The sequence below is a fragment of the Neltuma alba genome, unplaced genomic scaffold (genome assembly GCF_004799145.2).
Source record: "Neltuma alba isolate B1F8T4 unplaced genomic scaffold, ASM479914v2 tig00011396_pilon, whole genome shotgun sequence".
Lineage (NCBI taxonomy): Eukaryota > Viridiplantae > Streptophyta > Magnoliopsida > Fabales > Fabaceae > Neltuma > Neltuma alba.
This window is the reverse complement of record NW_021636085.1, coordinates 1,570,919-1,626,408: the sequence shown is the minus strand read 5'-3', so window position 1 is coordinate 1,626,408 and position 55,490 is coordinate 1,570,919. Positions and strand designations below refer to the sequence as shown.

The 55,490-nt window shown below is 30.2% G+C and overlaps 3 protein-coding genes across 3 annotated transcripts; all 3 read left to right on the top strand.

The window, feature by feature from the left end:
- Positions 1–30,281: 30,281 nt before the first annotated feature.
- On the top strand, positions 30,282–31,193 carry LOC114712831 (vacuolar iron transporter homolog 1-like). The gene has a single exon (XM_028897386.1). It carries the CDS (start codon positions 30,337–30,339, stop codon positions 30,991–30,993), a length of 657 nt encoding a protein of 218 aa, XP_028753219.1. The 5' UTR covers positions 30,282–30,336; the 3' UTR covers positions 30,994–31,193.
- Positions 31,194–38,133: 6,940 nt separating this feature from the next.
- On the top strand, positions 38,134–41,308 carry LOC114712819 (uncharacterized). Its single transcript, XM_028897367.1, has 4 exons — positions 38,134–38,320; positions 39,920–40,230; positions 40,329–40,385; positions 40,573–41,308. The coding sequence occupies exons 1-4, from the start codon at positions 38,151–38,153 to the stop codon at positions 41,127–41,129; spliced, it is 1,095 nt and encodes a 364-aa protein (XP_028753200.1). The 5' UTR covers positions 38,134–38,150; the 3' UTR covers positions 41,130–41,308.
- Positions 41,309–44,980: 3,672 nt separating this feature from the next.
- LOC114712814 (tRNA (guanine(10)-N2)-methyltransferase homolog) lies at positions 44,981–48,798 on the top strand. Its single transcript, XM_028897361.1, has 6 exons — positions 44,981–45,254; positions 45,378–45,589; positions 46,253–46,570; positions 46,699–46,773; positions 46,935–47,009; positions 48,195–48,798. The coding sequence occupies exons 1-6, from the start codon at positions 45,026–45,028 to the stop codon at positions 48,747–48,749; spliced, it is 1,464 nt and encodes a 487-aa protein (XP_028753194.1). The 5' UTR covers positions 44,981–45,025; the 3' UTR covers positions 48,750–48,798.
- Positions 48,799–55,490: the final 6,692 nt, after the last annotated feature.

The window sequence follows — 55,490 nt, the reverse complement described above, 5'->3', positions numbered from 1 at the left end:
CTGCCTAAAAATAAACTTAAAAAAATAGGCAAACATTGTTCATTCATGTCAAAATTAAATTTTTATTGTCTGTATAAAAATTAATTTTTTTTAAACCGTCACAGATTTTAACTGAAAAAAAAGCTATATAATTTTATTAAAATTTAGGTTATTATATAATTTCCTGTATATATGATTTTAAAAATTAAAATAAAATTTGTATAATTTATTTTTTATCTTATAAGAAATTTATATCAGATTTTAAAATTAAAAAATTCATGTTAAGAAATTTAAAGAATTCAGCTAATTTATTACAATTTTATAAGACACCTCCTCAAAATCATTTAACATAAGCCACCTAATTATATAATAAAAAATTCATGTAATGTTAAGAAATTTAAAAAAATCATTTTCTTTGATTTTTTAAAAATTGTTTATCTAATAAATTATATAATAATCTAAATTTTAATAAAATTATATAATTTTATTTTTAATTAAAGTATGCGATGATTTTAAAAAGAAAATTTAAATTTTTGATAAACAAAATAAAACTTTAATTTTTATATAACTGAACAATGTTTGTGTATTTTTTTTAATTGATTTTTACGGATCGCTTTATCCTCCACGCTGCATAGCGAAGTGACTTCATGCACCACAGGCCGAGACAAGTTTTTCGGCACGAAGCTAACCACTGTATGTTGTCAGCCATGAAGTCTGCACGATCAACACTATAACACTGAAACTAGTCTTTGGAGCAACCCCGTGGAAGTGGGATGCTGATATACTATCCCGTCCTATTTATAAGACTTTATTTATTAATTATAAATAAAGTCTTATGATTAGGATCGAAAGTAGTATATATTCCTTTCATCTCTTATTATAATATCTAATTTTTTAAATAGGCTTATTTTTTTTATAAGTTTTTTTTTAGTTTGTTTGAACATTTAATGTATTATTACATATTTTACCCCTAGTTTAATACATTTAATACATTTTTTTCTTCATTTATATCACTATTACTATCTCACATCTACCCATTTAAACATAGGGATGTTTGGAAAAATAATTGCATTTGCCATATATTAATTGCTTTTAATTAATTTTAAGTGTTTTCTTAAACCGCGTAATTTAGTTAAAAAGATGTTATAATAAGAAATTGATTAGTACTAGCCAATATTTAAATCCTTGAAAGTCTCGGCAATTAATGTCTTGTGCTTCAAATTTTCCATCACTCGTTTCAGTGTTCTAGTGTTGATTCACTTGATTGTGCAGACTTCATGGCTGATAGCGTAGTTAGTTTCGTGCGGGAAAACTTGTCTCGACTTGTGGCTAGTATATACATTAATATCCCCCTTCCACGATCCAAAGGCTTAAAAGGTCAAGATTTTATTGTTGTTCCCTTGTTCACCTGGGCCTTTTGACGAAAAAGAAAAAGAGAATTGACTTGTGGGGTCTGGAAGAGACAAGAGAAGCGTGTGGGTCCTCCAAACGTTAATATGAAGTTTTGGACGAGACTTTGGAAGAAGACTTGGAGTCTGAGGGGAGACTTCCTGTTGCTGAGACTGGGTTCATGATTTTTTAGGTCAAGTTTTCCAACCATAAACGATTGTGTATTTTTTGATTTCATGTAAATTTATAATTATAATTAAATACTAATATTTTAAAAATAAGACACATAGCAATGTAGTAATAAAAAAAATAATTTTTACTTATGAAGCTATAATCTCAACAAATGTATTTACTGTTTGGAAATATATTTTAAATAATATATATTGCATTCAAGTTATTAATATTTATTTCAAAATGCAGACTTTTAATTTCAAGGCTAAAGTATACATTTGATTTTTTATCTTTGTACAAAGTTTCAATTTGATTTCTTAACTTTAAAAAATATACATTTAATCCTTTAACTTAAAAATTGTTAGGCTCAAACGATGACTTGTTATAACAATCATGTTTTTTAAAAAATTAAACTTAATATATTAGCATTTAAGAATATTTTATCAACAATTAAGATCATAATATCATCATTTATTTATTAACAATTTTAGATATAAGGGATCTAATTGAAACTCTCAATAAAATTAAAGGACTAAATGCATATTTTAGCATATTTTTAATTACTTGAGAGATAACAGTCCAGGCATGGCACTTAAACAAATTAAACAAATTTTAATGTGTTTCTAATATTCATAATTAATGGCTTTTCCCCTTTTTTTCTTCCGTTTATTTACTTAGAGGCCATGGAATACTTAATGTGGCTTTATAAAAAAGCATCACCTCTGGACAATATTATGACTACAGTTCTTTGTTTATATATTGCACTTTCTTCTCTTAAAAATCCCATAAATTTCTATTTATTTGAATCTTTCATTAATATAGTTTCTTTGTGAATTTATTAACGTCCAACATTTATTAAGGTTCTACCGTGATATTTATTATTGTTGCTTTCTTCAATTAAACCACAACACATTTTCTCAGCATATCATACCATAAGTTGTCAAATCAGCCGCGATAGCTGTCAATCCTTACACCTTGAGTTGTCAACCACTGCTATTTCAGTTGTCAATGCAAACTTTAAAAAAAAAAAAGAAGGGTAATTTGGTAAGTAAACAAATAAAATTTATTGCAAAAAATTTTTTGAGACTTTAAAATAATTTCATGATTTCAAGGGACCTTTTTACATTTAATTCCCTTGAGTGGGACCTAATTGCCATTTTCCCTTTTAACTTTGAGCGGGCACCCCCTCTCATGTGGTCTCCACTTTCTCATCCTTCCATTTCTCTTCTCCATTTTTTTTTATTTTAAACATCTCTATAGCAAAACAAATAAAAATTGCAGTTTTTTTCCCTAAAAAAAGTTATTATATACTCTTCTAGTTCTATTTATAATATATAAATTTTTTTGTCCTATTTATAAGTTACACCATTAAATTTTTTGCATAAATATATAATTTTATTTTTTATTTATTTCTTTGTCTATTCTTATTTATACGTTTCAAATTGGGAGAGATGTGTGTCCTTTTTTATAAGTTTCAATTTATATTTGTTTTAATATTTAATATATTTTTTAATTTTGTCTTTAACTATTTATTCTTTTTCTTTTACCAAGCTCTTTTTTATTTGTTGTCTCTCTCACTTACTTTTTTTAAAAAGATAAATAAGGATATATTTAGAAAAATAAGTATATTTTTTCACCTATTAATTTCTTTTAACTGCCTTTTTTTGTGATATGCAAATTGATTATTTAAAGCTTACAAAGAATGAGTATTATGTGAACTTTAGATTGTAGGGGTAAAATGCTTCCTCATGTTCAAAATATAAATTTCAAAATTTTGAAGGGATGTTTTTTTTAATAAGTTTTAATTTGAATTTATGTGCTTATTTAATTTTTTTTTTTTTACCTCTAATTAGTTATATGCCTTTTTTATCTACTTTTCCACTCATTTTGCGTGTTCTAGGAAAACAAATTATTTTACATATTTATTATTTTCAATCAATTTTAACAACTTTTCAAGTTGTGTAATTTAGTTATTTCGAGCTCATATTTTAAATTGGAAGAAGTAACTTATAAATTTTAAGATAAAGTTAATGAGTGTCAAGATCTTTTTTTTGATCAAACATGTTAAAAGTAATTTATAAATAGGACCAAAAGAATATATAACAATTTTTAATTAATTTAATATACACTTTATCTTGACAGTAGTACAGTACAAAAGACATAATAACACATTAAAGGTAAAATTGATACTTCTGTAAAAAAAAAAAATTAATGATATGACCTATAAATAAGGTAAAAAATTTCTCTTTACCTTATAAATAAGTCTAGAGGAGTGTATGATAATTTTTAAAAAGCTACAATGTTTAATTTTTTTTAATCATGAAGGTGTTTAAAATAGTTGGCAAAAAATGAAATGTTGAGAATAAAAAGGAGAAGCTGGCAAGAAAAAATAAAAAAGAGACAAGGACGAGGGAGGTTACATAATCATTGTAAATGAAATATCATCACAGACACTTCAAAATCTTCAAACAGTTCTTTTCATTTTTCGTAAATAACGACGGAAATATATAAAATGCAAGAGATGCATGGTTCTGCATGGCTTTCACCAGGAGTCAATTGGAGATTGTTGGAGTTTAAGCAGTTGTACATCAGTATAGATCAAAAAAAAAAAAAAGCAGTTGTACATCAGTAATACAACACCATCTCTTCCCCCCTCCTTACTAAAAAATATATTTCTCGTCCTCTCGTCCTCTCCTCCACTTGCTCCCAAAAACCTTTAGAGATAATGAGATTGCACCCATCTCTCATGGGTCGACTTTGGAGCTGCATCTTCAGCGATTCAGAGGGCCCTGTTAGTTGTACCTCTCGTAAGGAAGCCAAGGACCAGAGCTCGTTAGGGAGAGCAGTCAACTTGCAGCAATCTTCAATGACCAAACGTCTGAGACATGGCATTACATCTTTACCTAATTCCCAGCGATAGAGCTTCCCCAAACTTTTCATTTGAAATACCTCTAGTTGGGGGAACCCGTTAATGCAACAAAGCTCTAACTCAGACCTTGAGGCTTCTAGAAACTCACAATAACGTAGTTTCAAAATCCTGAGGTTGGTAAGACTCCCTAACATGCTCATGACATTGCTATTCAAGTTGGTCGCTGAGATTGCTAGCTTGGTAAGGTTGGAAGGAAAGGCATTGGCAGATGTTGGAATATGAGGAAAGCCATAAATCTTCAGTGCATTCAGATGATTTAGGTTTGGAAGGTATTCCCACACTTGGCCAACTCCTTGTTTATTCTTGTCATCTGCACAAAAATGCAAACCCAATTTCCTAAGCTTTGGGAATACACTTTTTCCTATCAGAGACACAACGGCTGATTTTCTGTTTACGGCAACACAGGATAAGGTTTGCAGATTCCACATGGTATTACTTTCTACATTTGGAAACTTCGGTAAAATCACAGGTCCAGCCGTATGAAGATGTCTCAGTCTCTTGAGCTTCCACATTCCACTGGAGAAGGTAACGGATATTATAAATGCAGAACGCCCCAAGTCCAAAGTTTCCAAGTTCCATAGATTGCATATTGATTCAGGAATCACTCTGACTAATCCTTGATAAAAGCTTGCTTGCAGGTCTATTCTTAAGTACCTTAAATGCACTAACATGTTTAAATTGGTAGGGATCTTAAACTCACAAGACAAGGGAATTCCTAGATCCAACACTCGAACAAGGTGAAACCATTTCACAAGCCTTTTTGTCTTCCTTGAACCAAGGTTGTAGTAAGAGTTGCGATCAAAGCAGAGCATGGAACGAGTGCCTGAATGGTCTTTGTTGCTTGAAGCAAAATATTCAGACATATTACATTGAACGGATAGCCTGCGAGGTTTGGTTTTCTCCAAAATATCCGCGTCCCTACAAACCTCAAAAACCTTCTCCTCCCTGCTCTCAGATATGCTTAGTTCTCTTAGCAAATCATGGATGCGACATGTCTTGATTCCCCCATCACTTCTCCTTCTTCCTACTTGGATTAAGCTACGATCAATGAGCTCATCCAAGGAGTCCTCTGCAACATCCTCTGCAATTCTGGAATCACTGTGAAGAATGAACCCTTCAGCAACCCATAGTTGGATCAAGTGTCTAACAGGAATCTCGTAGTCTTCAGGAAACATGCCAAAATATAGAAAGCACTGCTTCAATCTTGGAGGCAAGTTATCATAGCTAAGTTTAAGTACTATATTACGTACTTGTGTTTCTGGTTGAGTAAGATATGAGTTGACATGGTCCATGATCTTGGACCATTCTCTATATGACTTCTCCTTGTTTGCTAGAATTCCTGCAAGCACCACAATGGATATTGGCAGGCCATCACAACGTTTTACCATGCCTTTACCTAGTAGCTCTAGATGAGAAGGCACGCCCTCTCCTCGAGATACTCTCTTTGAGAAAAGCTCCCAACTTTCTTCTTCATTAAGAAAAGGGAGATAATAAGGAGGAGATGAGCTAGCATGAGAAGCCACCTCTTTCAAACGACTGGTAATCAGGATCCTGCTGCTTTTATTATCATTTGGGAAAGCATATTGCAGGTCATCCCAATGTTGAGGTTTCCACATGTCATCCAACACTACAAGATACCTCTTCCCTTTTAAACACTCTCGTACCTTGCCTTTTAGTTCTTCCTCACTCAAAGGATAAAAGTCATCAGATTCAGCTCTGCCTTTGCCCTTTGATTTCTTCTTATTCTTGCTACTGCTACTGTAATTGTCATAACATGCATTTACAGAGATTGTCATCAAGCATTTAAGAAGGGCGTGCAAAAGCTCTCTAGGTCTATAGTCATTAGACACATAAACCCAAGCGTGACAATCAAAGTGATTCTTGACATGATCATTATTATAAATCTTGCGAGCAAGAGTAGTTTTACCCAATCCACCCATACCTATGATGGACACCACATTGCGACGCGGACCCCCTTGCTCCAGGAGATTGATTACTTCAGTTGTGTCATGTTGAAAACCCACCACGTCATCTTCTTCCACGTCCCTTCTTCGCTTATGCAGTAGCTGCAAGTCCTCTGTTGAAGATCCTGCCACTTCTGGGGTGTCGTATTTAATTCTGTTCTCATAAATCTGGTCGATGCTAACTTTAATGTTGTCTATTTTCTCTACCACATGGTGTAGCAGCTTTGCATGATCAACACCATGGATCATCCTGGACAACCAACTTCTCCTTCGGTTGAGGGCAACATTGGCAACATAGGTGTCGATGACATCCTCAGCTTCATGTGCGATGTCTATGATTTGACGCGCAACCTCCTGTTCGATCTCCTTCTTCTGTGTGTTTTGGTAGCTGTTCTTAAGGAAGACATTCATCATTCTGAGCTGACTCTCAAGGAGCTTCACTTTGTCCTCCACGCCACATAGCAAATTGGCTTCATGTGCCACAAGCCGAGACAAGTTTTCCAGCACAAAACTAACTACGCTATCAGCCATGAAGTGTGCACGATCAACACTAGAACACTGAAACAAGTGATGGAAAATTTGAAGCACGAGACACTGCCAAGACGTTGGAGGATTTAAATATTAGCTAGTACAATCAGCATCATCCCCCTTCCGCGAGGTTGCCTCAAAAACTAAAGGTCAAGTCTTTATTGCCATCGGCTTGGTTCAGTTTGGCCTTTTGATGAAAGAAAAAGAAAGAATGGCGTGTGGGGTTTGGAAGTGACAAAAGAAGCGTGTGGGTCCTCCAAACATTAATATGAATGAAGTTTCGAAGAAGACTTCGAGTAGAAGACTTCCGGTTGCTCAGCTTGGGTTCATGATTTTTTTTTTTTTAAGCGAGAGATTGAGTGTGTTGTAATTACTAGTACTAGGTGGTAGTGGTATTAGCCTTTAATTTTTTAGAACAGTAATCAAATTATATAACTCTTATTTATCAATCTATAATCTCAACAAATGTGTTTACTGTTTGGAAACATATTTTTAAATCATATTTATTGTATTCAAGTAATATTTATTTAATATGAATGTTTATTTCAAAATGAGACTTTTAGTTTTAATCACTTGAGGGGTGAGAGTCTATGGCACTTAAAACAAACAAATTTTAATGTGTTCCTAATATTCATAATTACGAGAAAATTAAGTGTATCAGGAGGGGTTAGTTTCTTGATAAATAAAAATTCAAATCCATACTGAAAACAGATGTTTACATTTAATACTTCATATAGTGCCTTGAATATAATTGAATTCAATAACAAGAGAATTCCTGTGCGGCTGTGTGGCTTTTCTCCTTTTTATTCGGTTTCTTTATTCAGGCCATGGAATACTTAATGTGGCTTTATAAAAGTATCACCTAGAATCCTAGATGTTTTGACTACAGTTATTTGTTTATATTGTATTTTCTTCTGGTAAAAATTCCATAAATTGGCTATTTATTTAGATATTTCATTATATAGTTTCTTTGTGAATTTATTCACATCCAACATCCATTAAAATCTTACCATGTTATTTATTATTGTTGTTTCCTTTTACATTTCAAAAAATTATTATCCTGCGTAGATACTTTTAATTTTCTCCTTGTAAATATGGGTTAATTGTTGTATTTAGGGAAAATTAGAGAGAAGGACCAACAGGGAGTGATATTTGTGGGAGATTATCATAAAATTAAAACTATTTAAAAGAACTAAATATTTAAATATAAATTTTAAAATACCATATTATCCCTATCTAAACCTCATACATTTTTTCCTATATTCCCTCCTATACTTTATTTTTAAAACTAATACAATACGAATTAACAAACTTCACTAACTCAAGTGTACAATCTGCCTAAAAATAAATTTAAAAAAATAGGCAAACATTGTTCATTCATGTAAAAATTAAATTTTTATTGTCTGTATAAATTTTTTTTTAAAAAAAACCGTCAAGACTTTAATTGAAAACAAAAGATATATAATTTTATTCAAATTTAGATTATTATATAATTTATTATATACATGATTTTAAAAATTAAAAAAATTTGTATAATTTATTTTTTATTTTATAAGAAACTTATATCAGATTTAAAAATTAAAAAATTCATGTTAAGAAATCTGAAGAATTCGGATAATTTATTATAATTGTATAAGACACCTCCTCAAAATCATTTAACAAAAGCCCCCTAATTTTATAATAAAAGGTTCATGTAATGTTAAGAAATTTAAAAAAATCATTTTCTTTGATTTTTTAAAAATTGTTTATATAATAAATTATATAATAATCTAAATTTTAATAAAATTATATATTTTATTTTTAATTAAAATATGCGATGATTTAAAATTTTTTTAATTTTTTATAAATAAAATAAAACTTTAATTTTTATATAACTGAACAATGTTTGTGTATTTTTTTTAATTGATTTTTACGGATCGCTTTATCCTCAACGCTGCATATAGCAAATTGACTTCGGGCACCACAAGCCGAGACAAGTTTTTCGGCACGAAACTAACTACTGTATGTTATCAGCCATGAAGTCTGCACGATCAACCCTAGAACACCGAAACTAAGTGATGGAAAATTTGAAGCACAAGACATTAATTGCCAAAACTTTCAAGGATTTAAATACTGGCTCAGGTAAAAAAAAAAAAGGATTTACATATTGGCTAGTATATGATACCTTCCATCTTAATTATAAAACCTCATTTATAGTCTATAAATAAAATTTTATAAATCGAACAAGAGGTAATATACCGCGGAGTTGCTCCAAAGACTGAAGGCCAAGATTTTATTGTAGTTCCCTTGTTCACTTAGGCCTTTTGACGAAAAAGAAAAAGAGGATTGGCTTGTGGGTTATGGAAGTGACAAAAGAAGCGTGTGGGTCCTCCAAACGTTGATATGCAGTTTTGGACAAGACTTTGGAAGAAGACTTCCAGTCTGAGAGGAGACTTCTGTTGCTGAGATTAGGGTCATGATTTTTTTTTAAAAAAAAAAAACTTAGGTTAAATTTTTTTATATTTATTATAACAAGTTTTCCAACCATAAATGGTTAAGTATTTTTTTGATTTCATGTAAATTTATAATTATAATTAAATACTAATATTTTAAAAATAAGACACATGGTAATGTGGTAGTAAAAAATATATATAATTTTTACTTATGAAGCTCTAATCTCAACAAATGTATTTACTGTTTGGAAATATATTTTTGACTAATATATATTGCATTCAAGTAATTAATATTTATTTAATATGAATGTTTATTTCAAAGTGCAGACTTTTAATTTTAAGGCTAAAGTATACATTTAGTCTTTTGTCTTTGTACAAGATTTTAATTTGATCCCTTAAGTTTAAAAAGTATACATTTAGTCCTTTACTCCAAAAATTATTCGGCTCAAATGATGATTTTTTATAATAATTATGTTGTGTAAAAAATTAAACTTAATATATTAGCATTTGAGAATATTTTATGAGTATTTAAGATCATAATATCATTATTTTTTGTTAATAATTTTAGGTTTAAAGGACTAAAAATATGTTTTTTAAAATTAAGAGATCAAATTAAAAATCTTAATAAAATTAAAGGATTAAATGTATATTTTAACTTAATTTTAATTACTTGAGAGATAAGAGTCTGGGCATGGCACTTAAACAAATTAAACAAATTTTAATGTGTTTCTAATATTCATAATTAATGGCTTTTCCCCTTTTTTCTTCGGTTTCCTTATTTAAAAAAAAGCATCACCTCTTGACAATATTTAGATGTCCCAATAATTACTTTTTCAGAAGTACTTTTTTATAAATCGAGATAAATTTTTCTATATATTTATTTTGTATACTGTAAAAATACTTCTGAAACTATAGTTTTGATCTTATCCAAATATTTCTTAGAGGTCAAGACTTTATTGCTATCGCCTTGGTTCCATTTGGCCTTTTGATGAAAGAAAAAGAAAGAATGGCGTGTGGGGTCTGGAAGCGACTAAAGAACCGTGTGGGTCCTCCAAACATTAATATGAACGAGCTATGAAGTTTCAGAAGAAGACTTCGAGTCTGAGAGAAGACATCCTATTCCTCAGCGGGTTCACGATTTTTTTTTTTTTAATTTTAACGAGAGATTGTGTGTGTTGTAATTATTAGTACTAGGTGGTATTAACGTTTAATTTTTTTTATTAGAATCGTAATCAAACTATATAACTTTTATTTATCAATCTATAATATAATCTCAACAAATGTAGTTACTGTTTGGAAATATATTTTAAAATATATTTATTGTATTCAAGTAATATTTATTTAATGTGAATGTTTATTTCAAAATGAGACTTTCAATTTTAATCACTTGAGAGATGAGAGTCTATGGCACTTACACAAACAAATTTTAATGTGTTCCTAATATTCATAATTACAAAAAAATTAAATTTAGTAGAAAGAGTTAGTTTTTTACAATATGATGAATAAAAATTCAAATTCTTATTGAGAGAGATGCTTTTATTTAGTATTTCATAATATCTTGAATATTGGGTTCGTTTGGATTAGCATTAGAAAAACAACATATTTTTAATTTGACTTTTTTTTTAAAAAAGTGGGATTGGATAACTATTGCATCCAATAACTAGTGAATACGTGTGCGGCTGTGTGGCTTTGGCCCTTTTTACTCGGTTTCTTTATTCAGGCCATGGAATGCTCAATGCGGCTTCATAAAAGTATCACCTAGATGTTTTGACTACAGTTTTTTGTTCATATTGCATTTTCTTCTGGTGAAAATTCCATAAATTGGCTATTTATTTAGACATTTCATTATATAGTTTCTTTGTGAATTTATTCAGGTCCAACGTCAATTAAAATTTTGCCATGTTATTTATTATTGTTGTTCTCTTTTACATTTCAAAAAATTATTATCCTGTGTAGATACTTTTTCTCCTTGTAAATATGGGTTAATTGTTATATTTAGGGAGAATTAGAGAAAAGGAGCAATAGGAAGTGATATTTACAGGAGAGGATCATAAAAATTGAAATTATTTAAAATACTAAATATTCAAATATAAATTTAAAAATACCATATTATTCCTATCTAAACCTCCTACACTATCTCCTATATTCCCTCATATATTTTGTTTTTAAAACTAATTTGAATTAACAAATTTTACTAAATTAAACTTGATTTTTCTCAAATTTTACAATCTGCATAAAAATAAATTTAAAAAATATGCAAACATGGTTCATTCATGAAAAAAATTAAAGTTTTATTTTCATTATAAGAAAATTAATTTTTTTAAAAACCATCACAGGTTTTAGTTGAAAATAAAATTTATATAATTTTATTAAAATTTAGATTATTATACAATTTATTATATACATGATTTTAAAAATTAAAAGAAAGTTTGTATAATTTTTTTTTACTTTATAAGAAATTTATATCAGATTTAAAAATTAAAAAATTCATGTTAAGAAATTCAAAGAATTCATATAGTTTATTATAATTTTATAAGAACCCTCCTCAGAATCATTTAACAAAAGCCACCTAATTATATAATAAAAAATTCATGTAATGTTAAGAAATTTTAAAAATCATTTTCTTTGTTTTTTTAAAAAATTGCTTATATAGTAAATCATATAATAATCTAAATCCTAATAAAATTATATACTTTTATTTTCAATTAAAGTATGTGATGATTTTAACAAGAAAATTTTCATGTTTGATAAGGAAAATACAACTTCAATTTTTATATAACTGAATAATGTTTATTTTAATTTTTAATATAAAATTTTAATTTATTTTGTCTTACATGATTATTCATTGTTTTCTAAAATAATCATTCTAATAATAATAATTCTAACCAATAAATTTAATTAGTAAATATATTTTAGAAAAGATAATATTTACTTATTATAATATGTAATTTAACTTATTTTTTTAATCTATTAAAATTAGTTAGGAATTGATTAGCTATGAAGTCTGCACGATCAACACCAACACACTGAAAGAAGTGATGGAAAATTTGAAGTAGGAGACATTGCCAAGACGTTGGATACTCTTCTTGTTTTATTTATAAGATGCTTTTAGTACATTTTATACAGATCAAGAATAACGTTAAAATACAATAACTCTCTATTAAAATATAATAATTTTTTAAATTTACTCCTATTTAATATATTTTTTAAAAAAAGATAACTATCTACACTATAAATAAGAATAAAATAGTATATTTATATTAAAAATTTAATAAAATAACTTATAATTAGAATGAAAAAAAATTTTCTTTCTGTTCTGTAAGGAAGACAAATAAGTATTAGCCAGTACCATCAGTATCGTCCCCCTCACCATGGTTTAGAGAATAGCTTCTGGAGAATAGATTTTGGGGAGCATAGATTCTGTGAAGAATAGATTTTGTGAAAAAGTGATTCTGAGAAGTGAGAGTGTTTGGATAGTTTTTACTAGAAGTACTTTTTACATGTGCAAATTACTAGAAGGGTACAAGTTAATATGATAATTGTATAAGGGATAGATTTTATAATATATTTTGATTTGAAGAAATAAAATTGTTAATAAAATAATTTTTATTAACATAATTAATAATATATAAGATAATATAATTAATAAATAATTAATATGTATACATATCTATAAATTATAAGATTAAATAGTGAAAGACCGAGTGTGGAATGAAGAGTGAAGCATTAATTATGAGGACTGCTTTGTCATATGCTATTGGGCCCACATTAACATTTGGAAAATTTGAGCCAAAAGCAACTTCAAACCACTTTCATTGAAACCATGGTTTTGGGCTTCAAAACCATGGTTTTATTTCAAACCATGGTTTCACATTCCCTTGCTCCTGTTTGGCTGACTTCTTCTTCAGACCATAGTTTGACTCTCCAAACCATGGTTTGAGCAGACATCCAAACACCTCCTAAAGGTTAACACTTTATAGGTATTGCCTCGGTTCAGTTTGGCCTTTTGATAAAAGAAAAGGAGAGAATGGCGTGTGGGGTTCGGAAGCGACAAAAGAAGCGTGTGGGTCCTCCAAACATTAATATGAATGAAGTTTCGAAGAAGACTTCGAGTAGAAGACTTCCGGTTGCTCAGCTTGGGTTCGCGATTTTTTCTTTTTTTTTAGTGAGAGATTGAGTGTGTTGTAATTACTAGTACTAGGTGGTAGTGGTATTAGCCTTTAAATTTTTTAGAACAGTAATCAAATTATGTAACTCTTATTTATCAATCTATAATCTCAACAAATGTGTTTACTGTTTGGAAATATATTTTTAAATCATATTTATTGTATTCAAGTAATGTTTATTTAATATGAATGTTTATTTCAAAATGAGGCTTTTAGTTTTAATCACTTGAGGGGTGAGAGTCCATGGCACTTAAAACAAACAAATTTTAATGTGTTCCTTGTATTCATAATTACGAGAAAATTAAGTGTATCAGAAGGGGTTAGTTTCTTGATAAATAAAAATTCAAATCCATACTGAAAACAGATGTTTACATTAATACTTCATATAGTGCCTTGAATATAATGAATTCAATAACAAGAGAATTCCTGTGCGGCTGTGTGGCTTTTCTCCTTTTTATTCGGTTTCTTTATTCAGGCCATGGAATACTTAATGTGGCTTTATAAAAGTATCACCTAGATGTTTTGACTACAGTTATTTGTTTATATTGTATTTTCTTCTGGTAAAAATTCCATAAATTGGCTATTTATTTAGATATTTCATTATATAGTTTGTTTGTGTATTTAGCCAGGTCCAACATCCATTAAAATTTTACCATGTTATTTATTATTGTTGTTTTCTTTTACATTTCAAAAAATTATTATCCTGCGTAGATACTTTTAATTTTCTCCTTGTAAATATGGGTTAATTGTTGTATTTAGGGAAAATTAGAGAGAAGGACCAACAGGGAGTGATATTTGTGGGAGATTATCATAAAATTAAAACTATTTAAAAGAACTAAATATTTAAATATAAATTTTAAAATACCATATTATCCCTATCTAAACCTCATACATTTTTTCCTATATTCCCTCCTATACTTTATTTTTAAAACTAATACAATACGAATTAACAAACTTCACTAACTCAAGTGTACAATCTGCCTAAAAATAAATTTAAAAAAATAGGCAAACATTGTTCATTCATGTAAAAATTAAATTTTTATTGTCTGTATAAATTTTTTTTAAAAAAAAACCGTCAAGACTTTAATTGAAAACAAAAAGATATATAATTTTATTCAAATTTAGATTATTATATAATTTATTATATACATGATTTTAAAAATTAAAAAATTTGTATAATTTATTTTTTATTTATAAGAAACTTATATCAGATTTAAAAATTAAAAAATTCATGTTAAGAAATCTGAAGAATTCGGATAATTATTATAATTGTATAAGACACCTCCTCAAAATCATTTAACAAAAGCCCCCTAATTTTATAATAAAAGGTTCATGTAATGTTAAGAAATTTAAAAAAATCATTTTCTTTGATTTTTAAAAATTGTTTATATAATAAATTATATAATAATCTAAATTTTAATAAAATTATATACTTTTATTTTTAATTAAAGTATGCGATGATTTTAAAAAGAAAATTTTAATTTTTGATAAAGAAAATAAAACTTTAATTTTTATATAACTGAACAATGTTTGTGTATTTTTTTTTAATTGATTTTTACAGATCGCTTTATCCTCCACGCCGCATAGCAAATTGATTTCGTGCACCACAAGCCGAGACAAGTTTTTCAGCACGAAACTAACTACTGTATGTTATCAGCCATGAAGTCTACACGATCAACACTAGAACACCGAAACTAAGTGATGGAAAATTTGAAGCAGAAGACATTAATTGCCAAGACTTTCAAGGATTTAAATACTAGCTAGTATATATTAGCATCCAACGTCCACGATGTTGCCCCACAAAGACTAAAGGTCAAGACTTTATTGTTGTCCCTTTTCAGTTTGGCCTTTTGATGAAAGAAAAAAAAAAGAATGGCGAGTGGGGTCTGGCAATGACAAAAGAAGCGTGTGGGTCCTCTAAACATTAATATGAATGAACTCTGAAGTTTCGAAGAAGACTTTGAGTAGAAGACTTCCTGTTCCTCTGCTTGGGTTCATGATTTTTTTCTTTTTTAAACGAGTGACTGAGTGTGTTGTTTTAAGTTGTAACTAGCATATATACCCCCGTGCGATGCACGGGAAGAGTTCACTTCAATCAATATAATCAATAATATTAATTTATCACAAAAGTATCAACACATTATAACACACATCCATATATAAATAATGATATTGAAATTGCCTCCTCTATCTATAAGTAGTACATACCGTGAAAATTGTGACTTTGGCGCAAGCCAAATTTTCAGCTTGTTATTTTCAGCTTCTTTGGTGGTAAGGCGTTTTGAAGAGGAAAAAATAGCTTATAAATATGATAAGTTAGTTTGTAAATTTGAAAGTTATTTATCATAACTTTTGACTAATCTGACTTATAGATCAGAAACTACCTTTTTAAACATAATTGCAAAAGTATTTAAAACTTACTTATGACTTATGCAAAATCACCTTTTTGGAATCAAAAGATATTTTTATCCTTATTTTATGTTGTTCTTATGCCTCTATCTATATTTTTTTGTACTTGTTCAATCAATTTTAGGTATTTATTTCATTTCTATTTTTTAATATTATTGTTATTGGGTAATATTATTTTTTACTTTGTATTTACATAAATTATGTAGACGAGATTATCCATTAATTAGATAATATATTTAGGGAAAAAGGGGCACAGGGCGAAGGGAAAGAGATTAGGCAGGAAAGAACTTGGGGATGAGAATAATGAAAAATGATTACATTTTGTAAATTCATATTTTTAATCATTTTTTATCATTTAATAAAAATCATACCCATTTTAGTCATTCTAGAAAACTAAACTTATTCAATTATAATCCAATAACTTTTTAACCTTACCAATCAACTTTTATAAAAACTAATCCAAACACAAATCACATTACCCAATTTTATTTTTTTAAAAATTAAATTAAAAATAAATTATTTTTTATCATTAATCCAAATGGACCTTTTTTTTTTTTTTTTACCAACGATAAATCAAAGTATCTCTTTTCCAACCTCATATGGTTATAAATTGGTGCATGGTCTTTTTTTTTTTTGCCAAAAACTTGATAATTTCAAAATTTTTCCCCAAACAACTTTATTTTGGAATGACATTTTAGATTGTATTTTTATGCAAAAGTTTAACATTTATTTGCTTGTAAGTTTTTTGCATTTTCATGAAAAGTAAATTAGTCTTGCATATAGGATGGTATGCTATGTACAAAGCCAGAGGCAACATTTCCTTATGGAAGAACCTGTAAAAACCTTTTTCTTTCCTTTTTTTCCCCCCAATTATTACTGCTGTTCCCCAAAAGAATGTCATGAAGGCAACAAAATATAGCCCAATGGTCAAAGACCCTGTGCACAATTCAACTTGCCAAATGCCTCCAAACTCACTTGAACATTCATGTCTTTAATGTGACGTGATTTTCTTTTGCAAAGCCCTTGAAGGGATTCTTTCAAGACAATACCATGGTTATTGCTACCTATGGTTCCTTGATATGAATATGAATATACTTTATGAGCCTATGTACAATCAAGGAGACCGAACGGCCTTGCTATTTTAACTACTTTCATGCTTCATACTTTTGGATCTCCTTTTTCTTCTCTCTTCCTGAGACCTATTTGAAGAAGATCAATAGACTCAATGCTTCAGTCACCTAAACTTGACTCCAATATAAAGGAAACAATGCCTTGGCCTAAACATTTATTCAAAGAGGCAACTCAGGAAATTCCAGTAAAAGTGTGTCTGTCTATATAGTCATGTTTGCAAATATAAAGACCCTAGGAAACAACATCAAATATGCCCCTGCAGCATCAGCATTGCAAGAACATCCAAAACTCGTTCCTCTTGAAAAGTATAGGGCAGGCTTCTTTGACATAAATGCACTTATTATTTTTAACATAAATAATCTGTCCCCAGGGCTTAGATAGATATTCATTATAATACTGAGAACCATGAAGAGACATAACGAGAAATTATATTTTTCCAAAAAATAATTGCTGTATCGGTTCATGCATTAAGAATATTGTATCATCATGTTTACTGAAAACTTAGAAATTCTTCCATCTCCACCCCCAACAAATCGATTTCCTCAAGTAGCACTGATCCTGCCGGTTCTAGTCTAACATTTCACAAAGGAGACCTTCATTGCAAACTTACATTAGGCCAAAACAACACAAAAATGTCCAGAACAAAATAGAACAATAATGCTCACAAAAAGAGCAACAAAATGCTATAAATGAGCTCTGACCTTGGTAACTTTTGGGTCTTTGACATCCCACCTCAAACCTTACAGCTCATTAAAAGAGTTTATTAAATGGATGAACCACATACTCTATTCAGTACCAATTCTCATACTTAGATAATGTAGACTATTGGATCCAAAATCCATATTCCATACCAAAATCCTTATAACTTGCAAGGGGTGAGTTTGATTTTGACATTTAGAACACCTCAACAAATTCCAACAAAACACCAAATGGTCTAATTCAAGAAGCATGCACTATAGTAAGGATGGGGAGCAAATTAATACTAATCCAATTTGGAGGGAAATAAAAAAACAAACATTATGGTAAGGGTGATGTCTCATGTGAGAAAAAAATACACCACTATTCTTAAATTGAAAGTATGAAGCCCACAAAGGCACCATTAAAACTGCAGATATTAACAAATTAAATTACATATACTCTTCGTGACAATTAACACCAAACCTCCACAAAACAAAATAGCATCCATCATACAATACCAAATAAACCTCCTATGATATTAAACAACACTGGATGAATATAAAGAAGGAAAACAACAAATATGAAAATACTCATATGAGAGCAGAAAGAGAGTTAACCTTGATCTCTCTTCACCAAAGCAAATTGAATCACCATACCAGTTTTTGCAAGTAAATGTAAGGCTGATGTTCAACCTATAGCTTCACAGCACAACATCCAAGCAAAACACACCTTATTCTGTTCTTCCTATATGATAGATGAACTTAGATAGTTTCATGAAAAATGAAGCAAGACATTGGAAAAAGATAATTGTACCAGAAAAAATGCAGAAAACTAATCATACTGGAAGGCGAAATATTAGGGTGAATGCACTACTGAGCCATAATTACCTCTGAACCAAAGATGTTGTTCGTGAAAACATTTGTGTGCCTTGCCGGGGGCCACTAATGAGAATTAGCCCAGTATTTTTAGGAATAAGTTCCTGCATCAGCATATGCCACTAAACCTACCCCACTGTAACTCAGACCAGAAAATAACAATGGAGGATTTGAATTGACTTTATAGTACATAATATGTAATACCAACGTAAGCTTTGAGAATGGATGATGAACACCTGACAGTGAAACATATAAGCGTTCAGCCTGTTTTGTGAAGAATTTTAAAAACACTTCGTTTAGCAAGGAAACCCATTACAGAATAACAAAATACATTAAAATGAAAGGCAAAATAAAACTATGAGGAATACTTGAAGAGGATATGTAGAAAAGTGAAAGGATGAAGAAGGCTCGGATTTACCTGCAGGTTCTGTTCCAGAAGCACTCCTTGCTGATATATGAGAGAGTGTCCGACCAATATCTATCACCACCCTCACCCAACAGTCGCCGGCCTCGGAGACCGCAAACTCAAGCTCCCACAATGGGTTTACAAACGAAGGAGAAAGAACGATTCACCTGGGAAATTGAGGAGAAGAGGGGGAAAAAACAAGAATGGGAAAAGACAATGGGAAACACGTAAAGGAGAGAGTAAAAAATCAAAAATGGAAAGAAGACGATTTACCAGGCAAAAGAACTGAAGGAGTCTATATCCGGTGACAATCTGTGAGAACTTGCTTAGAGCATAACTAAAACGAAGAAAAGATAAAACACGAAGCAAAAAATGAGGGCAACAAAGTAAAGTAAATGACTTATCAAGAGTAGAGAAAGCGTGTGGCAGTCAATTTTAGGATATGTTATAATTAATTTTTTTTAATTTTTCCAAAAGCCAAAAATTTACAAATTTAAAAAATCTGAAAAATTTGCTATATTATAAAAGTAAGCAAAAATATTATATTATAATATTGTTATATTTTCAAAGATAAAATTATTATAAACATTAAAATATTTAAATATTAATTTTTTAACTGTACTAAAATTCAAGTAATTTTTGCATCTATTAATTTTTAATTTAAAACTGTTAATATTAATGCCAACTGTAAATATATATCTAGTCATTTTATATTTACTTTTATATTTATACCATCATATACATTTCTGATATTATTTTTTATTTGATTATTATACTTTAAAACTTTGGATATAACGTGGGAAGGAAGCCAAAAAAGCATCAGAAAGAAATCTTATAGATTTTGAAACCAGAGAGAGAGAGAGAATTGAAATGGAGGGAACTTCAAATTTTGAAACTCCCATCTGTACCATCTAAAAAAAGTATTTAGAAAAAATACTATACAAAACATTAAAAAAGGCGCAGCCCAAAATTGAGCCGCTACTATTCATAAGCTGTCACTGTTCATAGAACAGTATTATGAGTGAAGAGCCATTGTAGAGGTGAATATGAGCCGGCTTGTAGTTGATTTTGATTTAACATTATGGGTTGATTATTAGTACTAGGTGGTATTAACCTTTAATTTTTTTTATTAGAATAGTAATAAAAAAATATAACTCTCATTTACCAATCTATAATCTCAACAAATGTGTTTACTGTTTGGAAATATATTTTTAAATCATATTTGTTGTATTCAAGTACTTCCTCCGATCCTAAATACAAGACCTCTTTTATAGTGTAAATTACACTACGAAAGGAGTCTTATATTTAGAACCAGAAGAGTAATATTTATTTAATATGAATGTTTATTTCAAAATGAGACTTTTAATTTTAATCAGTTGAGAGATGAGAGTCTATGGCTCTAATTAAACAAACAAATTTTAATGTGTTCCTAATTCATAATTACAGAAGATTTAAATTTAGCAAAAAAGGCTAGTTTTCCATAATATGTTGAATAAAAATTCAAATTCTTATTAAGAGAGGTGTTTAATTACATTTAGTATCTCATAGTGCATTGAACACTATTGCCTCCAATAATAAGAGGATAGCTGTGCGGCTGTGACTAACAACCAAAAAAAAAAAATCATAATTAATTGGCTTTTCCACTTTTCATTCAGTTTCTTTATTCAAGCCATGGAATACTTAAGCCCTGTTTGGATAGCAGGCCAAACCATGGTTTGGATACCCAAACCATGGTTTGGAAAAAAAATAACCCAAGCAGGCACAAATTATCTGAAATCATAGTTTGGGTCAAAACCATGGTTTTGGAACCCAAAACCATGGTTTCAGGAGAAGTGAATCCATTTTGCTTTTGACTCAAATTAGAGAGTATGATTATGCCTATTAGAGTAAATCTCAACAATAATATGAGTTTAACACCCCTTAATTAATTTTTTATAAACATATTTAATCTTATATTTTATAAATAAATATACACATTAATTATTTATTAATTACATTATCTTATGTATTATTAATTATGTTGGTAAAAAATATATTATTAACAATTTTATTCCTTCAAATTAAAATATATCATACAATCTATGTTTTATGTAATTATCATATTAACTTATACTTTTTTTAATAATTTGTACATAAAAAGTGCTTTTGATAACAACTATCCAAACACTTTTACTTCTTAGAATTATTTTTTCACAAAATCTATTTTCTTCAGAAACTATTCTTCAGAAGCTATTCTTCAAACTACTGTTTAATTTCATCCAAACACAGCCTTAACGTGGCTTCATGTAAGTATCACTTTTTGACGATGTTTTGACTACAGTTATTCGTTTATATTGCATTTTCTTCTGGTAAAAATTCCATAAATTGGCTATTTATTCAGATATTTCATTATATAGTTTCCTTGTGAATTTATTCACGTCCAACGACCATTAAAATTTCACCATGTTATTTACTATTGTTGTTCTCTGTTCATTTCAAGAAATTATTATCCTGTGTACATACTTTTTCTCCTTGTAAATATGCGTTAATTGTTATATTTAGGAAGAATTAGAGAGAGAGGGACCAACAGGGAGTGATATTTATGGGAGATGATAATAAAAATTAAAGCTATTTAAAAGGACAAATATTTAAATATAAGTTTAAAAATATCATATTATCCCTATCTAAACCTCATACATTTTTTCTATATTCCCTCCTAAATTTTATTTTTAAAACTAATATAATACGAATTAACAAACTTCACTAACTCAAGTTTACAATCTGCCTAAAAATAAATTAAAAAAATAGGCAAACATTGTTCGTTCATGTAAAAGTTAAATTTTTATTGTCTGTATAAAAAATTAGTTTTTTTTAAACCGTCACAGATTTTAATTGAAAACAAAAGTTAGATAATTTTATTAAAATTTAGATTATTATATAATTTATTATATACATGATTTTAAAAATTAAAAGAAAATTTTTATAATTTATTTTTTATTTTATAAGAAATTTATATCAGTTTTAAAAATAAAAAAATTTCATGTTAAGAAATTTAAAGAATTCGGATAATTTATTATAATTTTATAAGACATCTCCTCAAAATCGTTCAACAAAAGCCACCTAATTATATAATAAAAAATTCATGTAATGTTAAGAAATTTAAAAAAAAATCATTTTCTTTGATTTTTTAAAAATTGTATATATAATAATCTAAATTTTAATAAAATTATAAGATACCTCCTCAAAATCGTTTAACAAAAGCCACCTAATTATATAATAAAAAATTCATGTAATGTTAAGAAATTTTTTTAAAAAAATCATTTTCTTTGATTTTTTAAAAATTGTTTATATAATAATCTAAATTTTAATAAAATTATATACTTTTATTTTTAATTAAAGTATGCGATGATTTTAAAAAGAAAATTTAAATTTTTGATAAAGAAAATAAAACTTTAATTTTTATATAACTGAACAATGTTTGCGTATTTTTTTAATTGATTTTTACGGATCGCTTTATCGTCCACGCTGCATGGCAAATTGACTTCGTGCACCAGAAGCCGAGACAAGTGTTTCAGCACGAAACTAACTACTGTGTGTTATCAGCCATGAAGTCTTCACGATCAACACTAGAACACTGAAACTAAGTGATGGAAAATTTGAAGCACAAGACATTAATTGCCAAGACTTTCAAGGATTTAAATACTGGCTAGTACTACTCCGTCTCTTATTATAAGATCTTTTTAACTAAATTGCACAGTTTAAGAAAACAGTTAAAATTAGTTAAAAGCAATTAATATATAGCCAATGCAATTTTTTTTCCAAACATATCCCTATGTATAAATGGGTAAATGTGAGAGAGTAATAGTGAGATAAATAAAGAAAGAAAATGTATTAAATGCATTAAACTAGGGGTAAAATAGGTAATAATACATTAAATGTTCAAACAAACTTAAAAAAGATCTTATAAAAAGGGATAAACCTATTCAAAAAATTAAATATTATATTAAGAGACGGTGAGAGTATATACTACTTTTAATTATAATTATAAGACTTTATTTATAGTCTATAAATAAAGTCTTATAAATAAGAGAGGAGATAGTATACCAGTACCCCACTTCCACCGGGTTGCTCCAAAGACTTAAAGGTCATATTGTTGTTCCCTTGTTCACTTGGGCCTTTTGACGAAAAGAAGAGAGAGAGGATTGGCTTGTGGGATCTAGAAGTGACAAAAGAAGCGTGTGGATCCTCCAAACGTTGATATGAAGTTTTGGACAAGACTTTCGAAGAAGGCTTCGGGAGTATTTAAGTAATCCTAGAATCACTTTTCAGAAATACTTTTCTGTAAATTGAGACAAACTCATCCACATATTTACTTCGTATACTGTAAAATCATTTTTAAAAACCATAGTTTTGTTCTTACCCAAACACCCCGTTCGAGTCTTAAAAGAGACTTCCTGTTGCTGAGATTGGGTTCATGATTTTTTAAAAAAAAAAACTTAAGTTAAGTTTTTTATATTTATTATGTCAAGTTTTCCAACCATAAATAATTATGTATTTTTTGATTTCATATAAATTTATAATTATAATTAAATTCCAATATTTTAAAAATAAGACACATAGTAATATAGTAAAAAAAATATATAATTTTTACTTATGAAGCTATAATCTCAACAAATGTATTTACTGTTTGGAAATATATTTTTGAATAATATATAGCATTCAAGTACTCTTCTTGTTCTAAATATAAGACCCTTTTCATAGCACTATGAAAAGGGTCTTATATTTAGGGCCGGAAGAATAATTAATATTTATTTAACATGAACATTTATTTCAAAATGCAGACTTTTCATTTTAAGGTTAAAGTATACATTTGTTCTTTTGTTTTTATATAAGGTTTCAATTTGATTCTTTAACTTTAAAAGGTATACATTTAATTGTTTAACTCAAAAATTGTTAGGCTCAAATGATGACTTTTTATAATAGTCATGTTTTTTTAAAAAATTAAACTTAATATAGCAGCATTTGAAAATATTTTATCAATATTTAAGATCATAATATCATTATTTTTTGTTAACGATTTTAGGTTTAAATGACTAAAAGTATGCTTTTTAAAGTTAAGGGATCAAATTGAAACTCTCAATAAAATTAAAGGACTAAATGTATGTTTTGGCTTAATTTTAATTACTTGAGAGATAAGAGTCCAGGCATGGCACTTAAACAAATTAAACAAATTTTAATGTGTTTCTAATATTCATAATTAATGGCTTTTCCCCCTTTTTTGCTTCGGTTTCTTTATTTATAAAAAAGCATCAGCTCTGGACAATGTTATGACCACAGTTCTGTTTATATATTGCATTTTCTTCTGTTAAAAATTCCATATATTGGCTATTTATTTGAATCTTTCATTATATATTTGAATCTTTCATTATATAGTTTCTTTGTGAATTTATTCACGTCCAACATTCATTAAGATTCTACCATATTATTTATTATTGTTGTTCTCTTCAATTAAGCCGCAACTTTTGTACATTTCAAAAAATTATTATCCTGTGAACTTACTTTTTTTCTCCTTGTAAATATGTTTCATATTTATTTATGTTTGAACGAAAAATGAATACACCAGCTATTCAACAAAAAGCTTTTCACCAAAAAAAAAAACAAAAAGCTTCATGCTTTAATTAATGAAAATTTCCACTAATGATTAGAAGATAACACTTGCTCTAGTTCCAAATATAGGAGCTAGTTTGGGAGTTGAATTTGGTTCTAAAGTGAAGACCTCAATCCATGTTTTCTCTCATATGTACTTATTTTTTTAAACTTATTTACCTAATTTATAATAAACATAAGAGTATTTTAGAAGATTATGTTACATTTAATATTTTGTACTATCTCCAGTTCTTGATATGAAAGCTAGTTTAACATTTTTTTTATCTTAAATATAAGACCTCAATTCATTTTGTTTTTCATATTTATTCATTTTTTTAAAATAGTTTTTATTGTAGTTGCACATGTTAAAAGTGCTATCAAATAATAGTTCTAGTTAATACATATTATTAACATGAGTATTTTGAGAAAGATAATATATATTTATTATAAATAACTCAATTAATAAATTTTCTTAACCTGCTCAAATTATTTAACTAGTTCTTATATTAAAGATCAGAGGTAGTATTTCATTAGCCCTCACGACACAAATGTTTACCGGACACTGATGAACACAAAGTTTAATTCTTTTTATTTTTGTATGGTTATCAAAACGTGGGGTATGCACCTAAAGATAAAAATGGGCCATAAGAATGCTTTGACCCAAAAAAAGAGAGGATAAGACGCAAGAATGCAGTGTGGGATATGCACTCAAAGAATAAAATCAATAAGTTGAGTTGAGTGAGAAACAAATTAAACAAAGGAGAAATAGCTGAATTGAAGAATTTAATTTGTGTTTAGAAGTTTTATCAGTTAGAAAGATCTGATATATTTTTACACATAAAAAGTATCACGGTGCACTTTAAGATGTCATCCTGGCTCAAAATTTTCAAACAGAAAATTTTCATCAATTTTCTCATAATAAAATCATAACTAAAATTTAAGTATTATATATAATTTAGGGGCAACCAGGTGGAAAAAAGGGAAACTGATTATATGAGTGACATATATATGGTTTGTCGGTTTCTTTTAAGTCCTTCAATATACACTTACTTTCCTACAACCTCAAGCCATTCAATCTCTTACCTTTTCTTTTGAGCTCTCCATTGCTTCCCTTTCTCTCTATTATAGCTCTCTCTCTCTCTCTCTCTCTATGTATATATTTATCATCCATATTTGGATAATTCATATTAAAAATAGATGGTTTCCATTTAATTTTATTTGTATTGTATTTTTAATATTTTTATCTAATATAGATATTAGATCTAAAAAAAGATAATTTTTTAATTATATTCTTTTAGAAATAAAGTTATTGTTTACAAAGTTAAAAAATTTTAAAGCTAGACGTAACAACAAAATTCTCATTTTTAAAAAAGAAAAAGAAAAAACACATCAGAGGCATCCGTTGGAAAATTAAGAATAATCGCGACGACAATAGCACGACACACTAAATTCGAAAATACTGTTTGCTCATGAATTAAACATTATATTTTGGTCTCAAAAGATAATGCCAACAAGCTAAGATAACACTTTAGTTATTTTTGTAGTCATAAGATAGGTGTATTAATGAACAGGCAGTCAACCTTAACTATAATAAATCAAGTCTAATAATTAACGATGAGTTTTTTTCAACAGTTCTTCCCATCTGCTGATATGAAACATTTTAGAATTCATGTTTGATTCAATAATTGGGACTTTGATGGATTTGTGGGTCGCATGTGCATTATATAAGACACATTTTAAAATTATAACCAGATCGTTTTAAAAAAAATTTCAAAACAAATTTAAGGTCACTTGATGTAAACTTCTAAGAAAATATACAAGTATACCGATCCATAAAAGTCACGATACTTAAAATTAAAATAATTCGGTTGAGCAGGATTAAGAAAAACATGAGAAAAATGGTGTTGGTTTAGTAAATTGGTTGTTTTCAAGTAATTCAAAATTAATCATCCACATCAATGGCAGCCCACCATTTTGCGTATGCATGTCTTCTTAGTCCTAGTTATCTTATCAGATTCAATTATACCCTTCCGATCCTTAATACAAAACTTAATTAACTGATTTGAGTATATTAAAAATATTAGTTGAATTAGTTAATCTGATTTTTTTAAAAAACCCTAAACATCTTTTTAATTCCTATCGTTTCTTTCCTACTGGATTATTATTGAGAAAATATCAATAAGGTTAATTTGAAAAAAGTTGATAATTATATGAAATATGTCTTATATTTAGAGCCAATATTAACTCTCTAATTAAGTCTTATATTAATGATCGGAGGAGTACTATTGGATTAGTTCAACATGATTAAATCCTTGATCTTTGGAAATCAAATCTTTTTCACTTCACTTAATTATTGTTCGTGTCGGAGCTTTCTTAATAGCTAGCTAGTTTAACATTTGTACAGTATTTGTAATTTTTTAATTTTTTTGGGGGGGGGGGAGATTAGTTGAAGCAATTTTCTATTATTCCATTTTCTTGGAGTGTGACCTCCAGAGAGAATATAATGTCAACTTTTAAATTAAACAATGAGAAATAAATTATAAAGGAACTAAACCTTATGGAGTGTGGATTCCACAAGAAAGCCATCACAAGTTGGGTTTTTAATATTAATCTATTCTAAATATAAAATATAGTTAATTAATTAGTTGAAATTAAAAAAAAAAGTTGGTTACTTTTTATATATTGTTATGTAGTAAAAGTTACGTGTTCCTTTTTGTAAAACATCCATGTGGGAGACGAAGGGAGTGAGACAAAATGAGATAATTAATTAGGATAATGTGAGGGAAAAAATTAAATGAAGAAGACAAAGTAGATCAGATCAAACCATATTCATGAACCAAATTCTATATTTAGGATCAAATGAGAATGAGATTATATATTCTTTTATTTGGATTCTTAATTAAAAACATTCCATCTCTTACTATTAGATTGTACAAAAAGTTAATATCATTTTTAGTTACTGAAATTTGATCACATTTTGATTTTAGTTCCTGAAATTTAAAACTAATAGTTTTGGTTCTTGAAATTTGATCTCATTTTGGTATTGGTTCCTAAAATTTGAAACCAATAATTTTGGTCATTGAAATTTAATTTCATTTTGGCTCGGTTTAAGATTTTTGGTCCTTGAAATAAGGACCAAAATTTCATTGGTTTAAAATCTTAAATTGGTTTCAAGGACCAAAAGTCTTAAATTGGCTCAAAATAAAGTTATATTCTAGAGAACAAAACTGTGTTGGTTTAAAATTTAAACAACCAAATTAAAATAAGATCAAGTTTTAAAAACTAAAACCAAAATAGTATCAAATTTTAAGAACTGAAAATGATAAACAAAATGAGTTATATTTTAGTTCGAAGCTTTAAGTAATATGACTTATCAGATGTAATAAGTTTTATTATACATGTATTGCAACACAAACTAAAATTTTCATTGATAAATTTAAGGATTAAAAACTCAAAGTTAAACTATTAAATTGAACACGTTCAGCTTAGTTTCAGGTGATCAAATGATTTTCATTCCAAATGCACATGATATAAAGCAAGCTGAGTTTACCTGAGGGTGTGTGTGTGTGTGTTTATATATATATATATATAACCTCTAGTTAAAGATAAGAGAAAGACGAAGAGTATGGGATTGTAATATAACTTTAAAGAGCATTATTAAAGATTGAACAGATCACCAATCCACTAATGAGAAACCCCACCAAGCAATAATTCATGTTTCCACTTCTAGGTAATGTTTCTGAGTCAACAAAGGAATCGGACAAAGAATATTCCATATATTTTTATTCTTAATATTATGTTTGCTTGTGGCTTCTGCGTGGAATCCACACTCCCTCCAATATATAATCATTATTCACCTCAATAGTTAATTAATGCTCAATCATAATCTATATATTTAAAGTTTAATCATATTGCTGATCAACCTAGAGGCCTCCACTAATTAACATTGCTTGTGCACGCCACACTCCCTTCATTTTTAAAATCCCCACAATTTTGCTTTTTTTTTTTTCTATGATTAATTATTTTATATCCTTTTGCCTCAAATGTGCTTATCCTCAAAGAAGGGAATCCAATTACCTTACAATATATGGTCTACCTCCAAGTGAATGTCATAGTAACCTATTCTTATGTATGGATTTAAAACACATACTATATATAGATCTTATCAAACCTTTAAATTTTGAGCTATATAAATATGGTTGTTTGCTAGCATGACGAAAGGGAACCATATAGGGATTGTAGAAAACCAAACGCAAATCATTAAGATAACCTTCATTCTTTTTTTATAAGAGTCTATTAACCGCTTTAATGAAATTAAGATTAGTTAAAATTAATTAAATGTTTAAAATTTTTACAACGTTTCAAAATTACCTTTGGATGATGTGGTTCAGTGGGGGGAGAGGGGTTTGGAAAAGTCATTGTTCAAGAGGGCATTGTTTAAATGACTCTCAAGTGTTTCCATTAAATTTTGGATGTGTCTTGTAATAAATAGATTTGAAATGAGTGTTTATTATGTTATGTATTGTTATTATTTAACTTTGGCTATTGTGTTTCATTTTTTTTCACGTAGTGTCTAAGGATTAATTTTTCACTACGCCTCTATATACTCATTATTTTTCCACTTAACATTTCGTTAATTTATCAAACATTCTAAAGTATTTTCCAAAAAAAAAATTCTAAAGTATATATAATATAATCCTTTGCTGCTCTTGACTGAGTACCTAGAAATATTTATGTTTTATCTGTAATTCATGTTGGAGTATGCACAAATAGTTTATCAGTCTAGATTTCTGAATAAGAGTATGTGTAAATAGTTTTGTCAAATAAATTCAAATGAAACAACAATTAGCCGGTATATGGAACTGTATTTGTTGGTAATTTAATTAATTAGTGATCTCAGATTTGAGTTTTAGTGATGGAATTGTTTTAAAATTTTATCCTACCCCTAGGCCAATCCCACAAATGTGAGAATCACCACACTTTCCACAGACTAAATTACCCCTCCCCGTCATGAACATTAACCTATCTGCCTTCCGCATTTTGGTCATTGTAGTTTTGTTTCTATTCCTTCTGGTCCTAAATATAGAAACTAAATAATTAATTTATGAATATTACAAACATTCATTAAGTTAGTTATTTGTAACAAATATATTTTGATTCCTCAAAAATATCCTCTTTGATCATTACCCCATTGACAAAAACCTCTTTCAGATATGCAATTAATAAGGATAACTTGGGGAAAAAATTTATGAATTTGGGAAGCAAAACAAATTGACATCTTATCTTTAAACTAGAGAGAATGCTTCTTCAGTCCATTCCATTATTCTCATCCTTTCCGGCAACCATATGTGTGTGTGTGTATATATATATGTATATATGTATTAGTGTGTGTGTATTAGTACAGGAGCATTAATTTTTGATGAATTATTAAACAAAGAAGTCACCATATTCTGAGTGCTATCCACTCTACCACCACTTCTTCATCACCACATTGAGATTGAGACCCATAATCTTCAATCCAACCCAATGCTGTATGAAACTTCTATATAATACCTTCTTCGATAAGAGTTTCTCCTCCACATATATCCACAAAACCAAACTTCATAACCTCTCATCCTTTCTTTCCTTCAAACTTCAGCTCTTTTCCATTATCCATGGCTTCTTCTCAATCTCATCACAATAATAATGAAACCCTATCAAGCCATATTGACATCCGTATTCACCCTAACGAAGAAGATGACAAAAACATCAACTACTTTCAAAGGGCACAATGGCTTAGGGCAGCCATGTTAGGAGCCAATGATGGTTTGGTCACAGTAACCTCACTAATGATCGGGGTTGGTGCTGTCAGACAAGACATCAGAGCCATGCTTCTTGCCGGGTTCGCGGGACTAGTTGCCGGAGCTTGTAGCATGGCAATCGGAGAGTTTGTGTCTGTGTACACTCAAAGGGACATAGAGTTAGCGCAGATGAAGAGAGAAAGAGAAGCCAACAACAACACAAAAGAAGTTGACGATGATGAAAAGGATAGGCTTCCGAACCCTTTTCAGGCTGCTGCTGCATCGGCACTTGCATTTTCCGGCGGTGCAGTGGTGCCTCTCGTCGGAGCTGTGTTCATAAGAGATTATAGGGTGAGGATGGCGGTGGTGGCCGCACTGGCTAGCTTGGCATTGGTGGTTTTTGGAGGTGTCGGTGCAGTGATCGGAAAAACTTCAGTGAGGAGGTCTTGTGTTAGGGTTTTGATCGGAGGTTGGATGGCTATGGCTATCACTTTTGGCTTGACCAAGTTGATTGGTTTTACTGGAATTTGATTATTATGAATATTAATAAGTCACTCCATTGGCTTCATTATGTATATCGTGAAGCAAATGAATGAGCAAACTTGCATGCTAGGACAAGTAATAGTTGAAAAATCATTTTAATTTTTCCCCCTTTTTTCTTTGTTTTTTCCCCTTTTTCCTTATTCTCCCACCATAAAATGCAGGGACTGGATTGAGAGAGATAAGCAGAGGAATTATTCCCTTCAAGCTTTTCCTTTTTCCTTTTGAGTTGTACTTATCCATTTTGATTGGAAAAAACTAGTACTCCTAAATACCTAATAATCGATTTGTTTTTAGGAGAAAAAAAAAATTCCCAAATTTGCAAATCCCAACATGGTACGCTGAAATGATCTAATTACTGTGAAGTTACTACAAACTAGTATGTGATTAGATTTTGTAGTGATATTACTTAAATGCCTTTAATTTGAAATCTTAAAAAAATGAAAAGAAAAAATGAAATCATAAGTTTAACAAGTAACAACTTAACTTTTCATTCCTGATAAGTCAAAGTTATCATGACAGTGTTTTGAATAGAATTGATTCTAATAAAAAGATACTAATTCAACTTAGGTTAATTAAGTATTTTATAAAAAAAAGTGAATTGCGAAAGACACCTATCTAAAATAATTTTCTTGAGGGAAGTTGATATTCTTTTTTAACAGTGACATTTTTATTATTGTTATTTAAGAATAAACAATATGAGTTTGTCTTATTATTTTTTAACTATGAATACAACTGTTGACTTTCCTTTATTTTATCTCCTCATTATTTTTTGGGGCATTTCTTACTTAATATTCTGGATAACCAAAGCATTGATTATTTCATCTGAATTAATAGTCATTTACTTAATAAAAAGTGTTAATATTAAGTACAAAATTATATTTACGAACTATCAAATTAAATTAATATGTGATTTTTAAAATTATGAAATGTTCTAGGCATCAATTAAGTTTTTATATCTGGGTAACTGGAAGTTGTTTTTCTATACATATACACACACAGATATATATATATATATATATATAATACATTTGGTTAGAAAAAAGTAATTTTTAAATGATGATGAAAATAAATTAAAAGATCACAAAAAAGAAGCCAAAAGAATAAACGTGTACACTGAAATAAAAGTAATATTTCTGGTAAAAAAAAGAAATAAAAGAAATATATTTTACAAAGACGAGATTAATTTTAAGTTCAAAATCAAAACAATTTCAATTTGCCATATATCCAAAAGAGAATACCTCAGAGTTACATTGCAGAGATTCTAATCTACCATTTCTTGTCACACTAACCCTCTTTCAAAAAGTTTTTATGGAAGTACAATCATAAATAGGTTTGAATTCAAAATGGTTTGGTCCTAAATATCTGAACTTTGATTCATTTTTCTCTCTCATTTGATATTTTTTCTACAATGCCCTCATTAGGTATTCATTAATACATTCATTAAAAGAGAAATATTGTCGGCAAAAATATAATTTTTTTACATAATAATACAAATAGCGAATTTCTTTAATTTTTCAGTTAATTTAAGCTTTATATTTAGAAACGGAGTAAATGTATATTTTTTATTTGAAATCCCATATGGTATGTCATCTTGTCAATTTCCATCCACTACTTTCGCAACACCTTATAGCAATTTGTTGCTTAGATCAGACCAAGTTAGCCTTCAATATAGGTATTTTACTCTTTAAATTTATATATGAAAGCTCCTTACAATTTCAGTTAACATTTTCAGGTGCAATTGTAGGTGGTGGTGACTTGTTGCTCCTGAAAAAGTCTGAAGCTTAAAAAGATCACTCATGTCTATTCTTCAATTAGCAACAGATGGATAAAATTAAATCCAAGCATAAGGCAATTAAGCCAAGCATCTACCAAAATTACAAACCTAAAACCTGACAAGTGACTAAGTGAGTAAGTAGTCGTATGAAAATAAAAAAAAATAATGATAATAATTGTGGAAACATAGTATTAATTGATTAAGGGCCTGGTTCGATTGGCAATAGAAAAAGTAACTTATTTTTAATTTAACTTTTGAAAAAGTTAGATTAGATAAAAGTTAAATTAAGTAATGTGATTTATGTTTGGATTGGCTTTTATAAATTAGTTTGTGAAAAGAAGTTGTTTGGATTATAATTGAATATGCAATTTTAGTTTGTAAAATTACCAAAATAGGTATGATTTTTATTAAATAACATAATAATTTTAAATTATTTATAAGCTCTTGTTGATCTCATATACATTTTTTATTTTTTATCATTTATTACGAGGGCATATTTAAAAACAAAAAAAAATATTTTTAACTTATTTATTATTTTAAACTAATTTTTCATTATTCGCAAATTAGTTATTTGAGACTTATAATAATAAAAAAAAGAAGTAAATTTCTTAACTATTTCTCTCTCTGTGTTTCAAAAGTCATAAGTTATAAGCTATAAGTTAAGCCATAAGCAGCTAATTTCTACTTATACTTATAGCTTATTGTGGCTTTTTTATCCAAAAGTTAGATTCGCCCGCTGCCAATTCCAACGCCATAAAATCTTAAAACGTGCTTCTGGTTATGAAAAAGGAGCTTATACCCCGTTAACCGCAGAGCCAAACGGGCTCTAATTCTAGCATATTTCTGCAATAATAACATATTTACCTTTGCCTAATTGTTACTCAAACAACACACCAAATGGGTATTCCCATGCATGTCACATGCTCCAAAATTTGTGTCTGTCACTCTCTGTATATAGAACTCTAGCTTCTACCAACTTTATATTTATACAATTATATATTTTATAACAATAATATAAAATATCATTTATTTAAAATATATTTTAGTACCATGTTTTTATTTAACAAATCGTTTTTCTCTAGTTATTTGATTTCTATTCATTTTATCTATCATGTTTTTATTTTTATAATACTCATAATTCAATTGATCAATCAGAGACTGAAATTTTAATTCAGTTCAATCAAAAATCAATTGAGCATATGTTTCTAATAAGGCTATCACACAAACATCAGTAGAAAATCAATTGACCATATTTCTTTAATGCTAATTAATAGAGCCGAGAATCTTAAGGAAGGCGTAGAAGAACGTGCATATGGTTGTTGTGGGCAATCTTGGATGATCACATTGTGTTTCAATGTGTGTTAAAAGCTCCACTTCAATAATTCTGGATTTGACACATGAATTGGTTGGATAGATATTATTTTCCGGGACTCTTAGTATAGATTTTGATAGTTTGAATTATATTATGACAATAAGAAACTCGCTTTCTGTGGTTTGAATTAAAGAGATTAATTGATGAGGAAACAAATCAAATATGTTCTTTCTGCATGGATTATGAAACAATATAGGAATAATGAGTCATGAACAAATATTTTTTTAGCCGTCATAGAAGAGATAGCTCTTCACATATTAGGCATGAAGAAGAATGGTGATCTCACAGTAAAAAGGATGAATAGTAGGCAAATTTAAAGGTACAAAACAACAACTTCCAACCCCAATGTCCAGATGGAAATATCATTTTATTATCATACAAAGAGTTTATCATTCCTATTATAAGGGGCAGGGATAATCATTTATTTTTTTTCAATATTTATTGAAGGACTTCATTTTTTTTTCGTTTAGAAATACCTATTGATTTTCGTATATGTTTGAGTTGGATCTCAGGCTTTAAATTTGATTGTTAGTTTAGTAATTTTTTTAAAAGAAAAGTTAGTTTAATTCCTCTTATCATTTATGCCTGCCACGCATTTTAAACTATTTGGGCGCGTCTTACTTGGACTTACCTTTACTTTTTAGCCTTTTTTCTTCTTCTTTTTATTAACACACTCTACTCTTGACCGTCATGATTTATTTACAATCCGTTACATCATGATCATATGATTTGTTTTTAAGGTTCACAATATATGGGTGAGGTACTCATTTAGTTCTTTAATTTTTTTCAAAAGTTTTAATTTAGTTTCTTAAGTTTAAAAAGATATTTTTAGTCTTTTAATTCTGAAATTGTTAACAAAAAATAACAACATTGAGATTTTAAATGTTGATAAAATATTCTTAAATGATAATATATTAAGTTTAATTTTGAAAATAACTGATTGTAATCTAAGTCTAACAATTTTAGTATTGAAGGACTAAATATATATTTTTTAAAATTAAAACCTTATTTAGAGTTAAAACAGCATAATAAATAGAAAGCCCAATAGATCGTGTGGACGGAGACTAAAAGCTTCTAACGTTGCTATAACTCATTTGCTAAGAAGCTTTTATATTTATTTTTTTAATTATTCTTTGATAACTATTTCGTTTTAATTGTTATATGGCTAGAAATCTTTAGCTTAATTTTAATCCTTATGTTAAGATTATATATGCCATCCATTTGTATTTTCTCTGCTTCTTTTTTTTTTTAAAAAATTTGATACTTATATTTTTTTCATTTTTATTAAATTTTTTAATTTTGTTTTGTTAACACCACTAGCCCAACAGACCATTAGCCCTTATACTCACTATGTGGCGAAGGGAGTAGCAAATGGCATGAACAATTATGGCGAATAAGGAAGCAAATCAGTTTATAGAAGTAGATTCTCTAGGAGAAAAATGGAGAACCACTCCTTCCCTTGTTGTTGAAATTGGCAATTAACACTAAAAAAAACAACAAATTAACAACGAAATTTTAAATTAGCAACAAAATGAGGAACGAAATTTGTTCTATCATAAGAAAGGCTGTCACTAATTGATTAGTAATGGCTGACTAGCGATAGAATTTCAAATTAGTGACTATATCATATTCTTTTCTTATACATGTTACCACTTACAAGATACTCAACACATAACATTGATTATATTAGCTGGTGCATATAATTTGAACTAACCTAAATACTAGCCCTGGTCCTAATTATAAGAAGCAATTGACTAATTTGAGAAGATTAAGAAAATAAGATAAGTTAGTTATTTGTAATAAATATGTGTTATTTTTCCTAAAATATCTTTACTAATTAAATGTATTCGTTAGAACTACCATTATTAGAAAGACTATCTTAAAAAAAAGGATAAATATGAGGAAAAAGGTAAATTGAGATCTTATATTTAGAACTAAAATAAAAGTCAAATAAGGTTTTATATTAAGAATCGGAGCTAGTAAAAATAAGCATTTACAATCATAAAAGAGAATGATGGATGAACAGTGTATTTGCAATTTGCAAGTCTCAGAACATACACAGTCACTGAACTTTATTTGATTTGAATCTCAAATCTAAAGATTTTATGTTTATCTTCTTATGTCAGAAAAAGATGGAAAGAATATTTCCTTCTTTTTTAATCAAACCAACAACAACAAAAAATATTTTTCACCAACAATAATAGATAATAACAAATTTCTTCTAATTTTATCTAATAATATAAAAAGAAAAAATATCTCCTTCCTTTTTCACCAACGAGAGGAAAAAGATATCTTTACATGACAATAGTGAAAATAAGAAAAGGTAAGCAAAGAACCAATTCAAAATAAGATACTATCCAATTAAAACAGGATAAGTATATAATTCTCAGCAATGCCATGATATAATACATTATTTAATTAAATAATCAATTATTTATCTATAAAAATATACACTAGCATATTAATTAAAAAACTATATATTTATTATGTGTTGATTTGATAATAAATAATTAAATTGAGTATACATAAAAGATTTAATTACTTTTTTCTGGTAAATAATTAGTTAGTTTCCTCTTTTTTCTTTTAATTGCCAGAATAATTAGTTTCCCCTTGATAAACTAAAACGCTTGGAAATAGCAACTTAACGCGCAAGCTTGCCCCTCAAACAAAGCAGAGGAGTTGAGTTGCGATCGATAATAAGACAAATCAAATCAGAGTACTGCAGATTGTAATATCCACAAATCTCCAGCTAATTTTCTTTTCATGATCTGATTTTCCTTTTGTTCGTTTTCCCGCCCCTTAGACTTGCCCAATACCCATGTCTTTCTTTTCTTTGACTTTGAACAGATATTTACAGTCATACTCACTTTGCTCGAGCGCTCTCAGTTTTGCCCCAGTTTCACTCAATTGCATTTCACGACGACGGTGAGCGTTAACTCTCCTACAAGGTACGTCCATAGAAACCAATCACAAGAACCAAAGAAACCATATGATACGAAATCGAGAAATAAAACATTGATAAGTAAGGAATTGACATGGGACCCAGAAAATAGGGTGCTGATTTTGAAGTTCCAATTCGGCAGGCTTTGGTTGTAGTCCTGATGACATCTTTTGTCTAAACGGGGGCAAATGAGTTTGGACCATGAATTTAAATTTTATGCTTGTTGAATATTTTTGCATTCATGAGAATCTGTTAAATTCTGTTTTTCAGATTTGCCCCCATTCTGAAAACTGAACAAGTTTTTGTTTTTAATGCATATAACGGAGAAATTCAAATGAAAGGTTTTCATTCTTTGGATCTTCATGAAAGGCAAAGAAAAATGTGCGGAAGATGCTATTTGGTTAATTCATCACATTTTTATTTTTTATGTATAAAGCCGTGTGTGTGTAAACTACTACTGAAAAGTGAAACTGGAATTGTTTACACCATAGACCGGCATTTAGGGACTAATATGGGGTTTTCTTTATCTTTCTTTTTCCTAACTCTTCATGAACACAGACTATTTAGGGAAGAATTGAATGTCAATCTCAAAAAGATCCCTTCATGTTGTTAATCTTGTGCCTCTGGTTATTGCATCAGGGAGTTTCTTTATAATTTCATAATTTTCCTATCCTAGCCAAAAGGTTTTAGTCATGTTAGACTGGTAGTGCTGAGAATTTGACAAATTGAAGCATATTCTTTCTTATTCTAGATTTGCGGTATTTATTGACTTCTTCATTAAAACCTGTGATTTGCATCTCAGGAACGGCTAGGTTATATGGTCTACTTAGATGGGCCCCTGTTTGAAGCTGGAAGCTGGCCTAGAAAATTGGGTTGATGAGAAGAATATACATGTCTCTTCATTTTCAGGACAAAAAGTTCTGCAGCCTGGAACTAACTACAAGGATAATGCTTATGGAAAGGAAGCATTGCCAATTGAACAAATTACTTTGTCCGGAGGAAATGAGGAGGTGAAAGTTAATATAACCAGGTGTACAAAGTCTAGTGAGGCTTTGATAATGGGAGATGCTTGTGATGATGCCCCTGAGTGTTCAAGTTCTTTTGGCGATACAGGATCTGGCACAGATAATGCTTCAGCATTCAGTGATGATGAAGTGGTATCATATATGTATGCCAACGATCCGTTCTCATCCATGTTTTTCAAAGACTGTGAGCCATCTCTAATAAGGCATGTTTCAGTTTTAATATTTTCATGCATGCTATCTCTGGTCCGAAATGTAAGGTTATCTTAACTAATTCATAGAATCCCAAAAAAAGTAGGTGAGTTGGTTATTTGTAATTAATATGTAGAGAATTTGTGATGTTTTCCAAAAATAACCCTTCTATTTAATGATTAAAATTTAATGCACAAATATAAGAATATCCCAATGAATAGGAATATTATGGGAAAGAAAAATTTAATATGGGAGACGAGAGAATGGGACCTTATATTGAGGGCCAGACCAAAATCTTCAAATGGACCTTGTATTTAAAAGTGGAGGGAGTATTTTCTTTGTCTTGTCTGCGGGAACTAAGAAAACAAAACTGAGAGAAAAGAGAGAGGAACTTCATATCACATCCTTTTAATGTACTTATTCCTCACTATATCTGTGGACTCAGGGTTTCGTTTAAGTAAGAAAAGTGGTATTGTCTATCTAATTACCCTCTTTTCATACAGTTTGTTCAATTGGGGTTGTCTTAGCAATGGAACCACTTGATGAAGGATATCTGGGGTTTGAAACAATGTGGTTCCCAGATCGATGTAAATTTTCTTGATTTTAGTTTATTGTATTTTATGCGCTTGCTTGATATGCTTGCTTTGCTTGTTCTTCTGTGGATCTGTTCCCCTGATTGGTGTTATCCTGGTCCTGGTTACTTCTTTCACATTTATTTTCCTTATGCCAATGGCATTATGGCCTGGCGGCATATTGCTCGCTCTTATTGGTGCCAGATCACGGATTTGATCCTGCATGCTAACTCTTTTAATCCAAAAATATTATTTTCCCTATCAGTCAATTTTAGTTCCCCCATTCTTGGGTGATTGGGTGAACCATACACTTTGTTCTCTTTTGTGTCTTTGATTCCGAAATGGAAGCTACACCAAAATTCTTCTTCCTGTTTTAGTCACTACATCTGTTACACATAGTTTACCTAACAGATAACTGATACCTTGATGTGAGAAGATTCGTTTGTGCACTTGGACGCTGAATGCTTGTTGGTGAGGTGATAATTTAATGCTATTAATTTATTTGGTGATAGTTGAGTGCCACATAGGATAGTATAGAATGCCTTTGTAAGCTTAAAAGTTTAGAGGCTTTTCCTTCTTAACATGCTAGTCATTTGGAAGAGGATATCCTGTCGACTTGTAACATTCAAACACTTTTGTATAGGACTTGGTCAACTGACACTTTTGACTTAGTTGCTGCAGAATGTGGACTTAATTTTCCCATTTCTTCTTAATCTCATTTAATAATCAATATTTCTTTTTCATCATAAACAGTGACAGTTTTGGTAAAAGCTTATGTTTGCATATCATGCTGTAAAAAAGCCCCATAGGTTTGGTGCTTCAATATGGAATTTTATGTCCTAAAATATATTTTTAATGATTTATTATTTTCTATTCATTATATGTAAGATGGCCTTCTTGTAAGTGAAGATTTTAAATTTAGTTGCTGACATGATTAAACTCTTGATACAGGTTGTTTTTCTTCAAATGACATTCTTTTGGTTGATATATGTTTGATCAGATAACCAATCATTTACATGTTTTACTGTATTAAATGTTCAGAAGGAAGAAGTTGACCAGTCATTGGAAGAGTTTCATACGCCCACTGAGGTGGCGCTGTAAGTGGATAGAATTAAAACTGAAGCAACTTCAGTCTCAAAAACTTAAATATGAAAAAGAGCTTGCAGCATATGATTATAGAAGGCAGCTTATGTCAGCAAACTTCACATTAGATGGATGTAATACCAAGTCAGTACCCCTACTTAAGGGAATTTGTGGGAAAAAAGTAATGAAGAGGAAGAAGCGGAAGAGAGCTGAGGAGACGTGTAATTTAGCATCTTACACATCTGACCATTATATACTCTCATATTGCGGTATGAAGTTTCTGGGTTGGTTTCAGTGTTCAGTTTCCATTGCATATTGTATTGACCTTCATAATCAAATTTCCCCACCACCTTCTCTTATTTTACAGAAGCAAAGGACAATGCTGCTCATGCACGTTTGAAAAATGTCAAAGATGTTGCTGAAGGTGAGTACCAAACTTACAGTATTCTACACACTCACATTTAAATTGTGGATGAAAAAGGTCAAATAGTATTCTGCAAGGTTTTCCTTCCAGGTATCACTGTTCACTCAGAAGATTGTGACATTTTGGTAGAAATTATTTTCGTTATATTTAGTTTTTAACCTTTCTTGCATTGTTTCATTGATAACAGCACAGAGTCTTGAGAGTAATGAGGAGTTCAAGTGGAATGACGGCATATTATCTCATGTTGAGAATGATTTATTGTCTTCTCTTGACCATAATGATACTGATAAAACCTTGAGGAACATCTTTGAAAAGATTGAAGCAGCACAATCTGAAGTTCACAAATTGAGAGCTCGAATCGATAAGGTTGTCAATGAAAATGTGGGGCAGTCCAGTTCTATAAATAATTTGAATACGCTTGGGCCTAGGCCATCCAATGGCTTGAATATCTACGATCCAAAATTTGCTTCTCTTTCCAGAATGAAGAAAACAATTTCTGCCGGAGATCAGTTCACTGGAAAAACCAAAGAATCTTTTGAAGAGCAGAAATCAGTTTCCCTTGCTCTAACCTCAGCTCCTGACTTGGTTGCCAAGAATGCTGTGCCTAATTTGCCGTCCAATAATTTGAAAGTTTGTTCTTCAAAATCCAATGTCTCTAGGAAGAGAAGGGGGATAAGGATGAAATCTGGCTCAAACTGTTCTTGGGCTAGAGTTAGTCTGGTTAAGCCAAAGTTGAAAGAGTAGTTATTGATCAAAACTGCCAGAGAACAAGAAATTACATTTGGATGTTGACAACTGCTTCTGCCAAACGTGTCAATGCTGGTTATGTTGATGTATATATCCTTTCTCTTCCATCAAGAATTGTCCAACTTTGCTTGGTGTGATTATGCAAATCACCTGATTTTCTTCAAAGGAAGCTTTCATTTCACTTTGTCGGATGATTCAAGGGATTACTATTTCTTGACCATGTACATTTCCCAAGAGCCATTTTTCAAAAAGGATGTTTCACTCCATTAGAGAGCATAATTTTTCGGCTTTTCAAATCACACATCCACTATGTAAGTGCCATAGAACATGTACATGAGGCTTTAGCCTTAGAGTTTTGTAAATAATGAATGTTTTTCATTGTGACATCAACTTCGGGTCCATTAATTTTTATTCTCCCTTTTACGCACTTGCAATGTTGAAATTTATATATGTTGTTAGACAACAGAAGTGAAAAATAGTGCTTCTAAATTGATCATACTTGTCATCTTCCCTGCCCCAGTTATTTATCTGAGATCATATTTTAGCTTCACATTGGTGGCTTAGATGCAGTTAAAGTGAACTCTCTTTGTCAAGACATCTCAGTATCATTTAATGTATTCTCTATACATCATCTTTGTTGAGCAATGCTCAAGTTCTCAGTGATGGAAATTTAAAGTGCTTCTCATGCTTGAAAGTATAGTGAAGGAACCTTTTTTGTTTTTTTCCCTTGTGGAGATTATTTTGGAGGCCTTGACATCAATGAGAGGTAGAACTGTATCTGATAGGCGCAAAGGCAAACTCAGATAGGGCTTTCAGAACTTTCAGTTGGTGTAAAGTTTGAATGCTATGCAAGTGATAAGATTGGGGTTCTCTCTAAGTTAAATGGTCCTGTCCTCCTCAGATACGCACCTGGTAGGTCTCCTTTTGTGTGCATATGAAGATGGCAGAACCATAATGTCAGGAAAAAAGCCTGACTCCTAGTGATGTCGCCATAGCACTAAGATTTACTCCTTTGATGTTATAAAGCACTTTAGGTTTTATCAGAATTAAAAAAATTTTAAATTTTATTAACTCTGTGGTAAAATTTAATAGGATTTCAACTTTAACCTGATTTAACATGAAGGACAAAAAGATTAAAAATAAAATTGTACATTTATATAATAAATTTAATGATGTGACATTGTAACTTACATTAAGAACAAAAAGTACTCTCTCTCTTGATTCTATAAAATACAAATTAAATAGGAGTAGAAGAGTGTATTTTGTTACATACAATTCAGCACAGAACTTTTTCTTGACTTTCCTCACTTGTGTTCAAACAATTTCGGCTGATTGAAAGTGAAATTACTTTCTCCAATTTATAATATAAATCACTTTTAATTAATGGGCTAAGGTGCGCCCAGCACCTCGAACTATTTTCTCAGGTGCGTCCAGTATCCTAAAGTAATTTTCAGTGCATCTAGTATTCCAAACTAATTAAAACGGTGCATTCATATTCCAGGCTAACATAAAAGTTAAATTTGACTGTTACCTTGCTGACTCAGCCGAAGGTAGACTGAAAAATCCTACGTGGCGGACACAAAGGGGTCTGATGTGTATTATTTTTGACCAATTAAGGTGTGCCCAGCACCCCGAACTATTTTTCCAAGTGCGCCCAGTGTCCTAAAGTAATTTTTAGTGCATCCAGTGTCCCAAACTAATTAAAACGGTTCGTCCATATCCTAGGTTAACAGAAAAGTCTCATTTGACATTTATCTTGCTGATTCAGCTGAAGGTTGACTGAAAAATCATACATGGTGGACATGTAGGTGTCTGATGTGTATTATTTTGACTAAAGCTCCCGAGACGAGCCCGATGGCGGCGGGTGTTTTCTTGAGAGGTGACAGCAATGTTAACGGAGTGACTAAGGGAAAGTTTACTGTGTTCTATGAGGAGGAAAGCAAATGCGAGTCGGATGAGGAGTTGACAGAGATGGAGACAAAAGTGTGCTGTGATGGCAGTTTTCAAATTAGAGTGGTGGAAGAAATGGGATAAAATGTTAATGACAAAGATGGGATTGAATGGGTGGTACACGTATCGGGATTTAAGAGGTGGATCGTTGGTTTTTCTTTTGTTTTTTTTTAAGTTTAAAAACTGGCAGAAGATAAATGTTAGAAGAGGAGGAAATAAATTGAATTTTCAGTCAAAATAACACACATCAGACGCATACGTGTCTGTCATGTAAGATTTTTCGGTCAACCTTCAGCTGAGTCAGTAAGGTGACGACTTTCTGTTAGCCTGGGATGTGGACGCACCGTTTTAATTAGTTTGGGACACTGGATGTACCAAAAATTATCTTAGGACACTGGGCGCACGTGAGAAAATAATTCGGAGTAGAAACTGAGGCACCTTAACTAATTCATGAACTAAAAAGATGGTAGTTGACTTATTAAATATCTTTGAAATTGAATTTTTTTAACTTTATCCATATTAAAGAGGTTGTGAAAAAAAGACAAAAATATAAATAAAAAAAAGGATTAATTATTCTTTAAGTGACTTTGTGTTGACAAGATATGTTTTGTAGAAGTGATTTGTGTGTGAATGCAACGAAGGAAGTTTGTTAGTTTGTTAGTATGGGAGAAAGCATACAATACTTAAAACAAGTCCCTTTTTTTTGGTACAAAAAAGCATGTCCTTTTATGCAGCGGACAAATTTTCAATGATTCTCATGTTTATATCAGTCAAGAGACTTTTGTTTTTTTTTTTTTTTGGTTTTTGGGGCAAATTGAAGGAGAAAATGTTGAATTTATGGAAGTTGTAGCTTTAGCTTTGATATATTAATATTATACAGCCGTCTTGAACACTTCAATAATATATCTAATTTGGACAGGAATTTTTTTTTTTGAAAGAAGACGGGAATTTTTTTTTGAATATATAAAACAAAGTTTAATACTGAGAGATTAATTGTATTAGTGAAAAATCCATAATAATAATGTAAACCATGAGACAATTAGTGAGGTTCGTTAAATATCTAGTTAGGCTCTCGATTCCTAGTAGCAAGTATGGAATGCCGTGGGTCAACCAAAAAATCAAATAATAATAATAATAATATGATCTAAAATTATAAATCTCATATTATTATACTACTTTTGATCTTTAAGATAAGATTTTATTTAACTTTTATTTTGATCCTAAATATAAGACTTCAATCCATTTTATCTCTCATATTTATGCAATTTTTTCAAAATAGTCCTTCTAATAATTATAGTTTTAGCTAACACATTTGATTAGTAAGGATATTTTAAGAAAGATAACACTTATTTATTATAAATAACTAACTTAACTTATTTCCTTAATCTTCTCAATAGCTTTTATAATTAGGACCAGAGGTAGTATTATGATAAAAAAAATGAGAAAAATTTGGGATAAATCCCTCATAAAAAAATTTAATTGAGGATTTTGTGCATCTTAACTTCTATTGTGTGCAACTTAGCATCTTTTGTATGCAATTTATCTTTCTTTGTATACAATAATCTTTCTTTGTATGATGTGCGACTCAATTTCCTTTTATGTAAATGAAATTCTCATATATACTAGTTATCTTTTCTATATGCAAACTAATCCCTTATATTTAGATATTTGTTTTGCGTAAACTATCTTCTTTTTGTGCAACTTACTTTTTTCTTTGTGTGTAGCTGATTTTTTCTCATATAATTAATTATCTTAGGGATCATTTGCCAATTAAATTTGTAATGCAAAATTAAAACAAAAAGAAAAAATGAAAATACAGGGTTTTGGGTTTTGGGTTTTGGGAGATCTTTTCTTTTCCTCCTTTGGGTCTGTTCATTTTCCACTCCTTTGCCTCGAGCTCTCTCAAGAAGTGCTTGAGAAACGAGGTCGACAACAAAGAAGCCATGTGGTATTTGTGTGTATTCTATCACAGATTATTGGATTACAGAAAACCCGAAGTGGAATCACTTGCAGAGCTTTTTGGAGCTTTTAGGGAGAACCAAAATGGCGATGGGTTCTGCGGCCAAAACAAATCTTTGCACTGGAGACTTCCTCTACACCACCACCAAGATTCTCCTTTCCATTTCGTCGATCTTCCATCAGAGGACGTTGCTCGAAACATTGCCAACCGAAGTGGGTTTTGGTTTTTCAGCTCTATTCCTATTGCACTTGATCTGGGTTTCAAAAGGTTTAGTTTTGTGCTATGAATAAGTTATGTGGGTTTGTTTTGACTTTTATTTTTGCGGGAAATTATAGGTATACTTGTGAAGGGAATGTATGAGCTGTGGGGAGAAGGAGATAATTATGAGGAATTGAAGGATTCCATCTTGAAATACCCGGATGACCGGAAGTTGCCGTACTTAGATTCTAACAGCACTTTCAAGATTACCGTTGATAGCTTTGGGAAAGTCATTAGCCTCCAGGAGCAAAAGGAGCTTATTCAAGGGCTTTCATATATCCCTTTCAAGGTGAGTCTCCTTTAATTTGATTGTCTTTGCATCAAAATTTTGGTGCAATCTTTTGGTTCAGTGGTTTGTTTTTTGCCCCCTTTAAACAATGCAGTTTCTTCATATCCCTATATATATATATATATATATATATATATATATATATTTATAGCGTTGGTTGAGTTTCTTTGTGGTAGGAAAACTGAAATTTGAAGAGACTCACTTTTGTAAGAGTCTGATTGCTGAGTAGTATACCGCGTGAGAGAACTTCTTGTAGTAACATGGTATCCGGCTGCTAACTGCTCCTTGATGGTGTAATATATTATCGTTAACTTTTAAACCGCTACTTGAGTCATTGATGTGCACTGCCATTTTGTAAAAGATGATATTACCTAATCTGGTTTATGAAAACTACACTATTGCTTGTATGAGAAGATTCAATTTTTACGTTATTTAATGTCAACTGCTTTTTTTTTTTACCGTTGTTTCTTTGAATTTTTAAAACTATTTTATCAGGTTGTACTTGAGCCTTCCCAGTTTCACTCAGCCCCATGACGGTTCCCGTTTTGAGCTAGCGTGAAGGGCTTCCTAAAGATTTATGTACTTTTTAGCTTAAGAAGTCAAGCAATTTATAATGAATATACCTGACAAAATTTTATCCTTTCTCTGTCATTTTATTTGCAGGGACAAGTGAAGTTAAAAAATCCTGATCACAACTTCTGGCTAATGGAAACTGACGATTATGGATCTAATAATGGCCTCCCTCCAATTATCCAAAAGCGAATCTTCTTTGGTCGTGAAATTGGTGGTGCTGATAGGAAGCTTATACCTACATATCAGTTGAAAAGCCGCACTTATCTTGGACCAACAGCCATGGATGCTGAAATGGCTTTTCTAATGGCCAACCAGGCACTAGCTACACCGGGGAAACTGATATATGATCCTTTTGTTGGAACTGGAAGCATTCTTGTCGCTGCAGCCCATTTTGGAGCAATGACCATGGTCTGCTTCTCTTTCTTCTTCTTTGGGTGACTTTTTTTGTTGTTATTTATGCTTTGCTCTTAGAATACTTAAAATGTATGCTTGTGTGCAGCAGAATACCTTTAACATGAATGATATCAACTTTTTAGGGTGCCGATATTGACATTAGGGTAGTACGTGATGGCCGTGGACCTGACTGTAATGTTTGGAGTAATTTTAAGCAGGTAAATGTGCTTGATACTATCACTATTATTATTTGGTTTGTGTAACCCTATGTTCATTTGATTAGTTGAATTCAGCACCATACATACATAATGTCTGAATATGCTTAAATAAAAGAAACTATGTGATATGCACCTTATAAACTTAAATGTTCATTTTGCAGTACGGATTGCCTATGCCAATAGGTCTATTGAGGGCTGACAATAACCTTCCTTCCTGGCGTCCAGGGCTAAAAGAGGTAAGTCTCTGAAATAACATCTTCATATGATAACTTTGTGATTAATTTTCTGTCCAATCTCCTATTTGGCTATTTATCGGTATCATCTCTCTATTCTATCATAAAGATAATTGATATTTTGTGATTGTTTGTGCCGTTTATCTTAAGTATTAAATTATCGATCTTGATATAACATTTTTCTTCTATTGTTGTGGTCTCTGGTATCCTTTAATTTTTTCTATTAGTACTTGCTAAAGATCATATGGCCTCTGGCATTTGTACCTGGAACAATTTTTCTGTTGGGAAGTTGATATAGACTTTTAGCGCAGAGGCTCAGGCATTGAGATCATATAGAAGAATTACATGGCAAGAGATGGGGAGATTTGTAAGAAAAGATTACAACTTTGGATATGTAAATATATATATATATATATATATAATATTTTCTGAAAGGGTGAAGAATTATAATATTTTCTGAAAGGGTGAAGAATTGGGCTGATCATGTATAGATCCTGACCCAGAAGGTTTTTAGTGACATTGCCGCATTCAATGCAAACTCTATGCCATATTGGAAATTTGAAAAGCCTGCTTAGTAAGATGTTTGTATGGAAGAAGACATATTGGCAAGAATTACTGTGACCCCGCAAAAATGGTTAGGTTCTAATGAGATTAGAATAATGCCTAACAGCTTCCTATATTAGAATATTAGATGGCTCGGAGGCAATACCAGAACATGAAGCATTTGTCAATTAGGATAAACGTCAAGTTCGCTAACAAAATGTTGAGAAGCACTGGATCCAGGAAGGAACTGGGTCCATTAATTCTAACAAAATATGGACATGCTCTTGATAGGTCGCTTTTTGCAGTGAAAATGAAAAAAAAGAGAGCTCCCTATCAAATTTCAGTCTCAGTTGCCCCAGTCTGGGAGCTGAGATTTGTTGCAGGAAGTGGCCAAGTCTGGAATTCAGATTGGAAACAGTTTAGGGGGGTAAAAGAGAATACATGAGCACGACCTATTTATCCAGCGCGTTGTGGAGCTTAATTTGTAAAAAGTGGTTTTGAAGACTTTGCTAACTTGAAATAGCCCAAATTTTTTATTTATTTATTTTTTATTATCATTTACTCAATTCGTCTTGGTAGCTTCTTCTTTGTTGTTTTTGACATACTGTTTTCTCTGTTCATTCTTAACTTTGCTGTCTATTATAGGTATTTGATGCCATAATATGTGACCCTCCTTATGGAGTTCGAGCTGGGGGTCGCAAATCTGGTGGCCGGAAACTGCTCAAGGGGGTGGTGGAACCTTACATTGTTCCTGATGACAAAAGAACAGACCACATACCGTCTACCGCACCCTACAGTTTAGTTGAATGCGTGCATGATTTGCTTGATCTTGCTGCCCGGATGCTTGTTCCTGGGGGCAGGCTTGTGTTCTTCTATCCTGTGCTAAGGGAAGACGATTCTGCAAAAACCCATTTCCCTGAGCACCCATGTTTCAGACTGATTTCTTCTTCCGAGCAGATTCTTAGTTCCCGATACAGCCGAGTTTTGTTGACCATGGTGAAGACAGGTCCTTACACAGAGGAAATTGCTGAGGCAGCCAGGATCAAACATATTGAGTTTAGGGAGAACCACCTAAAGTGGTTAGAAGATGGTAACCTTCACTCTGCAGTTTTCAGTCCTGCTGATGCTCAGTTAACACCCACTGGTGATTCCAAACTCAGTAAAGATCCAAAACCTAAATACAGGGGAAAATATGTTTAGATTTGATACAGTATTTTCCAACAATTAGGGTAGATTGTAGCCAGTATGCCCGCATTTCCTTTTTCTTTTTTAGTTCAGTTTTCGTTATTGTATTATGACATTCTACCTCACTTCATAGCCGTCTCTTTTTTATGCTTACTGTTGTAATGCCTCATTTTGAGATTATATACTCTTTTTAAAATTAAAAAAAAATAAAAATATGTATATACTATTTAGCTGAAAATATAATAAAAATAAAAATGATTTTCCCATTGAGCGAAAAATAACTAAGGTGCAATGGAAATCCATATTGATCATAAATCGTGAACAGTAGGGAAACATAAATAATTTTCCAATACATAAGTCACCATTCTCAACTATAAATACTAGTGGAGAATACGGAAACATTAAAATATTTAAAATAATGGAATTTTTTTTTACTAAAGTATAGGTATCTTCTTATTAGAGGTAATTGTATTTGAGACTCAGGTACTAAATGTGGGTATATTTTCTAATAGGGATTTGAACCTTGGTTTGTTATGTTATGAGATATTAGTCCCTTCCACTAGATCAACACTTGTTTGTGAAATGATAAAACTTTTTTTTTGTTACTCAGAATATCCTCTATCCTGAACGGTAAGAGATTAATTTCTCAGGATATTGTTAGGCATTATAGCGGAGACTCCTTCTATCAGTGTTTTTTTCTATACACCGCTCCAAAAATCGAATCCAAGACATGATATTTAAAATGTCTAAATTCTTTCCACTTAGAGCAACACTTGTTTGTAAATAATGAAACTTTTGATGTCTCATTTTTGCGCTTAGTTATTGCCTTGGTCCGCTGGCCAAAAAAAAGAAAGAAAGAAAAGACAACAGCCACAAAGAAGGAAAGTTATTGCCGGGGTCCGAGAAATCTTTATCAATCAATTTCCTGAAGTTTCATAATTATGAATAACTAGTCCTTATAATATGTGAGGAAAATAATACTGTAACAACTAATTGTGCATGACTATGAAATTCCAAGGACTCAAGTGATAAAAATTAAATTTTGAAGACCAAGTCAATGATTAAGACAAATTTAAGAGACTTAAAGTTCATTATCCCTAAAATATTCGTTCATTGTAAATACGGCATTGTATTTAATTTTTATTTATTGAATAGAGTTGCACTTAATACTTGTTCTTTGAACAAACCAATAAAATACATCTCTCACTCATCAAGTGTGTGTGTGTGTGAATTAATCATTGCTAATGTTGTTTATTTGATAAAGAGAAATACGTTAACCATTTTTTTTTCATTCATAAATGCGCCTACGTTAATCGGTATTATTCCTCCGGTCCTTAATATAAGACTCATTTAACTAATTTGATTATATTAAAGAAGTTAGGTAAGTTAGTTAATTATAAAAAAAGTGACATATTTTTCTTAAAATACCATAATCATCTTTCTTAATATTCTATCTCCCTCTTCTACATGATTATGGTTGAGAGAGTATCCATAGGGATAATTTAGAGAAAATTGATAAATATGAGAAACGAGTCTTATATTTAGAATCAAAACCAACTCAAAAATTAGGTCCTATATTAAAGACCCGAAGAGTATTAAATATCGAACCAAGACAAAAAAGCAGGATCATGAAAATGTTAAATTTCTTTTAAAAACAAATAAAATTAAACCACTAAATTTTAACGATGTTAATTTAAAACAATAATAAAAAAATATTACATAAAATTATTTCACAGCACAACTACGATGTCATTTCTCTCGAGCCTATTGATTGCTGATTTTATTCTCGGGTTAACACGATATAAATACCTAAAAATGCAAAAACGGACGGTTCTATGAGTTGAATTGCGTTTTTATTAACAATATTATTCCACCAGCTTGGTATCGTAGAGAAAGAGATAGACACATGAGATAAGATAAATCCGACATAGTAATTATTAAAAGCATTTTTATTAATTATTGTGTAGAATAGTAGTTGGCTGAAGTAGAACGTGCCATGGTGACATAGAAAACTAATTAACAAAAGCAGTGACAATAGTGCAATTGATTCCTAATTTTGCATTCTCCCCCTCTGCAATTAGATTGGCACCTTGTGTTGCAGCCACCATTCTCACAATTTGGTGTGTGATAATCGGTGCAGCATTCTTCACCACCAACTTCCACTTCCCCTATAATTTACATATAAATGATCATTATACAAATTAACTTGAAATAAATTACTACTACAAATTAGTTTGGCACCATGGTCTTTCCAAAAGTCTATAAACAAACTAGGTTGGGGCTCTCTCTTTTTTTTCATTTTTCTTTTTCTTCTCAAGATCTCATACCGATTATTTGATTAAAAAACGGATGGCTTAAATTTAATATTATAAAATTATTACTATAAACATAAATAAATAAATTTAAACAGTTAGAAGTTGATTGATGCAGTTCATAACTGTAGTATAGAAAAAATAAAAAATTTGTTTGTAAAATATTATAGGGTTAAGGTGCATCCAACACTTCGAAATATTTTCTTAGGTGCATCCAGTACCCTAAAGTATTTTGTAGTGCATCCAGCATCCTGAAATATTTTTTTAGGTGTGTTCAGTACTGTAAAGTATTTTTTAGTATATCCAGCATCTCAAAGTTTTTTTTTTCTTTGGTGCGTCTAGTCTAGCACCCAAAAATATATTTTGGTGCATTTAGCACCAAGGCAAAAAAAAAAAACTTCAAGGTATTGGACGCTCCTAAAAAATGTTTTGGGGTGTTGGATGCACCACAAAAAACCTTAGGGTGCTGGATGCACCCAAGAAAATACTTCATAGTGTTGGATGCACCTCAACCCAATATTATAATACTAGTTTTATAAATATTAATATGAACCTTTAATCTAAGAATGGAGATAAGATACTAGAGGAGGAGGAGGAGGTCTGCTTCCAAACTACTAATCATACATATGAAGAAAAAGAAGTAGGAAGTAAAGCAAACCTGAAGATAATATGAAAACGATGAAAAGCATGAGACGGAGAGCTTTTGCAGAAGTCATGGCGAATCCTTAATTTGAGAGTAATGTTGTGTACATCAATGGCTAATTGGGTGGCCATTTATAATACTGTGATGCAACGTAGTATTAATTCTCAGTTCGTTGTATGTGGTGTGTGTAGATTTCTTATCAAATTACAAGGTTCTGTAATAGTTAGGAATTAATTTTGAATAATATATACATGACCTGTTATGTGTTGGGAATGTTTTTTCAGTCACATGTCTCATTTTCTTTTATTTTTAATTTTCTCTTACTACTTACTACATAGAGAAGATTTTATTTTCTTCCTCTTTTTACCTCTACTTTTTTCTTTTCCTATTTTTCTCTCCATTTGCTAACGTAAGCAGTTGTGATAAGAGGGTTTAGCGTTCATCCAAATCACCAGCGCTGAGATAGGGCGTCTTCTGAAAATATTTTAAATTCTTTTTATAAGTCATTTGACATTTTAAAAAGGAGCATTAAATATTTTTTATATGGCACATACTAATCAAGATAGTGAGATGGTAGAAATTAATGTGATGTTGGAGTTAGTGCATTAAACAAGAATAATTTGTATAGTTTGATCTACATGGGTTTATGATGTCACCTTGGATTCCACATACACACATAAAAAGAGAGAGGTCACAGGTAAGTTGCTCTAGTGGCAGAGGCGTCCATTATGCAAGGATGAACCTTCAGACTCAAGTATGACGTTGACATGTTTACGTATTTGAGTGTATTTTTATATAAATTATATGAATTTCTTGATGCCATCATTTTACAATATCTATGTACTCTTAAAAGTATTTTTATATAAGCCTTCAAGTCAATATTTACAAATACATTTCATAAAGTCTAGTGATAGTAGTAAATACAAGTAGTATTATCCCACTAGACAGTGTTGACTATACAAAATATACGATATTATTGTATTTTATTAATAACCAAATTCTTGAATAAGTTATTAACCAGAAAATTGAGCTGAATAAAGTGTTCTTCTCAATCGGACTGCTAAAACTAGCTAGTAGGAAAACATTAGAACAAATTGTTTCATTAATGTGCATATAAAGTAATATTTAATTTTTCATTAACTGAATAGATAGAGTTGCATTATATTCAATGTCTGTTGGTTGAATAAATCAATAACATGCATCTCTCAGTAATAAATTTTTTAGATTAAATCCTTATTTGGTAGAAGCTTGCTGGATAATTGTGTGGGTTATAACTTTTTCAAAATAATAGCTAGTTGATCACTAGCCTGGTGGTATTGTAATGAAAGAGATAGACACACGAAATAGGTAGAAGACCCTACATCATGTTCATGTTATTAATTATTATCACCATTTTTTTAATTATTACAAGAAATAGTTGGCTGAAGCAGAAATTGCTATAATGAAACATGAAACTAACAATAACAATGACAATAGTGCAATTGATTTCTAATTTTGCATTCTCCACCTCTACAGTTAGATTGGCATCTTGTGTTGCACCCATTATCATCGCAATTTGGTGTGTGATAATCGTTGCAGCATTCTTCACCACCAACTTCCACTTTCCCTACCATTTGTGTTGATTATAAAATTATTATTAAAACGTTAAGTTATTAAATAAATAAATTCAAACTACTAAATTAAGGTGAGGACATTTTAAAACTGCAATAAAAATACTTTAAAAATAATTTTATAAAATATTAAATTTGAACCCCTCAAATCTCAAATTACAATCCAACCAAACCAAATCCAACATATATAGCTATATACTCAGAACGGCCGAATGATCAAAAACAGACTAAAAGACTCTACGGCCGACAGACTGTCCAACCCAGTCTGAGTCTTGAATAATTGGTAGTAATACTTAAATAGTAGTGGTTACATCTAAAAACTCCTAATCATATATATATAAACAAAAAAGAGCAGATGGGAAAAAAAAAAAGCAAACCTGAAGACAATAAAAAAATGATAAAAACCATGAGATAGAGAGATTTTGCAGAAGTCATTATAATTATAAATTCTCAACTTGAGAAATTACTTGGCAGTTGGTACGACTAATAATACAGTAATAATATGTTAATCAATGGATAATTGATTGGCTGTTTATACTACTGTCATGGCACACTGCAGTATCAATTCTCAATGCATTCTATATACATATAGATTTCTCACCAAAATTGGATGTCTGAAATAGTTAAGATTTGAATAATATGTTACTTTTTATTTTGTTGATAAATATTTTCCCAGTTCCTTGTCAATATTATAGATATTTAGATCTTTGACCATCGACTTTTTCTTTTTGCCTCCAAACAAAGTAGGAATATTAGTAACTTTGGATGCAGACGAAATTGGTTCCAATGATGAGTGGCTATTGTCATATTATATATACATGAATTCAAAAATAATAGAATATTTCAAGAGAGAAGGTATTTAATATTTTGGCCGAATATAAGATTTGTTTGAATAACACTTCTAAATACCCTATTTTGTAGCAGCTTTTTGATGAAACAGGAAAAATGAAAAGTTATGTAACAATGAAAAACACATTTTTGTTTTCATTTTATATCAAATTTATCTTTGAAAAAATAGAAATAAAAATAACATTTTCTATTTTATATTGGTTGGAAAATACTTTAAGTTTGTGTAAAAAATAAATAAAAAGTTATTCATATGATAGTATCTTCAAGAGTTATGACTTTCTCTTTTATATGAAATCATTTTCAAATACATCATGATTCAAACAATCTCTAATTATGCATATAAAAGAGCAATAATGCTCTTCTAAAAGTCTAATAAAAAGAAAAGATTATGATTTGCTAGAGATCAGATGTCAGATGTGCATATCGAGAATAATAAAAAGATTAGGATTTAGTTCAGTCATTTCTAAGGGTGATTCTTGGGGGTCGTCTATATAGAAGGAAATAATATAAAGTAATAATCTAAAAGGAAGATTAGGCCCTTTATTTATTTTTTTCCAAAAAAGAAAATCTCTCACGTGGATTCAACATTATTACCATTTTTCATTTTGCATTTCGTATTACCAAGATCAAATGGGGATTTAATGCGGTCATTAATTAAGATTTGTTGGTTAATTATCAAAATGCCTTTCCCTAGTTAGAAAAAAGTTTTCATCCCTTCCTAATCGATCATATCAAAACCCCATCATTAATTAGTAGTGGCCTGATTACTACTAGTCATCGGAGCTCTATCAACAAGCACCAAAGCTTGGAAATTGATTAAGGGAGAATTTGAACCTATGACCCCTTTGGATCACCAAGAGATCTTGTATCCATTACATTACCTATATATACCTAGTTATTATTTGACGCACAAAATATTATACTATAATTAGTCTTTAATATAAGAATTCGTTTGATTTTTATTTTAGTCTTAAATATAAGATCCAAATCCATTTTATCTATCATATTTAACAACTTTTTTTAAGGTAGCCCTTGTACTTGATTAACAAGGATATTTTAAAGATAACACCTATATTTATTACAAATAAACTAACTTAACTAGTTTTCTCAATATACGTAAATTAGTCAATTAACTCTTATATTAAGGACCAAAAGTAGTATATACATGTGTGTATGTAATAAACTTAGTTTCCTAATCTTTTAAAAAAGTTGTGAATTTCATAGAGGTATTTATTAATTTCCTATAACAAAGTTGTTGATTTCTAAAGGATAGTCGTCAACGTTATTGCCATTTTATCATATTGTAGTTAATTTGCTACAGTTAGTTGTCAATTCTACTAAG

Coding starts and splice junctions, on each gene's coding strand:
- LOC114712819 (XM_028897367.1), top strand. CDS start 38,151: ATGGGAGATGCTTGTGATGATGCCCCTGAGTGTTCAAGTTCTTTTGGC. Junction 38,321..39,919: donor TGTGAGCCATCTCTAATAAG/GCATGTTTCAGT, acceptor TTAAATGTTCAG/AAGGAAGAAGTTGACCAGTC. Junction 40,231..40,328: donor TTATATACTCTCATATTGCG/GTATGAAGTTTC, acceptor CTTATTTTACAG/AAGCAAAGGACAATGCTGCT.
- LOC114712831 (XM_028897386.1), top strand. CDS start 30,337: ATGGCTTCTTCTCAATCTCATCACAATAATAATGAAACCCTATCAAGC.
- LOC114712814 (XM_028897361.1), top strand. CDS start 45,026: ATGTGGTATTTGTGTGTATTCTATCACAGATTATTGGATTACAGAAAA. Junction 46,571..46,698: donor ATTTTGGAGCAATGACCATG/GTCTGCTTCTCT, acceptor TCAACTTTTTAG/GGTGCCGATATTGACATTAG. Junction 46,774..46,934: donor TTTGGAGTAATTTTAAGCAG/GTAAATGTGCTT, acceptor TTCATTTTGCAG/TACGGATTGCCTATGCCAAT.